General features: G+C 45.2%; 2 protein-coding genes across 2 annotated transcripts; both read left to right on the forward strand.

Moving 5' to 3' along the window:
- Positions 1 to 5042: 5042 nt before the first annotated feature.
- LOC118781698 (ubiquitin-associated protein 1-like) lies at positions 5043 to 13236 on the forward strand. Its single transcript, XM_036534696.1, has 5 exons — positions 5043 to 5174; positions 9680 to 10225; positions 11301 to 11486; positions 12644 to 12745; positions 13102 to 13236. The coding sequence occupies exons 1-5, from the start codon at positions 5043 to 5045 to the stop codon at positions 13234 to 13236; spliced, it is 1101 nt and encodes a 366-aa protein (XP_036390589.1).
- Positions 13237 to 26460: 13224 nt separating this feature from the next.
- LOC118781904 lies at positions 26461 to 50584 on the forward strand. The gene is made up of 6 exons (XM_036535043.1): positions 26461 to 26501; positions 27149 to 27216; positions 27403 to 27792; positions 28046 to 28180; positions 48986 to 49076; positions 49766 to 50584. The coding sequence occupies exons 1-6, from the start codon at positions 26488 to 26490 to the stop codon at positions 50259 to 50261; spliced, it is 1194 nt and encodes a 397-aa protein (XP_036390936.1). The 5' UTR covers positions 26461 to 26487; the 3' UTR covers positions 50262 to 50584.
- Positions 50585 to 70694: the final 20110 nt, after the last annotated feature.

Genomic DNA, 70694 nt, shown 5'->3' on the forward strand with positions numbered 1-70694 from the left:
TTTAAAAGACTTCAGAACTGACCATCTGTTACAATAGGAGACACTGGGCAGATGAGGACACTGCAGATTTAACCTAATAAATCACAGTCTCCAAGCCACTGGCTGGCAAGGACATGGCACAAGACAGCTCTGCCTTTTTCAGCATTGACAGCCAGTTGAATAACCATTCTGGAGTGTCGGAGAGCTGTACTTGATTAGGAAGGGGATGTAGCAAATCAGATACAAAATATGAGCCAGCTGAGGGGGAAATGGAGGCAATTTCAGACAAGCAGTGAATGAAACTCATAGGGGCTGAAGTTGTGTTTTCAGGTTGTATTCATTGTTCATTAAGAGATTGCATTGTTATAACATCTGTCTATAAAAATGATTTTACGAAGGCAACCATAAAATCAAAAATAATACTCTTCAATGCCTTCAATTTAACAATCCATACTCACAGTGCAGTAATCTGTTCCCTTAATTTATTAGTTTGTACTCTCAATTTAATGCCATAGATCACTCCAACATGGGTTTGTATTGATACAAATAGGGCACAGTTCCGAACTGTGGGTATGGCTTGTATTCATAGGATTTTTGGAGCAAGTGTACACTGTAATGTACAGTGCTGATTCCTTCTACTTATGCCTGGCAGCTGTACTTTTCTCCTTTGAGAATGGGCAATGTTAGAATGTCCTGCATGTCCTGCAAAGAACTCTGGGAGAAGTAGATTAATTTAATTGACACAAGTTTCTTATTTACATGTACATTTGCATTTTGTCACTTAGCAGACGTACAAGATAAGTACCTACATTCATTGCTTCGTATGCATTTTTGATATCAAATCAACACTGCTATCCAGAACAACATACAAGATGCTTACATGTAACAATACATTTACACTGTTGACATCAAGTAGATGCTCTTGTGAAGTATACACAAGCACAAAGGACACATATGCAAGCACACAGGACACCCAGCATGGTTATTACTGTGATCATACTATGTCCTCAAATATATTTACTGAGTAAAAGCATCTCTTACATATACTATGGCACTTTGCAGAATGCTGTATGTTATGTAATGATTCCTACTATCAACACTGCGACACTGATGATTTAGTGTCATCTCTGCTCTCAGCCTAACCTTTTTAGGTTTCTCTGTGCAAGAGCATCTGTGAGATGAAGAAATATATAAATACACATATTCTCATGTGGAAGGGAGTGATGTAAGCCCACATACCAAGAACTTCAAATACATTTCATTCTAAAAACATATCTGTCCTGAAGGAGGAAGATACATCATACAAAATAAAATGTATTTAATAGAGCGAAGATATTCCATTTCACTCACTGTGCTAAGTACTTCTTTCTTTTCTCCTCACATGTCTTCCTAATCTCTTCAATATGTTTTATCACAAAAATGAGGAAGAAATGCGAGGAATCATTCCTACAGTAATGGATTCACCCTCTGCCTTTCCTGTACAGTCAACTGTCAGCTACTCCCATTTCTTTGTTACAAAACATAAATGTGCAGAAATCAACCAAAAAAGTCTGCTTGACCTAGTCATGAAAAGTTGCCAACAGACTGTTGTGGTCAGACTGAATTTCGCCTTTAGCTGTCCTTTCCAGATTTATACTTGTAAACACATGCTTGGATGGAAACTATGTACATACAGGTGCCGTTTACTGCATTCCTGTTTACCATGCATCTCCTGTAACGTTTCCAAATGGTGCTCCCTAGAAACAGGTGGAGTCAGTGAGTTATGTCAGTGAATTAAGGGATCGGGGTCATTAAGAGGTGTGGGTGATGTCAGGCGCCTAATCCCATCTCAACAACAAGCAACATCTCCAGGCCTTATCCAGATATGCACAGATTTACAGGGAGTGACTAACCAGAGGAAAGGCACACATCGTAGAAGCAGGTGAGTTCAATGGAACACAAGTGGTGTTGTGGTAGTGGAGCTCTCAGAGCAGTTAATAAACAAAAGGAATCATAGATTCAGCTACTAGATTTCCTCAGTGTTTCATCCAGAATTGTACTTTTTTGTATTTCAGGACAGTGACGTCTGTTTGTCCTATGTGGCATGTGGAGAGCTTGAGATGTTATGCTTTTGTGGATATTGCTGAGGATGGGCAATATCACTTTTCAGATACTTCATCTGTTTTAATGGTTGTAGTGGGATTGAACTTTCATCATATTTTAGATTTTATATGATATAGATTTTTAGATGCTGCTCTGTTATATAAAACATTAATACCATGATAGACATTAGAGTCTGAGACAGCCCTGAGACAGCACAAAAGCATTTTGTGTTGTTAGTACAGATTTCCTGTGACAAATTTATCAGCTATTTACATTCTTTTCTAATGTTAACTCACAATGCAGATTTGATTCATTCTTCGGAATTCATTTCGTCTTAGGTATTTATTATAGCTTCAGCCCCTCTACATTGATGCCTATTGAAGTAAACCAACATTCACCAATCATTCACTGCCTCTGCAGGGTTTCTGCTCTGTTGATGTTATTTAAATCTGAAATGTGTATTATCAGATAACCTTGGTTAATTAAGTCAACAGAACATTGAAAGCTTTATTTTTTCTTAATTAATGCATTTGCTTTAATACCAGCATATAAAGACTGTATAAGGATAGCCTCTTGACCTTTTAGCTGTTTTGCAGATTTAGTTAGTTTATCGAAGAACGGCTTAAAGCCCTTTTGAAGCATCTGAAAATAACAGCCTGCTCTTAGGGCTAAGTCCTGAACCATCTGCTTGCAGTTTTCTAACTGAGCAGCAGCTAAACCTGCACAGAAGGGGTGCAGGAGTGACACGTGCTGATGGTCAGGGGAGGGTCTGTCATTGCAGGTACTGTGAGGACAGAAGCACTCTGCCCTGACCAATCAGAGGACAGCATCAGGTGTATGGACTGATGTAGGTCCTATAGACATAATCTATTTGCCCTCAAACTATTCCATTATTGTGTAACATGGTAAACAGATATAGCAGGGAAAGGAAGGAAAGTGCAGCTTCTGGGAATCTGGGACAGAATCAGAATAGAATCTTGATCAGATTATTCCAGTAAATCTTTGAGTCTAAAATTTACCATACAATGAATTTCAGCATACCAGGAAAGAAGGGCATTCTGCCTGATGTCTCTGTCTGTCTTATGAGGAATGTGTTGTGTTTTTTGTTTGTGTTTGTGGAGGTGTGTGCGTGTGTGTGTGTGTGTGTGTACGCATGTGGCTGGTGAGCTGGAAACAGGGGAGGCTGAAACATTACCTTTAAATCTATCATTACTTTCAACCTGTTCCCCTTTATCCTCCTTGATTAACAATAAAACAAATAATTCACAGAATAATTGACACCAATGCGTAAATACCACCCATACGCTCTCGCTCTCGCTCCAGATGCTCTCGCTCTCGCTCTAGACGCTCTCGCTCGCTACCTGCTGCTCCTCACCTGTTTCGTGCTCCGCATTTCCTGTTGCTCGTTCCCCGAATGCCAGACGCAAGACACCGATCGGTTAGGACCCAGCCAGGACCCAAACCCGGAGTACTCGCCGATTTCGACACCCTCACAAAAACTACAGACCTATCTTAAGGACCTTCTTCACCCATATCTTCTGCAGAGAGCCCTTCGCTCCCAAAATGCCGGGCTTCTCATCATTCCAAGAGTGGGCAAAACTACTGTAGGCAGTAGAGCCTTTTCCTATCAAGCCCCTCTCCTGTGGAACAGCTTACCCTCCAAGATTCGGGGAACAAACTCTCTCTCCACCTTTAAGCCTAGGCTCAAAACATATCTATATAGTAAATCCTTCAGCTGAGGTACATGGCCTGGTGCTGGCGTGGATCATAGAGTTTCTGGTGGACTAAGTGGTCATTGCTTTCACGGACCCTGTGCCGTGATCTGGTGTTGACTGTCTTAGGGTTGCCCTCATGACTATGCCGGACTCTGCCCCTCCTCTCCTGCCTCTCTGTTCTACATCGCTGCCATTCTTATCATCCACTAACCACTGTTTTCTGTTTGCTTCCTATCCCTGCTCCGGGCTCCTGTCCGGAGCTGTAGCCCAAGCGTCTCATCCCGTTTTCCAGTCCTGCTACCTCGATGCCCTGCCTATCAAAGCCAACTGCGTTCCAAGAACTGGACATCCTAGGAGACATTCTTATAATCACTCTGCTGTTAACTACTATTGTCTGTCAATCGTAAATGTCTTAAAGTACATTGCATAACTTGTCTCTAACTCTATCTGCCCAGTGCCGGCCAGAAGCAGATGGGCCCCCCCTCTGAGCCCGGTTTCTTCCTGATAGGGAGTTTTTCCTTGCCACTGTTGCCTTAGGCTTGCTCTCATTTGTGTTGTAAAAAGCGCTATACAAATAAAAATGAATTGAATTGAATTGAATTGAATTGAAATAGAGTAAATGATTATGCTCGCGAAACAGCGCAGATTGTCTGTAGTTTGTGCGCGAAAGCTACAGCATGAGGTTGTTTAATTAACAAGGATGGCAATTTGAACAATTAAGTGGCAAGTAATCCCAAAGCTTTCTCTTAAATGTTTCACATTATAGCTTTCTTGTGTTACAAAATTTTAATTACAAAACGGAGCTAAATTTAGTTAGATCGATTTAAATTACTGAGAATAAACTTTTAGGTTAGGTTGAGTGCAATGAACAATAACGTTTAGAACACAGACCTCACAAAAGCTGTGATGTGTCATGAGCATTTAATGTAATTTAAATCGATAAATGCCATTCTTGTTAATTACACAATCTCATGTTGTAGCTTTCGCAAGCACACAAACTTCAGACAATCTGCGCTGTTTCGCGAGCATATCATTTACTCCATTTACACGATTGGTGTCAATTATTCTGTGAATTATTTGTTTTTTAATCAAGGAGGATAAAGGGGAACAGGTTGAAAGTAATGATAGATTTAAAGGTGATGTTTCAGCCTCCCCTGTTTCCAGCTCACCAGCCTCCACTGTATGTGTGTGTATGTGTATTTGTACATGCAATTGCGCACTGTTCATTAAAGAGGATGTGGTTTCTATTTCCTGCCAGATAACAGAATGAACAGCCTAGAGGAGCTTCCCTTCAGGATTCCAGTGTGGCAACTTCAAGAGACCATGGAGAGGGTGGAGAAGGTGTCTGCCCCAGAGATCACACTTCCAGACTACCTGCAGATCCTACAGGAGACCGAGGTCAGAACCCTCTCTTTCATAAAGACAGTACTCATCACTTTTCAACAGAACATGACATGGCCTTGGTTAATCGGCAAAACAGACTTTATAATGTTTAAGATCTCACACTATCTTCAAGGGGCTTATATTTTATATTCTATGATTCTTTTAATTGCATGTTGGTATTTCATATTATTAGATCAACTTGCATGTTTTTTACATGAGAGTAATAATTATTGATGGCCCTAATGACGTTTTTACCCCTGATCCCCCACTCAACACCTCAAGCCTGCCGGTTACTCAGGGATTTTAACATCTAGTCCTATCTGCTTGACTGCTCCCCTGGAAGAATCCAGTGATGGCATGGATAGACAGCTGACAGTAGGGAATGGACCCCAATGGAGCTGTCCTGGGCTGGCTACCCATGATAGCAGGCTCCGTCACCTTGACAGGGTAAAGGAGTCACCCCCTCTGGCTACGAAAAGTTCAAAGAGAAGAATATCCCCAGAGTCAGCGAAAGTGGGGACACAAGATGACTCATTGGCTCACATCCCGGTAACTGACCCAAGCATGGATACAGCAACAAATAAGATTGGCATGGCTTCTGAGAATACATCTACTGGATATCAGCTTCAAACATGCAGGTGTGGCTGGTCCAAGATAACATCTGTTCAGGGCCTAAGTATACATCAAGGGCAGAAGAAATGCTTGAAGGAGGGTAGGATGGGGCCTCGCATTGACCACTCTCTTCAGAGTGAAAGGTCAAGTCAGTCAACTGAAGCTCAGTGGCAGGATGAATCCCATGGTCCACAGGGCATCAGTATCTCAGAGACCACCTCAACCATTACATTGGAGAATCCCAAGCCCATTCAGTCACGACCAGCAAAGGAGAAGAAACTCTAAAGATGTAGACCAAATGTGACATGGCTTAAGTCCTGCAGCAAGAACAAGTGGGAATCGGTCAATGCAGACCCAAGCAAGTTACTGGACGGTCTTCAAGGGACAGCTGAGAGCAAATTGGAAAAAATGGGTAATCTATTCTACACCTATGGGGCAGAAAGGTTTGGAACAACAGAACCAAAAAGGAAGAACATAACAACACCCCCAAAGTCCAGATGGCAAAAAGAAATAGAATTCCTTGTCAAAAAAAGATTCCTGAGAAAGCTATGGAGTAGAGCAACATCAGAAGAGAGACAGGGGATCAACATCCTCCAGGAAGACCTAAAAGAATGCCTAGGAAAACTGTGGCAGGCAATCTCAGAAGAAAGTATGGACAAGAACTTCTCTCTACAAGGATCCATTTAGATTTGTGAAGGGACTTTTCACAAAAGAAAAGAATGGATCACAAAAAACATCAAAGCAGGAACTGGAGGAACACCTGAAAAAGACCCACACAGACAATGAAAGGCACGAGGAGCGAGTCTTACCTTCAGACATGCCACCAATGTCTCAACCACACTACCTGTTTGACATCACCCCCCCCCCCCCCCCCCAAACTAAGTGAGCTTGAAAAAGCCATAAGGAAGGCAAGAACATCATCTGCTCTAGGCCCCTATGGTGTGCCATATTGCCTGTACAAAAACATTCCAGACAAGCTAAAGGTCTTGTGGAAACTTATGAAGATCAGTTGGAGGACACAAAACATCCCAAAAGCATGGCGTAGAGCAGGGGGAGCGTTAATTCCTAAAGAAAAGAATGCCATGATCAATTCCAGCGGATCAACTGGCTTAATTTGAAGGCAAACTTTTCTTTAACATTGTTGCACAAAGATCGACAACTTACCTAAAACAAAACAACATGATAGACACATTGGTACAAAAGGCAGGCATACCAGGCTTCTCTGGATGCTTGGAGCATTCCAACAAGATTTGGCATCAAATCCAAGCAGCATAAAGGAGAAGTGGAGATTTATATGTCTTGTTCCTATAGCTAGCCAATGTGTTTGGATCTGTTCCACACTCCCTCCTATGGACAGCCTTTGAGTTCTTCCAACTGTCAATGACCATCATCAACCTGGGCAAGAATTATTTCCAAGACCTACAGTTTTATGTTACAACACCTGAGTTTACAACATCATGGCAAACAGTAGAGATAGGAATAATGGCTGGGTGTACCATCTCCCCACTGGTCTCTACTTTAGCAATGGAACTGATCATCAGAAGGTCCCAATGGGTAGTGGGAGGAGATCTGCTCCATGTCTACCCCCAATCCGTGCTTACATGGATGACATGACTACCCTGACCTCAACTGTTCCTTGCACAAGGTGACTATTGAACAAACTCCACACCAACATCCCGCATGAATATTGAACCCAGCAAATCCAGAAGCATCTCTATTGTCAAAGGAAAGCTCACTGAAATTTCACAGTAAAGGTATACCTATTCCAATGGTGTCAGAGCTTCCCATCAAGAGCCTGGGACGTTGGCACAACAAAAGCCTCAAGGATGCTGAGCCTGCATTGAGGAGACCCCCCTTCCCGGAAAGGTAACACTGTAGTGCCTTCAGTTTGGCTTGCTCCCTTGACTGATGTGGCCTCTGACAGTCTGTGATCTTTCCATCACAAATATAGAAAAACTGGAGAGGACAGTCAGTCGGTATGTGAAGAAATGGCTTGGACTCTCATGCTGCATTAGTAGTATTGGCTTGTACGGGAAGACCACTCTGGCACTGCCCATTTCAAGTCTAGTGGAGGAATTCAAATGTACCAAGACAAGGTTAGTAATGACACTAACCAAATCCACCGATGTAGCATCAAGAGCAGTGGCACCTGGTTTGTCACCAGGAAGAAAGTGGACTCCATCCGAGGCTGTAGAGAGTGCTGTAGAGATCTGCTCTCAGACATAGAGACATCATAGGCCATGTGCAGTATGGAAGAGGTGGCTTTCGACTTGGCACAACAACACCGTCAAGGCATAAAGCAACACCTGAACCAAGAAGAAAGCTGGGGGTGGAAGAAGTGAGACAGCAAGAGGAGGCAGCACACTGTGCAAAGGCAGTGTCACAGGCCAGACAAGGCCAATGGACAAGATGGGAGAGTTTGGAACACCGGAAACTCATGTGGAGGGATATCTGGGAGATGGAAGGGAACAGAGTGAGCTTCATCATTAGAGCCACCTATGATATTCTCCCCACTCCCAAGAATCTCAACCAGGGAATGGGAGAAGATCCATCATGCCCCCTTTGCAAAACACCAGCAACACTTAAGCACATTCTGACTGCATGTCCAACCAGCCTCATGCAAGGGCACTTTTTTGAAGATACAACCAAGTCCTGCAGCAGCTAGCCTCCATTTTGGAAGAAAGGCGGACTACCACCAATGCTTTACCCCCCGTCAGCCATTCCAAATGCACACTGTGGCCTTCATATTAGCTGGGCAATGTACCAATAACCCACCAACAACAAGGGAGTCCGAGACTGGAGTAGCACCTGGCAATGGCTAAAAAGAAAAGACAACATCTGGGCTGCATGCTGACCAACAGCAAAAGGGGTAAAAGCAGAGGGGGGTGACCTGTGGCTGCAAGGTTCACCATTGAGCTCTCTGGAGATGTTGTGGGCCCATCAATGGACCATCATGGAAGTAGGGTGCCCACCTAATGACCCCAATGACATTTTTACCCCCAATCCCCACTCAAGACTTCAAGACTGCTGATCACTCAGATCTTAACATCTAGTCTTATCTGCTTGACTGATGGGATTGGTGATGCTGGCAATGTGCTCTTGGTACATCCTCACTCAGTCCCTACTTATTTTGTGTGCTGTAACAGTCACATGGTCTGTGGTCAGGATGACAGGTTGCATTCAGTGTAAGCAGAGCAGTTCAGGGAGTATTGTCATGATGACGGCAGTAGCTTCCAGATCAGTGGCATTTCTGTGGGAGATGTGTTCAAGTATCTCCCATTCTTGTCTGTATAATGGGGATTATGAAGATTATATCCATGCCAGCAAACTGGCAAAAGTTTCTCCTTGGGAACACTGCCATGTGCTAAACCTCCAATCTGATGTGATATGCAAGGTTATTAAGTCCTATTATTACATCTGCCATAAGGAGCTTTACTCTCTGGCTGGTGAAAATGATTATTAGGTTATATTTTGTCTGTAACAGACTGTAGTACACTGTGGAATGCAATGCAATGCAACATTCCATTTTGATGCCAAGTGAATGCCAAAGCCATTGTATTTCTGTTCTCCCTACTGAGCTGCTATAGAGTCGCTGCCTCATTAATTACACTCATCATTAGCATCACTAGCATGTATTAGCATGTATGAGCTGATAGCATGTATGAGCTGATTAACAGATTGCTGTAAAGGCCTTATTCAGAAACATGATGTTTTGATATTGAAATTCCATATACTCTCAATCTTTCCAATTACAACAAACTTGACAAACATAAACTTTTCTATTGAGAGAGTAGCTCTACATGACCCTGAGTCACACAACCACATCTGCTTTGTGTTCTTGGAATTCAGTCATTCTTGTTCTTTGTGTTTGGCAGCACTGTGACAGGTATCTTCTGTGTGTTTGGCAGTATGAATTCAGCCTGGAGAACTGGGTGTTGACAGGGCTGCAGGGAGGCTACTCCATGGCTCCCTGTGACCCCCACCCCTCCTCTGAGGTGCTGCCCTCCTGCCCACCATACTGGCTGATGTTCAGCAGCCCCCAGGTGAGACGGCTAGGCAGCCGCAGTAGCAGTGACCTCTGGGAGCCCATTCCCCGCCCACGGAGTCACAGCCTCAATGCTGCTGCCCCCCTGCATGACCACACTACATTCCTCATCTCCGACTCCGAAGATGGCCAGGGCTTCTCCCCCAAGGAAGAGTCAGGCCATTTCCTGTCAAACCTCACCCCCCACCGCCCCATCCATTTCAGGAAGACCTCCCCCTTGTGCCTCCAAGAGTACAGGCAATCATCTCTCTCTGCACTGGACCCACCCCGGGGGCATAGCCTACACTGCCAAGGCCAAAGGAATACCAAGAGGAGGCTTCACCCACTGCGCCGTGGCAACCAAAACTACACCCTGTCCTTCACAGCAGGACACACTCCCTCCAACAGAGACCAAAAGAACACCCTGCCGGTATGACTCTAGCTCCTTCCTGAAGCATGCTTAAAAAGCCTGGCTGGTGAACAGACAACTGCTGATTTGATTCTCAGATGAAATATGTCTGTTCATGAGTTTTTTAGACCAAAATATATCACATTAAATATTAAATTGTTTTAAAGAGCTAATATGTAAAATGATGCCATGTTAGCCATCCTGAAGAGTGCTGTCTGCTATGCAAATAACAAATTATATTTGTGTTTCTCCATTTATATTATTTATTTATATTTCTTTTAATATACAATATATGTTTATTTTATAACTTGAAATTATAAAATAACTTGAACTTGAAGTGTGTATTTTATAACTTTGTGTATTTTGTGGAGCCATGAAGGCCTGTTTCACAGTACAGTACATATGCAAGCCCTTCTGTAATGTGGGGAAGGCCCACATTGACATGTCCTTTTCATGTTGAGCTTATGTAGTTGGCAACTAGGCTAAATGTGCAAGCCAGGCAATATTCAAATAATTACAGCCTCAAAAATAGCTGGCTTTGGTGGGCAATGCATGACTTAAATACACATGGGTATGATACAATGAAGAAAAAAGGATCTATTTAATTTCAGAGTAGAAAAAATGAACAGTTAAAATGGCCCACATGGGACTTTCTGAAGTCTTCTGTCATGTTGGAATTTCAACAGTCTGTCTTCCAGAATGCTGAATCACTGAAGAAAGAGGAATGCTGCTCTTTGATAGGAATGTGACAGTTATTTTTTACTCACTGAGGAGTCATGTATGGATTGTTCAAATTATATATCAGTGAGAAAAATAATGTTTCCAAACTATGTCTTGTCAGCATTATTTATGACGTTGGCATTTTCATAATTATGTGAGTCATACACTAGTGCCATTTCTATTGAAACTACAGTGTTGGCTTAAATACAGTGACAGGCTGTAAATGTGCCCTATTTTTAAACTTTGTAAATAGTGCGATATCTGTTTCACTGCAAGGGATTTAAAGGGAGAGAATTATAGAACACTGGCAAATGGATGGAGGGGGGCTGTAGTGCTCTGTTTGGGTTCCTGACCCTGAACTCTATTTACTCTGTAGCTGCTCAGCCCCCCCCACCATTGCAGCCTGGGTTCCTACACCCCCATCCTTGATTCATCAGTGGAGCTGCTGTCAGCACTCAGCCAGGAGGAGCAGGATTTGCTGCAGGCCATCACTGACAGTGGCTACCCTCTGCGCACTGCCATCCTGGCGCTGCAGAGGACCGGTCAGCAGAGCCCCGAGCAGGTCAGTTACTCACAGAATCAAAGCACAGCACCCTGCACCTACAGTCCACTGCTCACAGATCAGCATCTTACCATTTTCAGTTGTGACTGGAGTCACTGACTGTCTGAATCAGAGTTTTTATCCTTCAGTAGCCTCTTCTTACCACTAGAGGTGAGAGGCCAGCAATGAGGTCCCAGCTGTTAAAGGTGGCTGTATAGTGCTTGTATTATGCGCTGTGAAGTCCAGTATCAATGATTCTTCAGATTATAGACAAGATCTGAAGTTTAGGTACATGAGACAAAAAAGGTGTCACCCACTGAAAAGTAATTAATGTACCCAATGTTACTCATGCTAACCTGATGCATGGCTGCATTTTTAACCAATAACTTCTTCTCACAGCATAACTTTTGCTTGTAACATGTGAAAAGCTTGACAAACCTGGCATTAGCTACCTAGGAAACAATGTAATGAACCAGCTTCCCAAAGATTCATTATCCATTATCCTGCTCTCAGTGTCTCATAGCTTCTCCCAGGAGACAGGCTAGGAGGAGAGTGTTTGGCCTTGGAATGAGGAGGAGTTTGGCTGCTGAACCAAATTTTAACAATTACAGATTCAGATAAGGGTGGAGCAGTCACAGCTCATTGGAGACACAAGACAGCTCAACCTCCTGACCTACTCTCACACTGGTCAGAAAGCTGACAAGTTGACCGTATATCGGTCTACTCCATTTACTGTCCACAAATACACAGGAACCTCTTCAAACTAACTAATCAGAACTGGCTTCTGCTTTGTCTTGTCACGCAGTTTTCATTCTTAATGTGTATTATAAATTGATATTGGTGTTATCAGGAACTGGATTCTGGAACAAAAGAGAATCTTCCTTCATTTAGATGATTTAATGATTCCCTAGTCCCTAGCTGACATGTTTTGAGACTGGATATGACAATGGTGTTGTGCATGTTTGGGAGGTGTTCCAGTTATGTTCAGGAAAAGGATGGTATGTTGGGATGTTAGATATGACAGATATGCTCCTCAGCACATGATCAAATGTATTGGGTCCTGACTGACAGATTAAGCAGGGCATAAAGGCAAAGGGTCATTGTGGTGAAAATGTGTTGCTGATGTCATGGAGAGGTTATTGATGTCTCCACCCCTCATGTCCACACATGCTGCATAGATCCTGAGCTACCTGATGGCATGTGACCGGCTGTGTGACTTGGGCTATGAGGAGGCTCAGGTAGAGGAGGCCCTGGAGATGTTCCAGAACTGCGAAACCAAGGTGAGCAGTCACATGACCATGCTGACACAAAGAGGGGTGGGAAGGCTTTCAATAAACTGCCTGTCCTCCTCTACATAATCCTCACCGGTTCCCCTTTTTCTGATGCAGTACTTTTCTTAAGATCATGTCATATGGTACAGAATGCCTGTCTCAGCACAGCATGTCTGTCTTTAAGAGCTTTTCATGGAAAATGCCCCAGTTTGAACACATATGAATCCCATTTTCCAGACTTGCATCAGTAATGTATTATTTATCCCAGTTCAAACACTGTTTCAAAAAAGTGTGAATCATTCCAGTGAATCAGGAGTGAGACAAAGCTCACTACACTGACTGGGCATGTCCCCTGTGGCTCTTAGGCTGCAGAGTTTCTACGTCTCCTCACCCAGTTTAATGAGATGGGCTTCCAGCAGAATGCCATCAAGGAGGTTCTGCTCATCAACGAGAACCACCGTGAACGGGCCTTGGAGGAGCTGATGTTGCATGCAGTGTGACTGGATTGAAACCATCCCACACTCTCATCCTATGGTTCCCTTCTAGTATGGATATCCAGGGAACCAAGGATCATCTCTGAGGCACAGAAGGGTCTGCAGGAGAGTGGGAGACACTGCTTAACAGACAGGAGAGCAGGAATTTTTTTTACCACACATCAATATTATGAATGAATGTCATGCAGAAATATTATTGAACAAAATCATTTTACCTGTAATTGTAGTCATGACATTTAAACCAAATACAAGCAATTTTTAAATATATAAATCAATATTTTCTTATGAAAACACTGAGAACAAAGAAGACAAGTTGAGAATGGTGGACTTGGGGAAAGCTTCAGATTCATCCCTGAGATATAATATTCTCTGAGATTATTACTGTTATTACCATAATCATCATCATCAACAATAAAGAATAAAGATTGCCTTTCTTCCATAAAGGTGCCCATTATTGTAGTAAAAAAAGTCAGTGGGGTATTTACAGCTTTGACTTTGTAAACATTTTATATAACCTTGTTTTTATTTGCACCCACAGGCATTTGTTGTCTGGGTGAATGTAGGAAACACAGTTGAATAAAGTGTTCTCATATGCTTTGAACAGAGGTCGGCGTTCTGTCTTTACATCATATTCTCCTCACCACCACTCATAGTCACACATCCACACACTCTCACGCACACTCACTCACACATCAACACACTCTCACACACACTCACACTTACACACACACATCCACACACTCAAATACACTCACAATCTCACATACTCACACATCCCGCTGAGATGTGATCTCTGATTTGTTGCTGCTTCACTGTCTTACATTGACATGAAATGTAAAGTAATGGAACAATAAAGTGTTGATGAAGAGCAATGCAGAGTTGGTGCTCCTGTTCCTTTGTTGCACAAAGATATGTTGCTTGTTATAGTTTTGCTTGTAGTACCTAAGAAGCTTAATGGGAGTTCCATTAGCTGCATTTAGCTGCAATTATTTACTGCTTAGAGGAAAAGGAGTTTTGATGGCTGCACATTGTATGTGAAAGTTTGGCTGACTCTCACTAGGACATCTGACAAAGGTAAATCACTTCCACACACACCTCCTAAACAACCATACACTGTCCCCATAGTCTCACAAAACAATTCAGGTTTCTGAGAAATTCAAGGTAATGCTCCATAGCATTTCTCAGAATGAAGAATAAAATAATTTCTTTGAAGATGATGGGCAATTTCCCATTCAGCTACTGAATATTACTGCTTCTCTGCTGTTCAGAGTGTATTTTTTTATTTTAGGGAGATTATTTAACAAGACCTATTCCTCCAAGGCTTCAACGCCTTGCTGGTTTAACTGACCTGAACCTCTCCTGGTTTTTTTTTTTGCCTCCTGGGATCTGTGGTTTATAAATGGTTTATTTCCTATCAAAAGAAAAAATGGTGGTGTGGAGGTGTTGTCAGCATTTATAGCAGTTTCCACTCAGAATATACCTTGATACACATGAAATATTGTGAATAACCAAGGAGAAATATGTCATGCACATGGAAACATGGCAGAGCAGGTTTGGTATGTTATATATTATATTAAAAAGATAGGAAGGGTTATTATAAAGATTCCAAAGGGTAAGTGTGAGCAACTGCATAGTAAAATGAGTGGAAACACTGAATTACAACAAATCTGGATTTCTTTAAAACAATTTGGCAACAGTTAAAAAACGTATATGCATTGCACAAGAACAGATTCTCTCTATTCAATAATGCTTATTGATATGCTTCATTAGTTAGCTTTCTTTGGTAGTGGTAATGAAACACATCCTGGACATTTCATGCAAAACGTGGTGAATTTAAGGTGATGCTGTAGATATCAGTCTTCACAGTTTGTAGGGATTATTTACTTTGCATCAATGAATGCATAGTAAAATTTGCATGACAAAATTGCACATTGCACTCTAAGTTATACCTACCCATTGGCTTTTCTATATTGTCTGCAGGCAGAAAACAGCAGTAGTACAACTGTTGTTGTACAATTTCCTTTACATCCTGGTCTATCATATAGTACCACTCTATCATTTGCATTACATGATGTCATTGTCTGTGCGCTCATAGCTCCAGTGCTATGAGTGCATCGATAGATGTTGTGTTGAACACACAGCGGTGTTGCTGGGATCAGGCTAACGCTATGGATTCGTTGTTTCCCAGCTCTAGTTCTGGGGCACACCATAAGTGCTGGTTTTCTTTCCAGCTGAGCTTTTAATCAGATTTGATTAAGCTGTTAAGTGAACACAGATCTGGGTTTGACGTCAGTCAGCAGGTACCAGCTGTTAGTTCTTTGAGAAACACTTAAGTACTATACGTTTCTGAAAGATACAGTAATAATAAAATTGGTTTAAGTTGCACCGACACGCTGTTGTCCTTCTGTACTCATGTCCGCGCGCTGCGTTCTCCTGCGTTCTCCACGAAACTCAGGAGTCACACAATGACCACATAATGTCCTTTTGTATTGTTTAGGACTTGTCTGGGGACTGAAACCCGACTACCTCTGTAGTCTAAGGAGAAATTGTAGAAAACTGAGTACATTGTAGGTGAATGATTATTTGATTTATTAACATTAATTTTCAGTCCTTTCGATGTCTCTCATTATCCGATTAACACCTGCACGATCTTTTCCCACGAGGTGAACATGACTGTCTCAAAGGACTGCACTGTTAATTGAAAGAAAAAACGTGCCGTTTACTTAAAAGGAATTTGGCAGGCAATCAATTATGTAAGCATCGTTCTTTGGCAAATTGATGTTTTTATTCCTCCATTTAGCAGGAGAGGAAACGTATGAAGCACTTTGCCGGATAAGACAAGGATAATGTTGTCAGTCATGTTGTAAAAGAATTAAAAGAGTAATTTTACAGGGATGCCGAGAAGATAGTTTGTATCAGTATCTGAAAGAGTTTAATTAGACGTTTTTCTGTCAAGACAAAACTATAAAACTATTTATTAATGTACTGCCTGAAAACGGTGCTGATTAAATTACAGCGTTTACATGTGCTCACTGCCGGATGTTTGAAGGTTAGAATCTGAGACAATTCATAGAACGCAACAGCAGAATTGGATGATGTTATACAGTAAAGACTTTGACAACTTATTACTACTTTTTCCACCTAAAACGTGCGCAGGTACATAAAACTGTATTCTCAGCGCTGCCTTGTAGGTATTTTTCTTTTATATAATACAAGGATACAATGTGTAATAAAGTATCATTAGCAATTCTGTCCTTTCCGTTTGCGTTCATGTTATTGAGGATGTCCGGGAAAGCCAGGACCAGCAATATTCTTTCCACAAGAGCGGGAACAAGCGATGTGGTTGTACTTGGAACGATGGGCTTTGGAAAATCAGGTAATGTGCCGCTGACATTGTGTCAGAATACTCACATTATACTACTAGCAGTTCTAACAGCAGTTTGAAAGCTTGGTTTATTTATTTCTTCTGTATTGGTTCCATGATGCGTTTTGTGTACAAGTGTTAAATGACATTTTGAAGCTAAGTGCAGAATATTTAGAGTAGTGTTGTTAATCTAATGTCTTTGATCTCCTGAGCACTGGACTGGAATAGAATAGGAAGAATAACATTTTCTGCAGAACGACATAGATCAATGTTTATCTCACAATGCTGTGTATTGGAATATATTTATAAATGTTTGTTATTTTAGAAAGCTGATACTAGCAGGCATCCCAGCTGCTGAGACAATGTTAGGGCGAGGCATTCATTTCTCATGCCCTGTCAGAGACTCTTTTCCAGGGTCCTGTAACAGGAAGTGTCTGTTTTATCATAGGATATGACCCTAACTTTGGTAAGTTCTTTCAACGTGTCAGAATATCTGTGTTTTATACAGATACTCTTTTGCCAGTATTCTCTTAAGTATTTGTTTCCTCTAGTCTATAGTACTGTATGTCTCTAGTCTATAAAGACATACAGTACTATTTCCTCTAGTCTATAGTACTGTATGTCTTTGTGTTTTGCAGTTGCTTGATTTAAATGGGGTGTTTAATTGCCTGGACTTTCATTCTTTCTCTGAATTGACCTGTCTGTTTTATCTGCTGATGATATACCATATCTGACATTACAATAATACCCTGAAGTGACCTTTGTGGAGACGGGGTTAAGCTGTGATGGCCCTTGCATGTCAGGATTACATGCTGTGGTGGAAGCTTGGCCAGCTGGCTGTTTGGAGGTGTGTCAGATTGCACGGTGAGCACAGAAACAAAGAACAGCTGATCTCCCTCAGACACAAGGTGTTCAACCTGAAGATTCCTGCTCTCACCTCACCTTGAACCTGGAATGATTGCATTCATGTGAAAATGAGGACCACCTCACAACAGGAAGCATGTTCCAATTTAGGTCAAAGAAAAAATGTCTAAAAAGGAAAAGAATGAGAGATCTAATCTGGAGGAAATTACAGTTTCCAGCTTTAATGAAGATGTTTCACCAAAACAGGTGTGTCACTGCATTCAAAATCCTAGACCATTATTGTTTTCTGAAATGAGATTCTGAAAATAGAACCATTGATACATTTTATGATCTTGATTTTAAAATGATGTATGGATTTAAGATTTTGGACCAGCTTTGACTGTGTATCAGAGGACACCTACTGTTCAGAAGAGATTGTGGATCAATAGCCTATAAGAAAAAAAGAGGATGAAGAAGAAGAATGCGTGTTGATATGAAAGTCTTTAATTCAGTCAAAACAGTATCGAAGTACGCAAAAAGCACTGACTTCGGGTTCAGCATTGTAGTAGTGAATCCTGATGGTTCAAACTAACACCGAGCGTAACTAATGTTGTTTTTGATGTAAATGAACCAGACCTGTCACTTGTACGACAATGAAATCAGAGTGCCAGTTTGGAGTAAGCCAGGATACCATTGTTTCAGCAAGCTCGGATACCCCTTTGTCTGAGAAGGTTCTTGATTGCCCACCCCAAGTCCCATTCTATAATTGTTTGCCATTTCTCTTGACCCAGTTGTTAAGGTGTCAGCAGAGGTGTGGACCATCCTGTCGGGGTGTCTGTGATCTCAAGCCCTTACAAGCCTGTTCTTTTGAAAATTATTGCCAACCGACTGGACCCCATGTTAGTACTTAATATTTAAGAGTATAGTTTTGTTGGTTAGTACTGATAGATTGGCCCATACTGAAAGACTGATGGAATAAGCTTGTTTTGGTCAGCAGTTGAAGAGCTGTGATTAGTGTAGATAAGCTTTGAGTATCCTACAGTGTTGTGTGCCAGCACCCCTCTGACCCCAGCACAGTATTTTTATGTTACTCTGCAGCTTCCTGTCACTGATGGAAAAGCAAACATTTAAAATTGTGTTTCCACTGTGGAGTCAAATCCTGAAGGACTCGGCAGTGTTTATCTCACTGGCCACTGCCTCTGTTTAGAACCAAGTACTGTGCACTGCTGAATCTGTCAGTTATGTTATGCAGGGCAAAAATACTTGTTAGATACACAGTACACACAACACACAGAATTCAGAGAAAATACACTGCTCTGTTTCCTTCTGATGAATATAGCTATTTGACAAATTAGTAATTGTAGTGAGACACAGAGAGGGCACGCAGAGAGACATGGGTGTGATTTAATAATTCCAGGATGGGTCAGTGAACTGTGAGTGCTGCCTAGCCTGGGTCAGTGCTTATCTAGTAGTATACAGCATTGATGACCAGCAGACCTTTAATGGCTGTCAGCTGTACTTGGACATGATAAATCTGCACATCCGAGGACCTCAGCCAGACATCCCTGCCACCCTGCAGGGAAACAAAGTGGACATGGAGAGGTGCACACACACACACTATCGCACAATACACACAAACATGCACAACACACAAACAGACAACTTATACACACAAACACAAAATACATACAATCATGCACAGCACACATACCCATGCATAATTTATACACACAAACACACATGTACACACAAAAATACACAATACAAGCAATACATTCACACACAAACTCTCTATATATGCGCACAAACACAAAAAATATGTGTACACACAAACACATGATACATACACACAAATACATAATATATGACACACAACCATGCATAACACTCACACTATACATGTAAACAAACAAGCAATTTTTATACACAAACACACACAATACCTACACACCCAAAAACACAAGATATACATACACAAACATACACAGTATATAAACACACACTATACATACAAACACACACACACACACACACACACACATAACATGGCTGCCTGTTCTTTGAGGTGTCAGCCTGCCTGGACTTCCTATCAGTCCAGCATATGTTCCCCACACAGCATTATGTAAGGCATGGCGTGAGGCAGAGTTCGCTCACCCACTCTACATCAATGAGAACAAGGCCTCAGCTCTGCCCCTGCCCACATGCTGCCAGAAGCTGCCATCCCCTGCTACCGCCAGGCTTGTCACTGTAAAGTCATCCCGAGCATAGACCAAGCATCACGCCCCCACCCTCATGATGCTCAAGGTCTTCAGGATCTTCTCACCCACCTCACCCTGCTCTGCCCTTCCCAGCCCCACCCCGCTCTGCCTGCTCTGGGCTGCAGGAGCAGGTAGCAACCCAAGATAGACTGTGATTCTGTAATCTAAGAAAATGAACAGCAACGAAATGGAAAATTCTGCTTTTAAATAGCATTCATATAAGGAAGGCAGTTTGGGTCCCACTCCCTTGGAAACTACCAGAACAGTCTGCATTTCTGGAGCTTCTCTAAGCCACGCACCATAATCCTTGAGGGGTTTAAATATTAAACTCTATCAGAGATTTGTCTCAGTATGCCACTCAGAATGAGGCTTGAGAGTTTTTTCAATAAGCTTGTCAGCTTGCGATGTCTCTGCACGGCTGCAACAATTGCAGCTCAGCCAGGAGAGCCGACCCTTTCCGCCAGCGGCTGCCTACCCACCGGTTCCGTCAGCGCCTCCCAGCCGGGAGCCTCGGCTGCCACCCCCCGAGTCATACGCGGGGGACCCGGGAACCTGCCGCTCGTTTCTCTCACAGTGTTCCCTGATATTCGAGCTGCAACCCTCCACGTTCCCCACAGACCGGGCGAGGATCGCCTACGTCATCACCTTGCTGACAGGCCGCGCGAGGGAGTGGGGTACTGCTGTCTGGGACGCCGGCGCTCCCTTCTGCCACTCATATGCCGAATTCGCCGATGAGATGAGAAGGGTGTTTGACCGTTCCAGGCAGGGCCGCGAGGCAGCGAGAGAGATGCTGCAGATTCGCCAGGGGCGTCGGTCGGTGTCGGATTACGTGATAGACTTCCGCACCCTGGCCGCCACCAGCGGGTGGAACGCGGAGGCCCAATTCGACACCTTCCTCCACGGTCTCGCGGAGCCCATCAAGGACGAGCTGGCCACTCGGGAGCTGCCTGCCAGCTTCGAGGCCTTGGTGGACCTGGCCATCTGCGTGGACCAGCGCCTTTCGCAAAGACGCAGGGAGAGAGCATCCAGCAGCCTGCCCGGCCCTGTCCGTGAGCAACCCCTCCCGATGGCGGCCAGGAGCCCTGCACCACCATCCCCGGGAACCTCCGAGCCGATGCAGGTCGACCGCACCCGCCTGTCTCCCGCGGAACGCCAACGGAGACTCAGCACCCAGTCCTGCCTATACTGCGGGCAGTCTGGCCATTTTGTGGCAAACTGCCCGGCCAAGGGCCAGCGGTCACCCGCAGCGGGGGGATTGCAGGTGAGTGTAACCCCACTGCGTCATTCTCCCCAGACCCGTCCTCTGTTTTCAGTCACCCTGCTCGTCGGAGGTCAGAGCCACGCTGTCTCCGTCCTGATTGACTCCGGGGCAGATGGCAGCTTTATCGACGCCGACCTGGCAGCCCGGCTGCGCCTGCCCCGGGAAGCCCACGCGATCACCGGGGCCCCCCTGGTTCGCGTGACCCACGCCACTCCCCCGGTGAACTTCCTCGTCTCGGGCAACCACCGCGAGGAGATCGTCCTCAACGTCATCCGTTCCCCGCAAGCCGCCGTGGTCTTGGGTCACCCCTGGTTAGCTCGGCACAACCCCCACATCGACTGGGAGGGCAACCGAATCCTGGGCTGGAGCCCCTTTTGCCACTCCCACTGCCTTTGGGATGCCGTTACCCCTGTGTCACCGATCGCTTCTGCTCCCAAGGACTTCCCGGACCTGTCGGCACTGCCGCCCGAATACATGGACCTGAAGCTGGTGTTCAGCAAGTCCCGCGCCACCTCGTTGCCTCCTCACCGCCCGTATGATTGCGCCATCGATCTGCTGCTCGGCTCGTCCCCCCCTCGGGGGCGTCTGTTTTCTTTATCGCCACCGGAGACCGAGGCCATGAATAAATACATCCGGGAGTCTCTCGCGGCCGGGCTCATTCGCCCCTCCTCCTCTCCTGCGGGGGCCGGATTCTTCTTCGTAGGGAAGAAGGACGGCTCCCTCCGTCCCTGCATAGATTACCGGGGCCTCAACGCCATCACCATCAAGAACCGCTACCCCCTGCCTCTTCTGTCGTCCGCCTTCGAGTCGCTACAGGGCGCTACCATCTTCACGAGACTCGATCTCCGTAATGCCTACCACCTGGTCAGGATCCGCGAGGGGGACGAGTGGAAAACGGCGTTCAACACCCCCTCTGGGCATTATGAATATCTGGTCATGCCATTCGGTCTGACGAATTCCTCGGCTGTATTCCAGTCCCTGGTGAACGACGTCCTCCGAGACATGCTCAACCAGTTCGTATTCGTTTACCTCGATGACATCCTGATCTTCTCTCGCTCCCTGCCTGAGCATGTACAGCATGTCCGCTGCGTCCTGCAGCGTCTGCTCGAGAACCACCTGTACGTGAAAGCGGAGAAGTGTGCCTTCCATCAGCGCACTACTTCCTTCCTGGGCTTTGTGATCACGGCAGGTAGTATCCGTATGGACCGGCAGAAGGTCCACGCAGTCGAGGAGTGGCCTCGCCCCACCTCCCGCAGGGAACTGCAGCGATTCCTAGGTTTCGCGAATTTCTACCGTCGCTTCATTCGCAACTACGGCACGGTAGCGGCTCCCCTCACCGCCCTGACATCGGTCAACAGAGCGTTCACCTGGGCCTCGGCTGCCGAGGAGGCGTTCCGCAACCTGAAGGCTCGGTTCACCTCGGCGCCTGTCCTTACCCAGCCCGATCCCGCTCGTCAGTACGTGGTGGAGGTGGATGCTTCGGACGTGGGAGTGGGGGCGGTCCTATCTCAGCGCTTGTCCGCCGACAACAAGCTCCACCCCTGCGCCTACTTCTCTCACCGCCTTACGCCCACCGAGCGTAACTACGACATCGGCGACCGGGAACTACTGGCCATCAAGCTGGCGCTCGAGGAGTGGAGGCACTGGCTGGAGGGGGCGAGTGCTCCGTTCTTGGTGTGGACTGATCACAAGAATCTCGAGTACGTCCGATCAGCTAAACGCCTCAATCCCCGACAAGCCCGCTGGTCTCTTTTTTTCTCCCGCTTTGACTTCACCCTGTCATACCGACCAGGCTCTAAGAACGGTAAACCCGACGCCCTCTCACGCCAGCATGCCCCGGCCGAGGACTCCCAGGAACCCAGCACAGTCCTGCCAGCCCGATGCGTTGTCGCAGCGGCGCTGTGGGACGTCGAGACCGCCGTCCGCACCGCCCTCCAGAATGAACCGGGTCCCAGCTCTTGTCCCCCTAACCGCCTCTTTGTTCCCCAGTCTGTCCGTTCTCAGGTCCTGCAGTGGGGGCATTCATCCAGGCTCGCTGGCCACCCTGGAGCCCGGCGCACAGCGGCGTTCATTGGCCAGCGGTTTTGGTGGCCCACTATGACGGAGGATATCCGGAACTTCACCGCCGCCTGCTCGGTCTGCGCCCAGAGCAAGACCTCCACCCGACCCCCCGCCGGTCTGCTGCAACCCCTGCCTGTTCCCAGACGGCCCTGGTCCCACATCGCCCTGGACTTCGTTACTGGTCTGCCACCATCTGACGGTAACACCGCCATCCTCACCATCGTGGACCGGTTTTCCAAAGCTGTGCACTTCATCCCCTTACCCAAACTGCCCTCCGCCAGGGAGACCGCTCAGCTACTCATTAGGCAGGTATTCCGGCTGCACGGTCTACCCTCCGATGTGGTGTCCGACCGGGGGCCCCAATTCACATCTAACTTTTGGAGGGCGTTTTGCAGGTTACTGGGGGCCACCGTCAGTCTGTCCTCTGGTTTTCACCCCCAGTCCAACGGCCAGACCGAGCGGGCCAACCAGCAGCTGGAGACGGTGCTACGGTGCCTGACATCTCGGGAGCCGTCGGCGTGGAGCCAGCACCTCCCCTGGGTCGAATACGCCGTCAACTCCCTTCCCTCTGCTTCCACGGGGCTGTCGCCCTTCCAGTGCTGTGTGGGCTATCAACCTCCCCTATTCCCGGCCCAGGAGGAGGAGGTGGGGGTCCCCTTGGCAACAGCGTTTTTGCAGCGCTGCCGTCGCACCTGGAGACGCGCGCGCACCGCACTGCTCCGCTCCTCGGCTCGGGCTAAGCGGTTTGCTGACCGCCACCGCTCCAAGGCACCCCGCTATCGCCAGGGTCAGCGAGTGTGGCTCTCCACCCGGGACCTTCCCCTCAAGGTGGACTCCCGCAAGCTGGCTCCCCGCTTCATCGGCCCTTTTCCCATCGCCAAAGTGATCAGCCCCACGGCGGTCCGGCTGAAACTCCCGCTCTCTCTTCGCCGTGTCCACCCCACCTTCCACGTCTCCAAGATTAAGCCCGTCGTCCGCAGTCCTCTCTGCCCTGCTCCCCAGGCTCCTCCGCCGCCCCGCCTGATCGACGGAGCGGTGGCTCACACCGTGCGCCGCCTGCTTAGGGTTCGGCGTCGGGGGCGCGGTCTGCAATATCTGGTGGACTGGGAGGGTTACGGTCCCGAGGAGAGGAGCTGGGTTCCCGCAAGGGACATCCTGGACCCGGCCCTGATCCGGGACTTCCACCGCCGACACCCTGGCGAACCCGCTGTGACGCCTGGTGGCGTCCGTGGGGGGGGGGGGGGGGTACTGTCAGGGCTCCGCCCCCTTAGTCGCGGTGTTTTCGTTTTTTTTTCCCCTTACCTATGTTTCCCCTGTGTTTCAGCCCCCCCCCCCGCTGCCTGTCTGCTCACCTGCATCCCATCGCCTCGTTACCTCTGCCCTATATCTCCCCTGCGTGTCCCTGTCTGATTGCTAGTTCGTTTCAGTGAGTTTCTTCCTGTCTCGTCCCCGCTTTAGTTTCCCTGAGTTCTGATTGCTGTTTGCCGAATCCTGCCTGTCTCCCGACTTCGTCCTTCGCCTGCCGACTTGAACCCGTCTGACACTTCGCCCGCCTGGTTACCGACTCTGCCCGCCCCGACTTCCGATCCTGGATCTGCCCCCGGACTGCTTCCCCGTGTTTTTGAACCCTGCCTGTCCCTGTACGACGAACTGCCCGCTGATTATTATTAAACGCTTGGTTCCGTTTACCCGGTGGTCCGCGTTTGTGTCCCGATCCCCGTTCCTGACACATACATCTTAATCATTCTATATATCATTATATATCTTGCGTTTCACGCCTCTTATTTCCTTATTGTGACATAACAAGTCTGAATGTAGCCAGAAAGAAATTTCTATTTAACTATTTTTCTTTCTGGCTACATTCAGACTTGTTATGTCACAATAAGGAAATAAGAGGCGTGAAACGCAAGATATATAATGATATATAGAATGATTAAGATGTATGCTTACAACAGAGATGTAATAGAATATGTATTTATTTGTCAAACTGAAAAGGTTTTAAAATGCATGATACATGTTCTTGCGGTGTGGATATTCAGATAAGGTAAGGCGCTATTATCAATGTTCCAGCCATATAACAGACAGCCCACTGATCAAAGCCACTTGGACTTTGCTATTGTAGGTGACATATATGTCATTCCCCTTTCCCACTCTATACTTATTAATCTGTTTTTGTGTGAACAAATATTTCAGCAGATTGTAACATCAGAGGTGTTTGACCGCAGAGCCACAGGTCATTTCTGTAGTTTTCGAGTTCTTTGGCTTGTGAATGACCAAATCGTTACAAACTTAACAGTAAGCAAGCAACCTGGGTCAAAGCCCCAGAGAGATCAAAAACCGACTTCAAAAAGCTGCTTGCACAATTCAAAGTCCTTCAAAGCAGGAGCTTGGGGTCTTTTGGGAAGTAAATGATTGATGCATCTGCAGCATACAAGGTTTTTGCCAGTTTATTCATACAGCAATAATTAACTTGTAATTGCCATGATTTGAATTGACCCTCACTGCACTGCCCATATGGACCTTAAATGGTTTAACTTATCACACCAGTGCAGTGACAAGATGTATGTCTTGCAGTTATCAAGTCATCAATATTCCACCATGCTGTCAGTTTAATTTAAGCAATTTTTTTTTCTGTGAATGCTTATTACTAAGTAATATTGTCCATTGTACCATTCCCATGGCCTTTATATCAGTTTATTTTTTATTTGTTACTATTTTGCTATGTTTAAAATGTATGGTTTAAAATATTAAATATTTATATTATTATATATAATTATATATTTGCAATTATTCATCATTCTGTTGCCATGAAAAAGGACATCTGCTGGAGTATCATTGTTAAGGACATTAGCTTATAAAATTGACTAAACACCCTATCTTGTAAACAGATATGGTTTAAATAATGAATTTGAATGAATGAAAATTTCCTTAACACATTGTAATGTATTAATTATTGATTCATAGAATGGATCAAGACAATAGAATTAAGATGTATGCTTACGACATGCTCACAAAAGATATTATTACTGAAACTATAGAGAACCTCCAAGCCTTTATTAACATACTTTGGAGAACTCATTCCTGTAGGAACTGAAAAGGAGCAGGTACAAATTCCAGCATGTTTCTCATTAGAAAATTCCTCAATTGAGTGAGGAATTAGGAATGGCACTGATCTGTTGTTCTCTGCTGGTTTGCTCCATATCTGGTTGGCTCCATATTTGATTCCTGTCAAGATCATTGTGAATAGAACTGAATGAAAAACTTTGTATTTTTGCAGAGTACGTGACACACTGTGGAAAAGTAGAAACAAACGTGTGTTATGTTACAGCCTAAACAGGGCGGTCCAGGAATAAGATGGTAAGGCTCCTCCCACATGACCTTTGGACTGCCTCTGTCTGATCTACGAGTAAAGGCCTGTCACATCTGCCGCTGCACATTTAGATAAACTGACACCCTAAAGAACAAACAGGATGCCTTCGGCAAGGTAAGAGGGCTTCCATGTGCTTTATCTTCCTGTTTCCAATTAGAAGACCCTTACATGTGCTTCACACATCAGTTGTTCAGTTCTTCCTCAGGTACAGCAGCAGATCTGAAAGACTTATTCCATTCTCATTCCTAGTAATTTTAAAGGATGATGTAGAGGGAAAATATGTGCTAGAATGAATGACATTATTCTTGTTGGTACAGAAACAGGGAGAACAATGTTGATGACCTAATCAGAAGCAGTTCTTCCAGTTCCTATATAGTTTAGTGGTTTTGTGGTCTTAACACATGAATGAAACCACTGTAAACTTGGTGTTGGTCCTTGATGTTCATAAGTAATAATGATTATTTATGATTATTATCATGCTTATGATTTCTGTCTGTTGTTCCAACAATTATTTGATTATGAGTATTAACAATACTATCTCTATTACCACTACTACTGCTAGTACCACCACTGCCACTACTAATAGTGCTTATTATTATTTAAACAATTTATTCAATAGATTCCCACCTCTAGGAGTACTTAAAGTGCGCATTAATGACAAGCAGTAATAAATGTATATCTAATCATCAACTGAACAATCACTCATTGAAAAACAGCTTATCAATGAATAATAACACATTTTTCCTGGTTTATTCCCACAGATTTTGGGATTCCAATGAACTTTGGACAATGCTATATGTGTGGACTGCATTAAATTTATTGTTACAAGGTAGAGTGCTTAATATGACATTATGACTATTAAAATCACATATGTTAGACTTACTGCCTGTACTTGGTTGTGTTTAAGTTCTCAGCACCTCAGCAACAAAAATTTAAAAGATTTGTCTCAAAACCTGGCTGAAGCAGAATGCAGGTGTGCAGTATTTAATGCCATGTGACATGTCTGCGCTTGCAGGTGCATGCAGTTTTGTGATCCACAATCACAATCACAGCTGGTGTTTGCGGGACTCCCTGGAGAATGGGAGCCTGCAGCTCGAGCCCTGCAACCTGACATCTGACCTCCAGCGTTGGCTCTGGGAGGATGGCCATGTCTTAGTCAATGTTGGCACGGGGAGGTGCCTGTCTGGTTGGAGGGTCAAGGCCATCCTCACCACCCCCTGCATGGTAACAGTAGGCAAACATGATGGTGTTTTCCTTCGCTGGCGTTGTCACGGTAGCAGACTGACTAGCCATGTTGGTCCCCTGGACATGACCAGCAATGGGAAGGTGGTGACCTGGGTCTCAAGAAAAGTGGTGAATGCACCGGGACTCCTCGGTGAGGGAGATGTCTGCAGTCCAAAGACAAGTAAGTGCTGGAGACATGTAAAGGCAAGGAGGGTCTGCAGTCAGATGGGCAGTACCTCTGTTTGTCTCAGCTATAATCACTGGTCTGTAGATTTCAAGGCCCCTCAGTAAAGGGCCAGGGAATCCTGATACCGCCAACATCACAGGTCACCAGGCTACGGGTTCACATGGTCATATGATCACAGGGCCACATGGCCACATAGCACACTAATTAGGTTGGAGACACATGCTCTCTGTCTGTGCTCTCCTGACAGGGTTCAACCGGGCATCCGGTGACCCAGATGACGTGCAGGCTGAAGACTCTGGGGATGATCAGCGAGGTGCTTCAAAGGGGGCCATGACTGAGAAACAGAGGGCATTCCTCCAGTGGTACTACCGTACCGAAGACCGTGAGTAACCACACTGCTGGTGTCTCACCAAATTCACTCAGCCTCAGTGATGGCACATAATCATTGTAAGTCATTGTTTAAATGCACAGGAAGAGGACATGTTACTCCTCTGATGTGCTGTAAAGCTCAGTCACTGAGGAGAAATGCTCTTGAGTGTTTTGGTGATTGGCTGTAGTCTTGCTTGTTCACTGACAGAGCTGTGTCCTCATGCTGGAAAACATTCCACAGTGTTGTCCCCAAACCCATGTGCATGGTTATACCACAGGCTGCTGTGACGTTGTGATGTTCTGGAAAATCGTGGTGCATAATAATGGGAAAGGACTAGATAATTAGTGTGGTTGCCTGAAGGGCAAGCACAATACTGTTCTTGTGTGGCTTATTATTGGGGGCCAAGCAGCGAAGCTGCGTTGGCACCCAGTGTGTTTCTATGTTTTCTTATTATTAGGGGCTAAGCACCGAAGGTGCAAGGCACCTATTGTAATTGTTAAAATTTGTCACCATTTAGTGGCCAAGCACTGAAAGTGCTAGGAACATATTGTAAATGTGAGAATTCTTCACTATTATTTATACTTTCTCCCTTGAGAATCAATTGCAGTATTGAACGCTTTTTATGAATTGGATTTTTATGAAATTTGGCACACTCATAGAGGACAGTCCCAGCTGTCCACTCACCAGTCTTGGTGTCAGCAAATCAAGCCCTTCAGCTTCACAGGTCAAAGTTCACTTAACATTTTTGGCTATAACTCCTAACCCTGTTGGAATTCTTTCAAAATTCTTTTTTCAGAATTTTCCACCATTTTGAATTTTTATGAAAACAGTTTTTTTGCTACTCCTCCTACAATTTCTGTCCAATCTTTACCAAATTTGGTACATATCATTTTGATACTATGCCTCACAAATGTTATCCAAATATTTTAGATATTCCAAAGATTTTGCCCGTAACATGCAAATGAGTTCAAGAGTGAAGACACCAAACAGGAAGTGAGGTCATATCTTGGCAATGCTTTGTGTCTTCACACCAAACTTGGTATATGGACTTCCTACACAGTCCTGAGAGTGTCCAAGAAGTTTTGTGTCATTTCACCCATAGGTGGCGCTATAACTAAAACAACTGAATTTTTGCACATGACTTTTGATGTCTTTAGCTTAGAGTTATGATTCTTTTTTCTTTTGATTCCTTGGCTCATGTAAAGTTGAACAGATGTAAAATTTTCATTTCCACCATATTTGGTTGTCCGCCATTTTGAAATTTAATGAAAAATCGCTACTCCTTGCTGCTTATATTTTAACACATCTTTCATATTGGTCCTCTTGGACCAAAATGATGCGCCAAATTGGATTTCCGCCAAAAATTACCCCGATTAGCCAGATGGTGGTGCTATAGGAAGCCACAACTCGTTTTGGGCTATAACTCTTGAACTGTTTGGGGTAGAATCAAAATTCTTTTTTCCCCTGATTCCAACTGGCTCCAGTTGAACAAAAAGGTGTCTGGACCAACATTAAGCACCATATTGGATTTCCAATATTTTGATGTATTTGTAAAACCTTTAATTTCTATCTCCTCCTAGATAGTGCCACCGATTTGCACAAAATTTGGAACACAGCATCTTCAGACCAAGATCTTTAAATATTATATAAAGAAAGTTGCTACGTTAAAAAAACATGGCCACAGTAAACCAATGAATCTTACAGGTATGGCCTCAATTGATATAATGAGGTGTAACTCCTGAATGCAATGTCCAATCCTCACCAAGCTTGAGATCCTTCATCGACAGCCCATTAGACTCAAGTCTACCAAATTTGTGGCGCTATAGCAAACAAATGGTCATAACTCCATTAAAACCAATAGTCTGACAAACTTGAAATTGTGCATGCTTTCTCTTGGTCAAAGGTCCTAATGAAGTCTAAAAGGACAAGTTGATAACGCAAACAAGATGGCCACCATCAGCCAATCAAATTTCAGCAGCCCTTATACTGACTTAACTATGACCTATCATCATGAAACTTGGCAGGTACATTCCTAAAAACATTTAAATCCCCATTACTCTGGCACAAAAGTAGATATTTCAACTAAATTTCTTATGCTTCATCAAAGTTAAGGACCCTAACTGGGAACTTATGAAACCTCTGCGTCTGCCATTTTGTGTTTCATCCATCTTTGATTTTGTCAAAAACACATTTAACCATCTCTTCCTAGAGCTTGGCACAATACAATTGTGTATTATGTCTTTGGACCATTGTCTTTGAGTGTTGTTAAAGGATAGTTGCCAGGTTGAACAATATGGCCGCAGTGTACCCACACATTCGCCCGTGAAGGAGCCATGAAGGAAGAGTCGCTATATCTCTGCAATGATTTTCTACATTGGCATAAAACTCATTTAGACATGCTTACCATGAGGCCTGGGTGGAACACACCAAGTTTAGTGAAATTTGGCCACTTTGGGGTGCTATACTGAAAAACAGCTTTAAACAGGCATGTTTCTGTGTACCTACATGTTAATGACATTTTGTTCCAATGGACATCACAGGGCACAGACCGCACAAAGAAAAGCAGACATCGCAACCAATTTCTTGTAGATCACTACATCATTACATGTCACGCAAACAAGATGGCCACCAATCAGTTTGTAGCACTTAAAATAGGCTCATCTCCTGCACCTTTTGACCTACTGCCACAACTAATACACTAAACAGTGTTGACGAAACACTTGGACTTTCCACATTGGCCTGAATGAAAGACAGGGTTTTTTAAATTCTACTTCAAAGACTGAAAAGTGGTGTTGTCTTGTATGGGATGACTAGACTTTTTAATGTCATTGTACATTAAGAACAGCAGATGGCGCCATTTATCTGAGATTGTTCAGTGGTATTAGAAATCCCAGTAGACCAGTTTATTTTTATTTTTATTTAAATAACTTATTCATTTGAATAAGTTCATTCATTTGAATGCGTTTTATTAAATTCATGTCAAATGAAATTATTTCCTTTAAAAATTAAGATTTGATCTTCAAAAAGTCTTTTACCAAACAAAGGTGTTGAAAAATGAGGGGTCCTTTTCTAATCAGGGGCATGGTATTGTATTCAGCTAATATGGAATGTTCTCTGTCATTTTTCCCATGATTTTGGATTTTTTCATATACCCAACCATGGCAGTCCTCCAACAGCATTGACACTTCATATTGCAATGTCTAAGGAAGGCACACTGCATTTTATGGCACTGCTTATGTTTAAGCTTGACATATATGTAGTGGGGGGCAGCACAGTGGTGCAAATGGGTAGCACTACTGCCTAACAATATGGAGGTTTCAAGTTCAGGGTGCATCTGTGCTCAGTTTGTACCTTGTACCTCTGTTCATGTGGGTTTCCTCTGGGTATTCTGGTTCTCTACAACAGTCCAAACACATTCAGGTAATGCCAATTGGACATGCTATAAAGCCAATAGGTGTGAGTATAAGAGTGGGTGACAATGTCAAATGTCAAATCAAATTTCATGAGGCCTTAAACTGACCGCCATCAGCCAATCAAATTTCAGCAGCATTTAAACTGACTTAATTATGACCTAAAAATCATGAAACTTTGCAGGATTGTTTTGGACAGGCTTGGGGAGTAACGGAATACATGTAACGGCCTTACATAATAAGGATACAAAAAAGGTAACTGTATTCAGTTACAGTTACAGAAAAAAGACGTAATCAGATTACCGATACCTTTAGTAGAAATGGGATTATTAGCAGGATTACAATTTCAAAATACATTTTAAAATAAAGAACGATACACTACCATGCACATGCGCACACATTACAACACTTAACACACTTAAGTCTCACAACACCACTCTGGTCTCCAGTGAAACCATAGGCACTCTTACAGTTGCCAATTCATTATCATGGCCTCTAGTGAAAAAATGCTCTCACTGGGTGGAAATTTCACCATTAGTTTGTCTTTAAAGCAGAAAAGGGGAACAACATCACAGTACAGTGCAAGTTATGATTTACAGCTGTGAAAATGCTGTCATCATCCAAGGACTTATAGGTAAGACCAACCGCTAATGTTAACTACACATAAATCCAGTCAGCTAAGTTAACGTTCACATTTGATAGTTAGTAAAGTGCTTGAAAGCTAAATTACCTACCTAGCTACTTGCACATTCAACTGAAAAGTACAAATACCACTTTACAAAGACAAATCTAGCTAGCTAGCTACAATACAACAAAACAATAAATGTAACTAGCTAGCTACTGTCACATTCCGCTGACAAATACAAATATCACCTTACAAACAAACACATAGCTAGTTTAGCTAGCTACAATAAAAAAAAAGACGTAGAAAGCTATATAGCTTGGTAGCTAATTTGGCTTTCACGCACTTTCCTGAACTGTCATATTACTAATAGGTATCTGGCTAGCTATCAAACTAATGCAGCCTCATCACGTTTCTTCTGACCAAATAGTTAATTTTACCAGAGACACTGCAAGCAACCTGTTCTTAGTACTTTAGTACTGTTAGCTAGCTAGCTAGCTATCAAATTAACATTATAGTTAGTAAATTCACATAATTACCGCCAGTGTGTGAAATACCCGGTGGCAATCGGGAGGTCCCGTAGCCATACCTGGCAGCACTTAGGTTTCAAAATACGGGAGGTTTTTTCGGCGGGGGGCGTTGGATAATAAATAATTGTATGTAGTGTGTAGATTGTGTTTCATAGACGATCTGGCAACTTGGATAACGTCAGACAAACATGCAAAACTTATGGATCCGTGTATGACGATTAATCATAATAAAGTTTGCCATGGAAATTACGGGAGTTTCCCGGGAGAAACAACAAAACGGGAGGGCGCTGGAAGATGGCTTTTGAGTCATTGTAATGAAAAGCAAATATATTATTTTGTGTTTACATCCCACTTTAATAAACCTAACTAAGAACATAAAACATTATATTAGGCTAAACAATTTCACTAGCACATCCAATCCAATTCAAAAGTAACTGAAAGTAATCAAGTTACGTTACTTTAATATTGTGATACTTGGATTAGGTTAATGATTACATTTTTTAACAGGTAATTAGTAATTGTATTGGAATACAATACTCCCAACCCTGGTTTTGGATGTGTCAGATAGCAATCTGTATGAAAATGTCAGTGCTCCGCCTCCCTAGCTGTCGTGCTTTTGTTTTCCTTGTGTTTTTCCTGCCCCGCTCCCCGCCCGGTCTCCGCCCGCCTGATTGCCTGCACACCTGCTTTCCATCCCCTCGTCAGCCTTGCCCTATATGTTCCCTGCTTTTCCCTGTCCGGTTGCTAGTTCGTCACAGTGTTTTTCGCCTGTTTCGTCCCCGCGTTTGCTTTATGCTTCTGTCTGCCTGTTTCCCGTTTTTCGACCCTGCTTGTACCCTGACCTCGTTTTTGCCTGCCTCCTTGCCTCGTTCGCTTGATTGCCTGCCTGTCCGGTTCCCCGACCTTGCCTGCTCCGATTTCCCGCTCCTCGCTCTGTCCACGGACTGTCTCCCGGTTTTCGACCCTGCTTGTTTTCGGATTAGCGATCTGCCTGACGATTCCGTTAAAGACGCTCTGAACCCGACGCTCCCGTGGTCCGCGCCTGAGTCCCTGCCTGAGCCGCGACAGTACGAACTAGCCACCATGGACTCAGCGGACCTACCCCAGCTGCGGGCTGCACTGGAGCTGCAGGGCGCGTTGTTGGGGGGGCACCAATCCCAGCTGGGAACCATCGGCCGGTCCCTGGAGGGCCTCGCTGCCAGCCTCGCCAGCGTCACGTCCCAGCTGCAACAGTTGCAGCTGAGCCAGGGTAATCGCCTCTCGCCGCCTGCGGCAGCTCCCCCTCCAGCTTCTCCAGTACCCCCGAGCCGGGAGCCCCGTCTGCCTCCTCCCGAGTCATACGCGGGGGATCCAGGAACCTGTCGGTCGTTCCTCTCCCAGTGCTCCCTGGTTTTCGAACTGCAGCCCTCCACGTTTCCCACGGACCGGGCGAAGATCGCTTACGTCATTACCCTGCTGACGGGACGTGCCAGGGAGTGGGGCACTGCGGTCTGGGACGCCGGCGTTTCTTTCTGCCATTCCTTCACGGTCTTTGCTGAGGAGATGAAGAAGGTCTTCGACCGATCCAGACACGGTCGCGAGGCTGCAAGGGAGATGCTCAGGATTCGCCAGGGGCGCCAGTCAGTGTCGGATTTTGCGATCGAGTGCCGCACTCTCGCTGCCACTAGTGGCTGGAATACTGCGGCGCAATACGACGCCTTTCTCCACAGCCTTTCGGAGTCCATCAAGGACGAGCTGGCCACTCGGGAACTGCCGGCCAGCTTTGACGCCCTGGTGGATCTGGCCATCCGTGTCGACCAGCGCCTGTCGCAGCGGTGCCGGGAGAGAGGAGCCAGTGGACTGCTGAGCCCCTTCCAAGAACTGCCCGCACCGGTTGCGCGTAGCCCCACCATTCTGCCGCCTACTTCCCCGGAGCCGATGCAAGCAGACCGCACTCGCATGACTCGCCTGTCCCCTGCCGATTGACAGAGGAGGATCAGCGCCGGAGCCTGCCTGTACTGCGGTCAGCCAGGGCATTTCGTGGCGACCTGCCCCGTTAAAAGCCAGCGCTCACCCGTAGCAAGGGGAGTACAGGTGAGCGTGACCCCTTTAAACCAGTCTCCTGAGATCCGCCCTCTTTTTTCGGCCACTCTGCTCATCAGGGGTCGATCCCACGCTGTCTCTGTTTTAATCGATTCGGGGGCCGACGGGAGTTTCATTGATGCCGGCTTGGCGGCCCGATTGCAGCTGCCCCCTTTTCCGCTGCACTCGCCGCTAGAAGCCCACGCCATCACCGGGGCTCCTCTGGTCCGCATCACCCACGCTACCCCCCCTGTGAGCTTCCTCATCTCCGGCAACCATCGCAAAGAGATCGTGTTGCACGTGCTAGACACCCCACAAGCTTCCGTGGTCCTGGGCCATCCCTGGCTAGCTCAGCACAACCCCACGTTGACTGGCAGGGCAACAAGATTCTGGGTTGGAGCCCGTTCTGCCATTCCCACTGTCTTCGCGATGCTCTGACTCCGGTGTCACCTGACGCCGCCGCACCCGAGGAATTCCCGGACCTGTCAGCAGTGCCGCCGGAGTACCTGGACTTGAAGCCAGTCTTCAGTAAGTCCCGCGCCACCTCGCTTCCTCCGCATCGCCCCTACGACTGTGCGATTGATCTCCTGCCCAGCTCCTCACCCCCGAGGGGGCGCCTGTACTCCCTGTCTCCGCCGGAGAGGAAGGCCATGGATCGCTACATCCGGGAGTCCCTAGCCGCCGGGATCATCCGCCTGTCCTCCTCGCCTGCCGGGGCCGGGTTTTTCTTCGTCGGTAAGAAGGACGGCTCTCTCCGTCCCTGCATTGATTACCGGGGTCTCAATGCCATTACCGTTAAGAATCGTTACCCCCTACCGCTCCTGTCCGCTGCTTTTGAGTCGTTGCAAGGGGCCACCGTCTTCACCAAACTCGACCTCCGCAACGCTTACCACCTGGTCCGTATCCGTGAGGGAGACGAGTGGAAGACTGCCTTCAACACTCCATCCGGGCACTATGAATATTTGGTCATGCCGTTCGGGTTAATGAATTCCCCAGCTGTGTTTCAGTCTCTGGTAAACGATGTGCTCCGGGACATGCTGAACCGGTTTGTCTTCGTTTACCTGGACGACATACTCATCTTCTCCCGCTCCCTGTCCAAACACGTTCAGCATGTCCGTCGGGTTCTCCAGCGCCTGCTGGAGAATCACCTGTATGTCAAAGCGGAGAAATGCGAATTCCATCGGAAGACCGTCTCTTTCCTGGGTTCCGTGATCACAGCGGGAGAGATCCAAATGGACCGGCAGAAAGTGCGAGCAGTAGAGGAGTGGCCTCGCCCCACTTCCCGTCGAGAGCTGCAGCGCTTCCTCGGCTTTGCAAATTTTTACCGCCGCTTCGTTCGGAATTACAGCACGGTAGCGGCTCCCCTCACTGCTTTGACATCTGTCAATAGGGCTTTTACCTGGTCCCCGGGAGCCGAGGAGGCATTCCGCAACCTGAAGGGCCGCTTCACCTCAGCGCCCATTCTAACCCAGCCCGATCCTGCCCGACAGTTCGTCGTGGAGGTGGACGCCTCGGACGTGGGAGTGGGGGCCGTCCTTTCACAACGCTCTGCTTCCGACAACAAGCTCCGCCCATGTGCTTACTACTCCCACCGTCTTTCACCCTCTGAGCGTAATTACGACATCGGTGACCGGGAGCTACTCGCTGTTAAACTGGCGCTGGAGGAGTGGAGGCATTGGCTGGAGGGGGCGAAGACGCCGTTCCTGGTGTGGACCGATCATAAGAACCTGGAATACATCAGGTCGGCTAAGCGTCTGAACCCCCAACAGGCCCGCTGGTCCCTGCTGTTTTCCCGGTTCGACTTCACTCTGTCCTACCGACCGGGAGCCAAGAATGGGAAACCCGATGCTCTGTCTCGCCAGTTCGCGCCAGCAGACGAGATCCAGGAACCCAGCACCATTTTGCCTGCCCGATGTGTGGTCGCAGCGGCGCAATGGGACATCGAGACCATCGTCCACGCCGCTCTCCGGACCGAACCGGGTCCTAGCTCCTGTCCCCCTAATCGCCTCTTCGTTCCTTGTTCTGTCCGATCCCAGGTCCTGCAATGGGGACACTCGTCCAGACTCGCCTGCCATCCCGGCGCCCGACGTACGGCGGTGTTCATCAGTCGGCGGTTCTGGTGGCCCACCATTAAAGAGGACGTCCGCAGCTTTGTTTCTGCCTGCTCGGTCTGCGCCCGAAACAAGACGTCTAACCAGCCGCCTGCTGGTCTGCTGCAACCCCTGCCGGTTCCCCGACGACCCTGGTCCCACATTGCGCTGGATTTCGTCACCGGTCTGCCCCCATCTAATGGTAACACCACCATCCTCACCATCGTTGATCGGTTTTCCAAGTCCGTCCACTTCGTTCCACTCCCCAAACTCCCCTCTGCCAGAGAAACCGCCCAACTGCTTGTACACCACGTGTTCAGGCTGCACGGGCTGCCCATTGACGTGGTGTCTGATCGGGGTCCCCAGTTAACCTCTCACTTCTGGAGGGCTTTTTGCAGGCTGCTGGGCGCCACGGTCAGTTTGTCGTCCGGGTTCCACCCCCAGTCCAACGGCCAAGCCGAGCGGGCGAACCAGCAACTGGAGACTGTGCTGCGGTGTCTCACCTCCCAAGAGCCGTCAGCATGGAGCCAGCAACTGCCATGGGTAGAATACGCCATCAACTCCCTGCCCTCGTCGTCGTCGGGACTGTCTCCCTTTCAGTGCTGTCTAGGTTACCAGCCCCCCCTGTTCCCAGCCCAGGAGGAAGAGGTCGGCGTCCCTTCAGCGGCTGCGTTCATCCGGCGATGTCACCGCACCTGGAGACGTGCGCGGCTCGCCCTGCTGCGAGCCTCAGCCCAGACTAAGCGCTTCGCCGACCGCCGCCGCTCCAAAACCCCCCGCTATCGCCTGGGTCAGCGGGTGTGGCTCTCCACTAGGGATCTTCCCCTCAGGACAGACTCCCGCAAGCTCACTCCTCGCTTCATCGGGCCGTTCCCTATTGCCAAAGTGATCGGTCCCGCGGCGGTCCACCTTAAGCTACCGCTCTCTCTCCGCCGCATACATCCCACCTTCCACGTCTCCAGGATCAAGCCCGTCGTCCGTAGCCCCCTCTGCCCGGCTCCGCGGGCTCCTCCACCTCCTCGCCTGATCGACGGGACAAAGGCATACACTGTGCGCCGCCTGCTTAAGGTTAGGCGAGGGGGGCGCGGACTCCAGTACCTGGTTGACTGGGAGGGCTACGGCCCCGAGGAGAGGTGTTGGGTCCCTGCCAGGGACATCCTGGATCCTGCCCTCATCAGGGACTTCCACCACCGGCATCCTGGCGCACCCGCTAGGACGCCTGGGGGCGTCCGTAGAGGGGGGGGGGGTACTGTCAGTGCTCCGCCTCCCTAGCTGTCGTGCTTTTGTTTTCCTTGTGTTTTTCCTGCCCCGCTCCCCGCCCGGTCTCTGCCCGCCTGATTGCCTGCACACCTGCTTTCCATCCCCTCGTCAGCCTTGCCCTATATGTTCCCTGCTTTTCCCTGTCCGGTTGCTAGTTCGTCACAGTGTTTTTCGCCTGTTTCGTCCCCGCGTTTGCTTTATGCTTCTGTCTGCCTGTTTCCCGTTTTTCGACCCTGCTTGTACCCTGACCTCGTTTTTGCCTGCCTCCTTGCCTCGTTCGCTTGATTGCCTGCCTGTCCGGTTCCCCGACCTTGCCTGCTCCGATTTCCCGCTCCTCGCTCTGTCCACGGACTGTCTCCCGGTTTTCGACCCTGCTTGTTTTCGGATTAGCGATCTGCCTGACGATTCCGTTAAAGACGCTCTGAACCCGACGCTCCCGTGGTCCGCGCCTGAGTCCCTGCCTGAGCCGCGACAGAAAATTACATGGCAAACTCTCTTTCCACCACTCCCCCAGTCAAAAACTACACTTTGCTATATTCCAGAAGGCTACACCCAGATCAACATTCATTGACCCTGACACGTAGACTCAGGTCAACTTTCACTGACCTGAGATGGCAGTAATCATTTAGGTTCTTCTAATGGCAAACATACTAGCATATAATACATGTATTTCAGAATGGCAAAATATTGGCCTATTTAACATTTACATTACATGTCAGATTTACATGAGAACTGTTATAGGTAGTTATAGGACAATAGGCTTAAGGTGATCAAGTTTGGTGTAAATCCATGAATGGGTGGCACTATAGCAAAGAAATGGCCATATCTCCTAAACCAATTCCCTAATAAAGTTAGAATTTGGTATACTGCATCTTGGTCAAAGGTCCTGATAAAGTTTTCAAGGACAAATTGATGACTCAGAAACAATGGCAGCCATCACCCATTCAATGTTCCGCTAATGTGCTTGGACCCCATAATCTCCGCTTGCGGCTATATTCTTGTTGTTATTCTTCTTCTTGCTAGGGTGTCTATGGCAGCCTCTAGTACCGTTTGGTAAAAAGTTTTGTAATTTGGCACACTGATTGGGGACAGTCCCATGATTCTTTTCACCAAGTTTAATGTCAGCGCCTCATATGCTCTAGCGCCACCAACAGGTTAAATTTGGAAGAACGTCTATGCACATTACTTTTGAACCGTGTGCCCGATTTTCAAAAATGTACCGTTGGTACTGTTGGATTCCTTGGATCAAGCCGAATTCAACACACCCCATGACGTCAATTTCCACCATATTGGATTTTATGAAAAAGTTTAAAAATTTTTCACAGGCCACAAACTTTGTCCAATTTTCACCAAATTTGCTACAGGTGATCTTCTGACCAAGCCTCAAAAAAGTTATGATATGGATTTTTGATTTTCGAAACCGTTTGTCCATTGCAGCCAATCGAAATCGGCAGTGAATCTGCCAAACAGAAGTGAGATCATATCTCAGCAATTGTCTGATGTGTTGACACCAAACTTGGTAGATGGACTTGGGATGCCTTCCTGAGGTTGTGCTTTTGTCATTTGACCACTGGGGGGCACTGCAATAAGCAAAAACATCTGTTTGCGTTCTAAGTGTCAATGTTTTTCCCTTGACAAAAGTGACTCTTGTGTCAGGTGATACTTTGGGAGATCCCAAAGATGAGACATAACAAATTGTTGTCAACTTAATTGACACGGCCACCATTTTTTTTTCTAAACAATGTTTATTGATTTTTCTTCTTTAACAAGACATAAGCAGAAATATGTATAAGTATAAGCAGAAATATTACATGTAAGACATGAAACAACAGCAACAGAGCAAACATAAGTCAAAAAAGCAACAATAACCACATCAAAAGTAAAAAAAAAATTAAGAAACATCTAAGACAAAACAGGGGTATTACAAAAGCGTAGAACAGACAAAATTACTGAATTGTTCACAAGGTGTAGAATACTACCCCGAGTTCTCTTCATTAGTCAATATTTCACCCACATCACTCTGCTCAACAAAATCCAAAAATTGACCCCAATCCTTTTCAAAATTGTCTTGTTTACCCATAACCATTTATGTTATTTTTTCCATTGTTAGATATGATGACATTTCCCTTCCATTGGCCAATTGGGCAATATTAGGTCTGCTCACACTTTTTTTTTTTTAAATAGACCCCCTCCCCCACCCTCTAGCCACCCCCCAGGCTTCCTCCCTCCTCTAGCCCCCCCAGCCCTTCCTCCCCCCTTACCCTCCCCGTAGACAGGGTGGAAAGAACAGTACCATTTCTAATTTTCCTTTTCCACGTTTGTGGTAAAGATCTGATAAGGTGATTGTATTGCTGTAGTGTGCAAACAGTTCCATAAATATGATTTAGTTGTGTATATGACTTGAGTTTACCTTCTTCATCAACTTATCCTTTATAAAAATTATGCCTTTGTCAAACATTTGTTTCCAAAAAAAATCATTGTTCTATCTTTGTAGAGCTTCTTTCAAAAAAGTGGAGACATTAAAGAATATGTAATTAATTACTGAATAATGCATAGGCTTGACTTGTAGGAATGGAAAAAGGCCTTTTTTTAAACGTGGTGTGAACACTGTTAAGTAATCTACTGGAAAACCATTGTGAGTTGAAATAGAATTTAGGAATAAGGGAAGCTTTAAGTGAGAGATTCAATGCTTTTAAATGTAGTAATTTTAAACCACCAGATAGGTAATCATTATAGAGATATGTCCGCTTAATTTTATCTTGTTTGTCGCTCCATATAAATTGGAACACCTTCTGTTCATATGTTTTGAAAAATGATTCTTCAGGAGTTGGTAATGCCATGAATAAATAGGTAAACTGGGATACAATTAATGAATTAATTAAAGTTATTTTGCCATAAATGGTCGAATGTTTTCCTTTCCAGGGCTGCAAGATCTTTGTGATTTTACTGAGTTTATTATTAAAATTAAGAGTTTATATTTCATTCATGTTCTCTGGGATGTGAATACCAAGTACATTAACCGATCCATCTGTCCATTTGATTGGTAAATCACATGGTAGGGAGAAATCTGTATTTTTCAGTGGTCCAAGCCTCAATATGTGACACTTATCATAGTTTGGCTTTAGTCCAGATAGGTTTGTGAGGTCGTCTAGGTCTTTTATGAGGTTTTGCAGGCATTTATTGTCAGGGCTTAGCAAGAAACTTGAGTCATCAGCATACACTGAAATTTTTGTATTTAGCCCTTGCAATTCCAAACCTTTGATGTTATTATTTGATCTTATTTTAACAGCAAGAATTTCAATTGCTATGATGAATAAATATGGGGATAAAGGGCAACCTTGTTTTACCCCCCGTGAGAGTGTGATAGGTTTTGATAGATATCCATTATTTATAACTTTGCTAGTAGAGTCATTATATAGAACTTTAACCCATTTTATTAAAGAATCTCCGAAATTAAAGAATTCCAAATGTTTATATATAAAATCCCATCCTATTTTATCAAAAGCTTTCTCAAAATCTGCTATAAAAATTAATCCTGGTTTCTTTGTTCTATCATAGTGTTCTATAATTTCAAGTAACTGTCTTATGTTATTTGCAATATTTCGTCCTTGCATAAAACCAGACTGGTCGTGGTGTATGATATCAGGTAAGACATGTTTAATACGAAAAGCTATGCATTTGGCTAATATTTTGGCATCATAGCACTGAAGTGTAAGGGATCTCCAGTTTTTCAGGTAGACTGGATCTTTATATTGGCCACGAGGCTCTTGCTTTAACAACAGAGAGATTACACTTTCCTACTGAGTATCTGTGAGCATACCTTTTCCATACAAAAAATTAAAACATGTAAGGAGGGTTTTTGTTCATAAAATGTTTGGTACACTTCAATTGGAATACCGTCAAGGCCAGGTGTTTTTCCCTGCTGAAAGGACATAATAGATTAGTAAAGCTCATTTTCTGTAATTAGGCCTTCACATGATTCTTTCTGTTCGTCAAATATTTTTTGCACTTGTCTTCAATTAATTGTATGGGTGAGGTCTTAAATGAAAATATCTCTAAAATATTTCTCTACTTCATTCAAAATATCAACTGGTGTAGTGAGAATTTTTGAATCATTCCTATTTAATTTTAGTATATTTTTCTTTGCATTATTTCTCTGTTGAAGGTTTAAATAGAATTTATTGCATTTTTTCCCCCTTCTCCATCCATTTTGCTTTATTTTTGTAATATATAATACTTGACCTGTCATATATTAGTTGTTCAAATTCTCTTTGTTTCTGGTCCAATTTGTCAAACACCTCCTGAGTTGCTTTTTGAGCTGTCCACAAGTGATGTAAGCATTTCAATCTGTTTTTAAATTTCTAGTTCGTTTAATCCAGTGTTTCTCAAATTTTTTCTGCCATTCCCCACTTTGGAGGTGGGGAAGGGTTCCAAGCCCCACCTGTCCCCAATCGACTCAACAAAATGGCAATAAACTAGGCTTTACGTTTAAACTGATCAAATTTATTGAAATAACATCACGTTTTAAAACAATAACATCAAATAACACCATAAAAAGTTCAAAATACAGAAAATAAAAGTTGAATTGTGTTATCACTTTGCATCAAATAACACTAAGTTCAAAAGTAAAGAAAATAATAATGCAATTGTGTTTGCACTTTGTCTCTAATAACATCAAGTTCAGAAATGGAGAAAATAAAAGTGTAGGCTACTTGTGTTTTTGCTTTGCTTCACTTTTCCACATTGAAAACTGTGCAAAAAGAGTGAATATATTTGACAAAAAAGCTATAACAATATAGGAATCTTATCACTACTTTAGTGGCTGCAATGAGCCTGTTTTGCAGTGCACATCTTTTCAAAATGGGGTTGTAGGCTTGATACTGCCTCTCTCAAGTCATGCTTAATGTTAAGATGAGATCTGTGCTTTGTTTTCAGTGAAGCAACAGCTGAAAATCCCATCTCACAGAGATAGGATGTAGCGAAGGGAAGAAGAATGGTCAGAGCCCTCTGCCCAATGAGTGGATGCTCCTTCTCCACTCCAAGTCAGAATTCACTCAGTGTCTGAACTGGAAACCTCAGCCTAAGAGTGGAGTCACTGGTCATCACTGGCCACGAATTTTGTGATGCCATGAATTTGACCTTAGGCTACACCACATACTTGAAAGGAGAACCATTCAGAAATAATATTCCAGGTTAATTTCTTGCTAACTAGTGTTGTACATCAGCAGCAGCCTATTTGACTGTGTTGCTAACCGACCAACAAATTTGGTTTACTTCTAGCCCATCTCCTTTGCAAGCAACATTAAGCATCACAATCAAAATACAGGTTAAATAAACTAGTGCACTTAATCTTCTCAATGACTGACCTGGACAGACTCTCTGGTAGCCTGACACAATGTCCTGACCTCCTTTTCAGCTGCAGTGTTCTCGACCACCTTTAACATCTTGAGCTAGCCATGAGCTCACCTTCTCTCACACAACCACAAACTAAGTAAACAAAATACTACCCAGTTCAGATCAACCAATTCAGACCAATTCAGAGCTCACTCACACAGACTGCAAGCAACGAAGCCACAGTGGGCATTCCAGACTGACAAAGGAAACCCTATTGTCCTACGTTAAAACTTCTTTGTGGCCACAGCAAATCTTGCTATGATAGCCATATGATCCACTTGTCTTGCCATGCGGTTCTCGATAGACAAGCCAATGCTAGTCTTTCCTGGGACACTGTGGATGTGTTAAGCAATTTCAATTTGCGGAAAGAGCGATTGTAACTGTAAATGTAATGGTAAGTTCTTTTATTTTCTGCCAAAATTGTTCTTTAGACAGCAAAGCAAGGAACGATAAGCTAATAGTAAACACTAACACCACGTTCTGCATCAAGACTGACAGCCTGTATGTGCTGCGTTCCAAAGGAGGGGGGGGGGGGTTTGATACATTTTGAAAATAATTCGCAATCAACCAATTGTGAAACTGGAATAGAAGCTCTCTTTATTCATTTTATGCTAGTTGTCACGCATGCATAGGACTACTGACTGTTGCTGAATACGGTGTTGGAAGATTGTATAAAGAAGAGACAGATGATAGATAGATAAATCAGAATTAAACACTGATGGCAAGTGATTGGTATATTCAAATTCACTTCGCCCGTGAGTCCTCGCCCATATCAGAGACCCCACCTTGGCGCAAGAATCTGCCAGGAATACTGTCCTCAAACTTGGGCCAAAAATTTCCTCCTGTTCGTCGCACCCCACTTGTCATGTCTCTATTCCCCACTAGTGGGGCGCGCCCCACACTTTGAGAAACGTGGGTTTAACCTAAACTGTTTCTGTCTTTGTGAGGCAAATTGAATTGAGTGTCCTCTAAAAGCGCATTTAAATGTGTCCCAAACAGTAAGAGGGTCTGTTGATCCTATGTTATGTGAGAAAAACTCTGTGATGAATTCCTTTGTTCTTTCTAAAAATGTCCGGCCCTCTAGTAATTTTTGATTGAATTTCCAATAGCCACGACCACGGGGATATTCAGTCATTTCTACATGGAGTGATACAAGTTGATGATCAGATCTTATTTGTCTTCAGTTAAAACCTTTTTTACTCTGGATATCAAGGAGAATGAAATAATGAAATAATCTATATGACTTGCCTGGTTTTGTCTTCTCCATGTATACCTATGTTATCTTGGGTTTTTAATCTCCAAATGTCTATCAGGTCCATTGTGTCCATTAGAGATGTAATTTTTGTAGACACATGCAGGTGGTAATTGATTGAGTTACTACGTTTACGATCCATAAGAGTATTTTGAACTATGTTATAATGTCCAACCATTATATAATAATCATTTGTAAATTTTGCAGCCCTTATGTTATTATAAATTAACTCAGTGGCAGCTGGTGGTTGTAAAAGTAGGGGAGGAAGGAAGGTGCACTTGGTGAAGTTTGGTGGTAGTGGTGGTGGTGGTGTTGGTGGTGGGGTTGGTGAGGGCATATGCAGGCATGTAAAACCCAGACACATTTAAAGCAGCAGTAAGGAGCTTTGGTCTACAACTGGTGAGCTAACTACCTAAAAGACACAAAATACAACAACAGCACTGTAAGCACTTGACAAAAGCTTGCTAGCATTCTGATTGGTGTCTTTTTGGGACATGTTGGCAATGTTGTGCTGTGAAAGCAGTTCTTACATTTTCAAGGGTGGTCGACCACAGAACTACATAGTGCATAGCCTGGGAGGCTAGTGGGAATGACAATTGTGTTCTGTCCTTCACATAACCATATATAATAAAAATGAATTTGAAGATGACACCAAAACCAGTTGCCAATAAAAATATACCTAAAAAGTGGTAAATTGCTGCGTTCTGTTGTTTTAAATCCAAATTGCTAGAATTTAAAAACAGATTGTTATACTGATTGAAACTGATAAATTGTAGTCTTAGAGTGAACGGGACGTGCCAGGTTTAAGCTAATTACTGAGGGTACACAGGCATTCATTTGAAAAAGAAGTCAACAACCTTGAACAACGACTGCGCATCCCGCCCCCTCGGAACATCGAAAAAACCCAGAAAACGTTCCTGAATAGTTCCCTGATGGTTTACATATCTGACGATGACTGTGAGCTGTGAATGACAGCTTATGTCTGCGGTTTCATCAATCTGCCAAGAGAAGAATGGAGCTGCGTCTAATTCCTGCTTGATTTCGCCTTCAATTGAGGTGGCTATTGCTGAAATTAAATCATTTGGATGGTTTTAGACATGCCGGTAAACACCGATGAAGACTACAAATGCTCTGCAAGTAAATCGTCATATCGTGCAGTCACCTCTGTTAGCTCTCTATAGTTTCCCTTGTCTGAACTGGCCCCTTCGATATGCCCCCTTAATGCTAATTCTTGCATGCCCATATAAGCAGTGGCATCAACCAGGCGCTTCACAGTATCTCTATTACGATGCACATTTGCATTGTGCTGCGCCGTTTGCAACTGTACACTCTCATCCACAACTTGACTGATTGGCATCCTGCCCAGCAATTTCAATCTAACTGCAGCACCAACATGGTCTTTACATCTATCGTGGCGTTTTGTTGTCCTATCCAAATTCTTTCTATCACTAAATCCCTGAATAGACCATGTTTCCCCATTAGCAGGCAAGGCCTGCAATACAGACGGTTGTTCGTTAGGCTGCCAGTGAGCCATCTGTATTTCTCATACCATGTGGTGCTGAACAAACTGACCTTACCATTTGGTTTGGTAATCTCCATTTTTGGAACTGTTCTCACTGTAGTCCAACGAGTGAAATGGTGTATTTAATAAAACATGGACAACGTCCGCTGTTTCCGTTGGGGCTTTATTAGCAATCAACAAAGCTAGCTTCCAACAGAAAAAAACTTCTCGACTAAACATGACAATTGTTATGCTTGCTGTATGGCTAATGACACAAGACAAGATTCTTGCATGATATCATCAATAACGCCCTCCCTCAAAACTCTGAATAGGTATTCATCAGTGCAGTCAGGTTCACTGATTGGTTTACTGATATTAGGCGCTAAATCCAGAGCTTCTGGCTAGACCCGCCCAAAGGGAGGTTCGTCCTCCCTTACTGCCATTCACCCTCATGTTAAAAGCCAGGACTCACGAGCCGCTGGGGTAACAACTGTTTATAATGGACATCAATGAGAGGCTTGGGGAGGTCGGACCTCCATACAGTAATTTTCAATTGCGGTATGGGGTGCTGTCGGTATTTTGACACAGGGAGACGATTTTTGTGGCTTTGAAGTGTTAAAATAGTAATATTATCAGTACTTTAACAGATTAATCTGTTAAATTTACATGTATTTATTTTTCATTTGGAAGTTTATTTTTCCCTGAAATTTTAGGGAGGATGGTCCTCCCTTTCCTCAATGGATGAGCCTCCTCTGAATTAACTTAAAGAAGTTTGGATCATCGTTATTTGGGCCAATAAGTTAATCAAAAAGACTTGCTTGTCTTCAATAGTTATGTTTAAAATGAGCCATCTTCCTTGAGAATCTATTTCTGAAGCTTGAGAAGTTATTTTTAAATAAGATCATGACTCCCCTTGAGTTTTTTAAACCATGGGAAAACAATATTGGACCACCCCATTCCTCCTTCCAAACAGTTTCATCTGAAGGTACTGAGTGTGTTTCTTGCAAACAGACAAATGGGTATTCTTTATGTTTTAACCAGGTAAATAGTTGTTGTCTTTTTTTTATCTGCTAGGCCATTACAATTATAGCTTGCAATAATAACTTCTTCACTTCCCATTATTTAAAGGCTTAAGTTTAGAACTTATAATGTTTTTATATCATGATCAAATCTTGGAATGTATACATTGTGAAGAAGATGGAAGATGTAAAATGCTACCTTAAGATGCAAGAAGTTGTCCCTCCACTGCCCTCCCGTATCAGATAGAAATATGCATTCCTCCTCAATCCACACCACCCTCCCTTCCCACAACACTGGCCCCCAAACCCAACCCCTCTTTGAGGAGAGATGAACAGAAAAATAAAACAAGAAACAAAACAACAAAAACATAACAAGGCAAAAACAGCAACAACCGAAGAACAGCAACAGTCTCTCAACACTACCTTTTCTTCCAACTGGATTAATAAACTATACCCAAAAGTGATGGGCTTGTCTGAAGACTATGTTGTAGATTCACATCTCATCAAAATTGAAAGAAAAAAAGTCTTCTACTCACAACCATGGTGTAACTTTTGAGTCCCTGTATAGCTGATTATTGATGTATAATTTGTCCACAGTCAAACACACTTTGTTGTTTTGCACCCTGTTGCTCTTCATTATTGGGTAGAGGAGTCTTCTTTCCATAATTTCACGAGGGAATTGCTCATACATCGGGAATTGTGTACCTTTTAATTCTCTTCTGTGTTCCAATACGTCCATCTTTATTTTGAAGTTGAGGAATCTCGCCACAACAGGTCTGGGTTATTTTGGATCATTTCTGCAGCCGAGCCTGTGAGCTCTTTCAATTATGGCTTCAGTCGCTAGCTCCTTGGACATTTTAAGCTCATTTTTCATGAATTGTTTCACCAGATTTTCCATCTCGGGTCACAGCCGCCATTTAACCGTTTTTAATTAAAAAAATAAGAAAATTTTCACAGGCCACAAATTTTGTCCAATCTTCACCAAACTTGGCACAGATCATCTTCAGACCCAGCCTCAAACAGGTTCTATGATGCAGTTTTGATTCATCCATTACAGCCAAATCAAAGGCAAATGACCCAAACAGGACATGACCGCATATCTCAGTTACACCCAGTCTTTGGTCAATTGACATAAAACTTGCTATCAGTGCTTACAGCCATGCTTTTAACATGGTAACTCCAACGGTAACTCCAACGCACACAAATTTGTGTGTACAGTCAATAATGAATACAGGCAATCACACAGCATTTTATTCAGGAAATGCATACAAATCTAGTTATTATCAGTGTGGTTGCCCAGAGGTTTGACCACACTACTGATCTTGTGTCCCTTATGACCCAAAGTGCTCATCATTGAGCGTTTGATTTTCTACAGTGTCTGTTAGATTAGTAAGCATACTGAGAAGTTCTTATAAGAGCCTGCCATCTTCAGTTTATTCAAAAGTGACAAAAATATTTCAATTAGCCGAACTATCAAATCATTGTGAAACCTTTTCCAGATTCACACGTGTAAACCTGAATTTCTAAAACCTAAGAGTTGTCCATAGCACACTGAAATTAAATAGCGATTTGTGAGTGGCATCACTGTACTGACTGTACAGAGAGAACACAGGTGAACAGGTGTTCTAAAATTACTAAAGGTGTCATCTAGTTTTCACTCTAGCTCTGTGTTCTGCAGAATCATCCTGGAAGTATGCCATGTTGGCCATATCCTTTGGAGCTCTGCTACTGGGAAGTATACTGTTGGTCATGGGTCTGATGGCAAACAGGTGAGCATATGTACATAGTTTATAATAACACATCTAAAGACATCTTTAAAAACAAACTAAATATTCTTTCAGCTAGATCAGACAGATCTAAAATGATGGTGCTGTGTAAGATTAATGCAAGTTAACAAAGAACTGTGTGAGATTAATGCAAACTAAATCAGACAGTGAGCACTGTATTATATTACAGAATCTCTCTATTATTTGGAACATTTAAGAAACTCAGTGCTCTCAAAACAGTTAACACAGCTGTCTAAACTCTTTGCAAAAATAATAGTAAATTTTCATTGCTTTAACACAAATTACAGAATTAAATGCAATTTAATACAAAATTTGTGATCAGATGAGATGTTTTACATAAAGAAAAAAAATCACAACAAAAACACACACACACACACAGTTCAGCGAAAGGGACTGCTGAACATTTTCACAAACAAGATTTTCCCCTAGTATTCCTCTGTGGATATAGGTCAATAAATGATCTCCTCAATAGGTTACGTATTCTATAGCTTTGATGCAGATATTTGATTTACATAATGTAAACAGTACTTCATTATGCAGAAAATATGTAATTCATTAAGTCAGACAGGCAGACAATCAGTCAGAGGGTGCTATGATAGATCAATTCACATGGTGCCTGACATAGTGACAGTACTTTATTTATCATCCTATCATGGCTATTTCCTCACCAGGAACAGGAAGAAGATTGCCAGATACAAGGCAGCAGCCCTGGCTGTGAGAATGGAAGAGCTACAGCGTCTAGCCAGGGCGGAACAGGCCAACAGTATTCTGTTCCACACTGACAGCCCTAAAGAGATCCAGACTCCCATGGAAATTCCCCAGGACAACCAGTTAAATGGAAAGGCCCATAAAGACATTCAAACCTTCAAGGATGCTGCAACGGAAAGACCGTGGCTTGATGACAAGGCCCCCCAGGATATCACAATCCCCCAGGAGATCCAAACACCTCAGGACAATGAAATCCCCCTGGAGATCCAAACACCTCAGGAAATCAAAATCCCCCAGGAGGTCCAAATACCTCAGGACACTGCAATCCCCCAGGAGATCCAAACACCTCAGGGCATCAAAATCCCCCAGGAGATCCAAACACCTCAGGACAGTGGCCAAACAGAAGTCCTCAGACCTGCAGACACTGTTACCAAAGACACAGATGGGAACATGTTTTAATGAAACTTAATTTACAAGGATGACCTTTGACCTGAATGGTGGCTGTGAACTAGACACATATGAACAATAACTGGAAGGCTTTTTCATTCTCGTGACAATTTTAAATGGAGTGGAAAAAAAGAGGTAATTTTAAAAGGTCACACTTTCCTTGGCATTGTGTGATTCTTCATTCTTCAAGGCAGTCATGTACTGATGTGACAAAATCAGCTGCTGTAATAAAAGATACTGCAAAAGGGGTCTGTATGTACCTGTGAACATAATTATTCTGAATCCAAATTGTGCATGCTTTTCTTTACATGAAATAAATTGCAACATGCAAAATTTGCTTTTTGTTTATACTGGCATTTTTGGCAATGTAACATCAAATAAAGCAACATTTCTGGCTGAATTATTCTTTGCATAGCTACTGGGCTTTCATCCCCATGATGGAGACCTCCATACTGTGAAATATCTATCACTCACAATCTGGTATACTGGGATATATAGTAAGAGTAAAAATTACAAAGCAAAGTTAAATTAATATGAAACTATGTCTTTTAGGTCATATTTAGATTATTGTGTCTAGTATATAAAGAACATAGAAGCGCTTGAAAAAGTACAGAGAAGGGCAACAAGACTGGTTCCAGTTATCAAACATTGACATTAGGTGTACACAGAGACTCAAGACACTTGATCTCATTCACACTAAAATAAGACTCAGGGGGATTTTAATAAGTTTTTATTTGAAATTAAAAATGATAAACTCCACCATTATATTAGGAAGCATTTTACTCTCACAGTTACAAAAATAATGCATGGAATTTCTTACTGAGATTTGGAAGTACAGACTTGCACATCAGTCTTGATGCAGTCATAGATACACTTTATGGGAAAAATGATGAACCTGTTTGGGCTGAACTACCTGTCTTATCATTAAATATGATCCAATTTTATAAAATTCCCCTTAAAATGAAATATCATAAAATTAGTTTCTGTAGCACTGTAGATTTTTTAAATATCAATATGCCAAATGCCCAACTAGACAAGAGGACTGAGAATGGCAGAAGACCAGTCTGTTTTTCTGTCAGGGCCGGGGATCGGGACACAAACGCGGACCACCGGGTAAACGGAACCAAGCGTTTAATAATAATCAGCGGGCAGTTCGTCGTACAGGGACAGGCAGGGTTCAAAAACACGGGGAAGCAGTCCGGGGGCAGATCCAGGATCGGAAGTCGGGGCGGGCAGAGTCGGTAACCAGGCGGGCGAAGTGTCGGACGGGTTCAAGTCGGCAGGCGAAGGACGAAGTCGGGAGACAGGCAGGATTCGGCAAACAGCAATCAGAACTCAGGGAAACTAAAGCGGGGACGAGACAGGAAGAAACTCACTGAAACGAACTAGCAATCAGACAGGGACACGCAGGGGAGATATAGGGCAGAGGTAACGAGGCGATGGGATGCAGGTGAGCAGACAGGCAGCGGGGGGGGGCTGAAACACAGGGGAAACATAGGTAAGGGGAAAAAAAAACGAAAACACCGCGACTAAGGGGGCGGAGCCCTGACAGTACCCCCCCCCCCCCTACGGACGCCACCAGGCGTCACAGCGGGTTCGCCAGGGTGTCGGCGGTGGAAGTCCCGGATCAGGGCCGGGTCCAGGATGTCCCTTGCGGGAACCCAGCTCCTCTCCTCGGGACCGTAACCCTCCCAGTCCACCAGATATTGCAGACCGCGCCCCCGACGCCGAACCCTAAGCAGGCGGCGCACGGTGTGAGCCACCGCTCCGTCGATCAGGCGGGGCGGCGGAGGAGCCTGGGGAGCAGGGCAGAGAGGACTGCGGACGACGGGCTTAATCTTGGAGACGTGGAAGGTGGGGTGGACACGGCGAAGAGAGAGCGGGAGTTTCAGCCGGACCGCCGTGGGGCTGATCACTTTGGCGATGGGAAAAGGGCCGATGAAGCGGGGAGCCAGCTTGCGGGAGTCCACCTTGAGGGGAAGGTCCCGGGTGGAGAGCCACACTCGCTGACCCTGGCGATAGCGGGGTGCCTTGGAGCGGTGGCGGTCAGCAAACCGCTTAGCCCGAGCCGAGGAGCGGAGCAGTGCGGTGCGCGCGCGTCTCCAGGTGCGACGGCAGCGCTGCACAAACGCTGTTGCCAAGGGGACCCCCACCTCCTCCTCCTGGGCCGGGAATAGGGGAGGTTGATAGCCCACACAGCACTGGAAGGGCGACAGCCCCGTGGAAGCAGAGGGAAGGGAGTTGATGGCGTATTCGACCCAGGGGAGGTGCTGGCTCCACGCCGACGGCTCCCGAGATGTCAGGCACCGTAGCACCGTCTCCAGCTGCTGGTTGGCCCGCTCGGTCTGGCCGTTGGACTGGGGGTGAAAACCAGAGGACAGACTGACGGTGGCCCCCAGTAACCTGCAAAACGCCCTCCAAAAGTTAGATGTGAATTGGGGCCCCCGGTCGGACACCACATCGGAGGGTAGACCGTGCAGCCGGAATACCTGCCTAATGAGTAGCTGAGCGGTCTCCCTGGCGGAGGGCAGTTTGGGTAAGGGGATGAAGTGCACGGCTTTGGAAAACCAGTCCACGATGAAGAGGATGGCGGTGTTACCGTCAGATGGTGGCAGACCAGTAACGAAGTCCAGGGCGATGTGGGACCAGGGCCGTCTGGGAACAGGCAGGGGTTGCAGCAGACCGGCGGGGGGTCGGGTGGAGGTCTTGCTCTGGGCGCAGACCGAGCAGGCGGCGGTGAAGTTCCGGATATCCTCCGTCATAGTGGGCCACCAAAACCGCTGGCCAATGAACGCCGCTGTGCGCCGGGCTCCAGGGTGGCCAGCGAGCCTGGATGAATGCCCCCACTGCAGGACCTGAGAACGGACAGACTGGGGAACAAAGAGGCGGTTAGGGGGACAAGAGCTGGGACCCGGTTCGTTCTGGAGGGCGGTGCGGACGGCGGTCTCGACGTCCCACAGCGCCGCTGCGACAACGCATCGGGCTGGCAGGACTGTGCTGGGTTCCTGGGAGTCCTCGGCCGGGGCATGCTGGCGTGAGAGGGCGTCGGGTTTACCGTTCTTAGAGCCTGGTCGGTATGACAGGGTGAAGTCAAAGCGGGAGAAAAAAAGAGACCAGCAGGCTTGTCGGGGATTGAGGCGTTTAGCTGATCGGACGTACTCGAGATTCTTGTGATCAGTCCACACCAAGAACGGAGCACTCGCCCCCTCCAGCCAGTGCCTCCACTCCTCGAGCGCCAGCTTGATGGCCAGTAGTTCCCGGTCGCCGATGTCGTAGTTACGCTCGGTGGGCGTAAGGCGGTGAGAGAAGTAGGCGCAGGGGTGGAGCTTGTTGTCGGCGGACAAGCGCTGAGATAGGACCGCCCCCACTCCCACGTCCGAAGCATCCACCTCCACCACGTACTGACGAGCGGGATCGGGCTGGGTAAGGACAGGCGCCGAGGTGAACCGAGCCTTCAGGTTGCGGAACGCCTCCTCGGCAGCCGGGGCCCAGGTGAACGCTCTGTTGACCGATGTCAGGGCGGTGAGGGGAGCCCCTACCGTGCCGTAGTTGCGAATGAAGCGACGGTAGAAATTCGCGAAACCTAGGAATCGCTGCAGTTCCCTGCGGGAGGTGGGGCGAGGCCACTCCTCGACTGCGTGGACCTTCTGCCGGTCCATACGGATACTACCTGCCGTGATCACAAAGCCCAGGAAGGAAGTAGTGCGCTGATGGAAGGCACACTTCTCCGCTTTCACGTACAGGTGGTTCTCGAGCAGACGCTGCAGGACGCGGCGGACATGCTGTACATGCTCAGGCAGGGAGCGAGAGAAGATCAGGATGTCATCGAGGTAAACGAATACGAACTGGTTGAGCATGTCTCGGAGGACGTCGTTCACCAGGGACTGGAATACAGCCGAGGAATTCGTCAGACCGAATGGCATGACCAGATATTCATAATGCCCAGAGGGGGTGTTGAACGCCGTTTTCCACTCGTCCCCCTCGCGGATCCTGACCAGGTGGTAGGCATTACGGAGATCGAGTCTCGTGAAGATGGTAGCGCCCTGTAGCGACTCGAAGGCGGACGACAGAAGAGGCAGGGGGTAGCGGTTCTTGATGGTGATGGCGTTGAGGCCCCGGTAATCTATGCAGGGACGGAGGGAGCCGTCCTTCTTCCCTACGAAGAAGAATCCGGCCCCCGCAGGAGAGGAGGAGGGGCGAATGAGACCGGCCGCGAGAGACTCCCGGATGTATTTATTCATGGCCTCGGTCTCCGGTGGCGATAAAGAAAACAGACGCCCCCGAGGGGGGGACGAGCCGAGCAGCAGATCGATGGCGCAATCATACGGGCGGTGAGGAGGCAACGAGGTGGCGCGGGACTTGCTGAACACCAGCTTCAGGTCCATGTATTCGGGCGGCAGTGCCGACAGGTCCGGGAAGTCCTCGGGAGCAGAAGCGATCGGTGACACAGGGGTAACGGCATCCCGAAGGCAGTGGGAGTGGCAAAAGGGGCTCCAGCCCAGGATTTGGTTGCCCTCCCAGTCGATGTGGGGGTTGTGCCGAGCTAACCAGGGGTGACCCAAGACCACGGCGGCTTGCGGGGAACGGATGACGTTGAGGACGATCTCCTCGCGGTGGTTGCCCGAGACGAGGAAGTTCACCGGGGGAGTGGCGTGGGTCACGCGAACCAGGGGGGCCCCGGTGATCGCGTGGGCTTCCCGGGGCAGGCGCAGCCGGGCTGCCAGGTCGGCGTCGATAAAGCTGCCATCTGCCCCGGAGTCAATCAGGACGGAGACAGCGTGGCTCTGACCTCCGACGAGCAGGGTGGCTGAAAACAGAGGACGGGTCTGGGGAGAATGACGCAGTGGGGTTACACTCACCTGCAATCCCCCTGCTGCGGGTGACCGCTGGCCCTTGGCCGGGCAGTTTGCCACAAAATGGCCAGACTGCCCGCAGTATAGGCAGGACTGGGTGCTGAGTCTCCGTTGGCGTTCCGCGGGAGACAGGCGGGTGCGGTCGACCTGCATCGGCTCGGAGGTTCCCGGGGATGGTGGTGCAGGGCTCCTGGCCGCCATCGGGAGGGGTTGCTCACGGACAGGGCCGGGCAGGCTGCTGGATGCTCTCTCCCTGCGTCTTTGCGAAAAGCGCTGGTCCACGCAGATGGCCAGGTCCACCAAGGCCTCGAAGCTGGCAGGCAGCTCCCGAGTGGCCAGCTCGTCCTTGATGGGCTCTGCGAGACCGTGGAGGAAGGTGTCGAATTGGGCCTCCGCGTTCCACCCGCTGGTGGCGGCCAGGGTGCGGAAGTCTATCACGTAATCCGACACCGACCGACGCCCCTGGCGAATCTGCAGCATCTCTCTCGCTGCCTCGCGGCCCTGCCTGGAACGGTCAAACACCCTTCTCATCTCATCGGCGAATTCGGCATATGAGTGGCAGAAGGGAGCGCCGGCGTCCCAGACAGCAGTACCCCACTCCCTCGCGCAGCTTGTCAGCAAGGTGATGACGTAGGCGATCCTCGCCCGGTCTGTGGGGAACGTGGAGGGTTGCAGCTCGAATATCAGGGAACACTGTGAGAGAAACGAGCGGCAGGTTCCCGGGTCCCCCGCGTATGACTCGGGGGGTGGCAGCCGAGGCTCCCGGCTGGGAGGCGCTGGCGGAACCGGTGGGTAGGCAGCCGCTGGCGGAAAGGGTCGGCTCTCCTGGCTGAGCTGCAATTGTTGCAGCCGTGCAGAGACATCGGCGAGGCTGGTGGCGAAACCCTCCAGGGACCGGCCGATGGAATCCAGCTGGTTCTGGTGTCCCCCCAGCAGAGCACCCTGGAGCTCCAGGGCCGTCCTCAGCTGTGGTAGGTCCGTTGGGTCCATGATGGCTAGTTCGTTCTGTCAGGGCCGGGGATCGGGACACAAACGCGGACCACCGGGTAAACGGAACCGAGTGTTTAATAATAATCAGCGGGCAGTTCGTCGTACAGGGACAGGCAGGGTTCAAAAACACGAGGAAGCAGTCCGGGGGCAGATCCAGGATCGGAAGTCGGGGCGGGCAGAGTCGGTAACCAGGCGGGCGAAAAGTGTCGGACGGGTTCAAGTCGGCAGGCGAAGGACGAAGTCGGGAGACAGGCAGGATTCGGCAAACAGCAATCAGAACTCAGGGAAACTAAAGCGGGGACGAGACAGGAAGAAACTCACTGAAACGAACTAGCAATCAGACAGGGACACGCAGGGGAGATATAGGGCAGAGGTAACGAGGCGATGGGATGCAGGTGAGCAGACAGGCAGCGGGGGGGGGGCTGAAACACAGGGGAAACATAGGTAAGGGGAAAAAAAAAACGAAAACACCGCGACTAAGGGGGCGGAGCCCTGACAGCATGCTTACAACATGCTCACAAAAGATATTTTTGATTACCGAAACTGTAGAGAAACTCCAAAGTTTTTATAAACATACTTCGGACTGGAGAACTCATTGCTGTAGGAACTGAAAAGGAGCAGGCACAAATTCCAGCATGTTTCTCATTAGAAAATTCCTCCATTGAGTGAGGAATTAGGAATGGCACTGATCTGTTGTTCTCTGCTGGTTTGCTCCATATCTGGTTGGCTCCATATTTGATTCCTGTCAAGATCATTGTGAAAAGAAGCCAGTGTATACTACAAATCAGATATGCTTTCAAAAAATGTATGACATCAAAAAACATTGTGCTACAGCAAAGCATACAAATAAATCACAGAAATCACAGTCTACATTACCACAGTTGGTTAAGAAAGTGGATAGCTTCAAAAGCGCAGAAGCTACTATGGCAATGACCATTGTGGAGCATTGTTCGATGGTAGCATGCGACCATTAAGGTATGGCTTGCAAAGCTGCCTTTTCAGATTCTGTGGCAGCAACAAACTTCCAAATGCACTGCACCAAGTGCACAGAAATGATTAGGGGAGTTCTGGCTCCTTATTTTCTCAAAAGGGTAACATCAGATGTGGGGGATGAGAAGTTCAGTCTCCTTTTGGATGAGTCCACTGATGTCAGTGTCTCAAAATACCTGGGTGTGTTGATTTGGTATTTCAGTGCTAAAAAAAAGAACAGTTGTGTCCACATTTCTCAGGCTGGTTGAATAGAAGGGGGGCGATTCCAGATCAATAGCAAAGGCGGTAGTTGAGTTTCTTGAGAAGTGTAACCTTAAAAAAGAGAATCTTCAGGGTATTGGCACTGATAATGCATCCATGATGACTGGGGTGTGCAAGATTTTATAGGAAGAATGTGCATTGCCCAATTTGTTACTCATCTGCTGTGTGTGCCATTCTTTACAACTGGCTGTCAGTGCAGCATCCAAAGAAACCATCCTTAGGAGTATTGAGTACTTAATCAGGAAAACCTACTGGTTTTCGATTTCCCCAAAATGGCGGGAGGCGTACAAAGCAGTGTATTAATTGTGGCCAGAACCCCTGCAGATCACCAAAGTGTGCCACACGTTGGCTATCAATTGAGCCTGTGGTCACTCAGAATCAGAATCAGAATCAGAGTAGACTTTATTGTCATTGCACGGTGGGGGTACAACGGAATTGTGGGTGGTCTGCAACAACAGCGCACTGAGGAACATTTATATAAACACAACACAAATAAGGCACACGACATTACGTATAAGATACAATAAATAAAATAAAATACAAACTTAAAAAGAAGACACACATTTAAAATATAAAGAAAAACTTGTGCAATAAATATGGCCTTTTAAAAACTACTTAAAGTGCACAGTGGAATTGCACAGTTGTATTGAGGTAGAGGGTGGGGGGCGGGGGGATGTCAGTGTTTGTTAGCAGTCCGTATAGCCCAGGGGAAGAAGCTGTTGGTTAGTCTGGTGGTGTGAGACTTGATTGACCTGAAGCGCCGTCCAGAGGGCAACAGGTCAAACAGGTGATAGGCGGGATGTGAGGGGTCTCCTGTGATGGCCTTAATTTTACTGAGGCAACAGGATCTGGATATGTCGTCCAGGGAGGGCAGAGGGCAGCTGATAATTTTTTGGGCGGTGTTAATAACCCTCTGCACAGTCTTCCTGTCCTCAGCTGTCGAGCCTGCATACCACACCCCCAGAGAGTATGTTAATATGCTCTCCACAGAGGAGTGACCAGCAGCAGCTTCTTGTCCAGGTTGTTCTTCCTGAGGACATGCAGGAAGTGCAGCCGTTGCTGAGCCTTCTTCACTAGGGCCTTGGTGTTGGATGTCCAGGAGAGATCTGCAGAGATGTGGGTGCCCAGAAACCTGAAAGTGGTGACAGTTTCCACATGTTCTCCATTGATGAGGAGAGGGGCGTGGTCTTGTCTGTGTTTCCTGAAGTCCATGATAAGTTCCTTTGTTTTAAGGACATTCAGTGACAGGTTATTTTTTGAGCACCACACAGACAATTTCCCTATCTCAGCCCTGTATGCCGTCTCATCCCCATCGGAGATGAGCCCAACCACGGTGGTGACGTCCGCGAATTTGATGATGGCGTTGGTTGGGTGGGACGGAGTGCAGTCATAAGTGTACAGGGCGTACAGTAGGGGGCTCAGCACACAGCCCTGAGGAAAACCAGTGCTGAGTGTGAGCGTGGAGGAGAGGTGGGGGCCAGGTCTGACAGATTGTGGGCAGTTTTTGAGAAAATGTTTAATCCAGGTGCAGGTGGGGAGGGGAATCTGTAGTTTGAACAGTTTGGTAACTAATATGTCCGGGATGATTGTGTTAAATGCTGAGCTGTAATCCACGAAGAGCAACCTCACATAGCTCTTCCAGTTCTCCAGATAATAAGCGAACTGGTGGGGGTCGAAGGAGGGAGGGAGGCAGTCTCTGATGTGCTGAGAGACTAGCCGTTCAAAACACTTCATGACTACAGACGTGAGGGCTATGGGTCTGTAGTCACTGAGGCTGTCTATGGCAGGTTTTTTGGGAATGGGGATGATGGTGGCAGCCTTCAGACATGAAGGGACGGTGGCATGTGTCAGGGAGAGATTGAACAGTTTGGTGAGGATCCCTGCCAGCTGGTCTGTGCATGCCTTGACCACAGCCCCTGGGATGCCGTCAGGTCCAGCAGCTTTCCTGGGGTTCACTGCTCTCAGTGTCCTCCTCACCTCATGCTCCTGGAGAGAGAGTGGGGGGGTGCTGGAGTTGTGGGGAGCCAGTGTGTGCAGGTGTGTGGTGGTCTCAAAGCGGGCAAAGAAGCTGTTCAGCTCCTCTGCCAGCGTGCTGCTGCAGTGGTCATTGGGCTCTGGCCTTTTTTAGTTGGTTATAGCCTGGATGCCCCTCCACATCTGCCGAGGGTTGTTGTCGGTGAGGTAGCCCTCCATCTTCCTCCTGTAGACCTCCTTAGCATGTTGGATGCCTCTCCTCAGGTTGGCTCTGGCAATGCTGTACAGTCAGCTGTCTCCCGTCCTGAAGGCAGAGTTACGAGCTCTGATCAGAGCCTGGACTTCACTCGTCATCCAGGGTTTCCTGTTTGGAAAAACCCGGATGTGTTTGTCCACTATGACATTTTCTACACAGCTCTTCTACACAGCTACAAAGTACAGTCTCTGTGTATGTCTCCAGATCCTGCTGTTCAAAGATGCTCCATTCTGTACAAGCAAAACAGTCCTGTAGCTGAGGGAGAGCATTTTCAGGCCAGGTTCTGAAGGTTTGTGTGCTTGGTTTTGTTTGCTTTCTGAGGGGGGTGTAGGCCGGGATGAGGAGCAGAGAGAGATTGTCCTAGGTGGGGGAGGGGTGTCGCTCTGTAAGCATGCTTAATGTTGGTATAGACACGATCAAGTGTATTTTCCCCTATTTAGTAGGACACATGACATGCTGGTGGAGTTTGGGGAGCACAGTCAGGTAAACATAGAGTCCTCCCCCCCTTTGCTCTTACCGGAGGCTTTGTTCGGGTCATGGCGATGGATGGTCCGTCCTGCTAGCTCCACCGTAGCGTCGGGGATTTGCGGGTGTAGCCAGGATTCCGTCACAATCAACAGACAACACTAACGGATGAGGCAGTTGTAGGCAATCTGTGACTGTAACTCATCCATTTTGTTTGCAAGGGATCTGGCGTTTGTGAGGAAGATAGATGGTAGCGGAGGTTTGTGCGGTTGCTTCCTTAGTTGAGCCAGCAGTTCGGCTCTGCATCCCCGCTTTTGCTTCCTCTCTCTGCGCCGCCTCCGTCACCTGCTGGGCCCGACAACGATCCACGGAGCTCCCGGCAGTCTCACTATCTCCAGTGGGGTGTTATGAATCCGTGTGAAGGCACTTGTGACTTCAGTGTTAAGCTGAAGTCCAATGCCTATCAATTCCTGACGACTGTATGTTATGTTTCCATGATAAAACAAGACAAGCAACGAGTAAAAACACAAAAGAGTGCACTTTAGTAGAGAGCCTTGAGCCGTTGCGTCCGTACACGCCGCCATTTTAATGATATTCTGTATTGATACTCATATTTTGAGCGAGTGGGAAGAACTGAAGTCCACCTTGAGTTGACCAAGGCCAGTGAGCATTGCTACATGGTGGGTGTGCTCCACACCATGTACATGGACAAGACCAACTATGTCTACCTGACATTCTTGAAATCAATCCTGTCCAATGTACAAGTTGCAGTGAAGTCATTTGAGGGAGAGCAAACAGATCCTGTCAAGCTTTTGGACAATCTGGTACACCTCTTAACATCAATTTGCAGCAAAGTAGTCAACCCTATGGCAAAAATTGATGTCCTGAAGGATGCCATTGATGGACATCTCAGTCCATCACCATATCTCAGGTACTTTTTCGAGAGCATGGTGTCCTAACTCAGTCTTGCGCCAGAGGACGAAAAGGTCATTTGGAGACGGTGCATCAACTACATTGTTGCTTTAAGCAAGGAGCTGCAAGCAAGGCTCCCAGACAACCTAGAAGCCTTGCGAAACATGGCCTTGTTCAGTGTAAAGGAAATGCTAAAGCACAATAAAGGCACCACTGAAATTATTAAAGTAGCTGAGCTACTGGGGTACCAGCCCCAAACAATTGACAAAATTGTTTCCCAATGGAGAAACATCCATCTGTTTAGGTGGGACTCAAGTGAAAATACACTCTCAACTCCATACTCCTGGTGCAGTATGGACTGAAGCTGGCTAGTGATACCTATTACCAGCATAAACTACCAAGTGAAGTTCTGCAGCAGTTTTGCAACACAGCAGCATACAGCTTTAAGGCCACTCCATCCTCTTCTGCTGGTTCCAGCTCAGTGACAGTGCAGTTGGACAGTGAAGATGAAGATGATTTTCTTGCCCATCTATGATTCATCATATTTACGTACGCAAGGAGTGGACTTTCTGGAACTGGCAGAGACACACAGCTGATGGTGGCAGTGTGCACTGCAGTGTGAGCAAGAACAGTGCCAATATCTGGAGGAAACCATTGAGCAGCTACTCTGCCAAGCAGCACAACAGCCTGGAGAGGTGCCTAGAGCACACATCATATTTAAGTTAAGTTGCTGTCTGCAATTGTTCAATAAGATAGCATATATGATATACCTTGTTATTAGCTTGTACCTATAATTGTTGATCAGCTAGGTACCATGTTAACTAACTACCAATACACTGCTTAAAACTATAATTTTTCAGAATGTGTACCCTGGTGAAAAATAAATATATTAAATATGTTGAATCTTGGCATACTTCAGTATACTTGCAGCTCCACTAATGGTCAGTATACTTCAAGTGTGTTATTTTCACTATACTTAAATTGTACTAAGTCCACTTAAATTAAACTTTTAAATTAAAGTTGTAATACGGCACAATTTTAGGTAAATTTGATGCTAAAAATGTGTTAAAGTGGAACAACTTGAAGTATATTTTCAACACACACAAGTATATTTGATTTCATGGTATTGCATCCATGCTTGATGTGACATTACAGTACACTTTAAATATGTTTCCAGTAGATGTAAAATGTATTATCAGTGCCACACAAATATACAAGAAATATACCAAAGTTATATTCCAGTACTATTATATGCTAATTTATACAGTATACTATATATATACTTCACATTACTTATTTCATAACATTCACACAGTGTAATACTGCAAATATGTTACAAGTATGCTGAAGGTTGAAGGTCTACTTCAATTCTTCCCAATTTTGTGTGCACTTTAAAAAGCCACAATGTAACTTCAATTTACTTTTGACATTCTGTCATACTCTTGATGCACTACATTAAATGATAATACCACAACTAAGGCATTCAAACCAAGTGTTATTTTATTTCAACAAAATGCCATTGAACAATATACTGTCTCTGTCTGCATAAACCCATGAAGTTTTCTATGTTAACATTACACTTCAGTACACAACACTTCAGTACACAACATTACACTGCTGCTGCAACATTCCCCCTCCAACAAAATGGTCAAACCACCATAAGCAAGTTCAAGTGCTAAAGACACACATTAAACGGTCGTTTTTTTCTTGTTGAATTGTTCGTTATTGCATTTTCTTCTTATTGCAGCACGCACATCTGATACACTGGAATTGGGAAATTCCTGGAGGACTGTATCTGTCAACAGATTAGACAAAGGATAAGTTTATTTGCAGATTTACAGCACACAGTTCCAGTAAATATCTAACATGCATTATAATACAATAGCAATTACTGGTGGTTTGTTTCTCATCCTATGGCCATACAGTCACCAGCCACTTGACTAGGGACACTTGTTTGACTGAATGGTAACACAAATATCTAGTCAGGCATGACAGCAGCTAAATGCATTTAGGTATGTGGACACAGTCAAGACGATCTGTTGGAGCAGAATCAAACTGATTCAGAGTGGGCAGAAAGGTGACTTAAGCCACTTTGAAAACGTTATGGTTGTTGGTGCCAGGCGGGCTCGTCTGATTATTTCCAGAACCTGCTGATTTACTGGGGTTTTCACACACAACCACCTCTAGGATCTACAGAAAATGGCCCGAAAAAGAAAAATATATCCAGTGGGGTGAAAATGCATTGTTGATGCCAGAGGTCAGAGAACGGCCTGACTGGTTCAGGAACGCAGACAGAGAAAAGTAACTGACATAACCAATCCTTAAAACTGAGGTATGCACAAGGGCATCTCTGAATGCACCACTCATCAAACCTTCAGGCAAATGGGCTACAGCGCAGAAGACACCACTGGGTGCCACTTCAGTCAGCTAAGAACAGGAGACTGAGGCTACAATTCCATGGGCTCACCAAAACGAACAATTGCAAAAGTGTTGCCAGGTCTGTCAATTTCTGCTGTGACATTCTTATGATGATGGAGTCAGAATCATAAAACTGATTTCTTGAAAATGACAAGTTCACTCTACTCAAATGACCTCCACAGTGACCAGATCTCAACACAATATTAGAGCACCTTTAAGATGTGATGGAATGAGAGATTTGCATTATCGATGCGCAGGCAACAAAAATGCAGCAACTGGGTGGTACTATCAAGTCAGTATGCACCAAAATGCTTACAGTCCCCAATCTATTCTATGAAGATTTAAAGCAGTTCTGATGGCCAAAGGATGACTCAGTACTAGCAAGGTATTCCTAAGAAAGTGCCCAGTGAGTGCAAGTCTCACCAAAGCTTTGTAGAGAAATATAACTCAGCACAATTGCTTACCAATTATGGCCTGCACCTTCGACTCGTCCAGCTGGCTTTTGGAGGGCCCTCTTTTTCCAGACTTGCCAGTCAGGGTTGACGTTGCTAGAACCTCCTTGCTAAGGTAATGCCCTAAATGCCTTAAATGCCCTCTTGGGTACGGTGGCTGAACTGCCAGCCAAGGCATGCTGCAAATATGCAAAGACAAGGCAAACAGAGAGAATCAGCACTCTTTAAAACATCATATTAACTAAATTCATACATTTAAGTATTAAATAAAGTCCATTCATGCATGGATTGTAACATACCATTTCAATTTATGAGTCCCCGGAAAAAGAAGAGGAGGGGGTTGCAGATGGGTTCCCCCCCATAGGGGGCAACAGAGTCTCTATTGTCTCCACACATTTATTTACTGAATCTATCCGTTCCGGGAGGTCTGAGTAAATGCAAAAAAAATGAGAAAAACAAAGTTGTGTTTGTTTGGTTAGCCTGGCCTACACAACAGTGGAAAAGAACAAATAGATGTGCTTGTGGTAATTGTGATTAAAATATGAACATTAAATGTGACAGCTTTAATATTACAGCAATATTAAAAATGTGAAAGCATTCTTCTAGTGGAGGGATAATGGTAATTATATGTGGTAGTGATAGTGCCTGATGTGGAAACACTCCAAATGAGAGTTTATGAAATCTATTGTGTTCTGAAATATCAAACCCTCGAATGGGAATACTTACAACGAAGAGAATTCAAAATATCTGCCATTGAAGGTGCCATACATTCAGCATTGCTGGCCATCAGCTGCTAAAACAAACAACAGAAAAATCACATTAAACATCAATTAGTTGTCTGTTTTTACCGGACACTGACAATAACATCTGTCCACCAGCCAAATATAGGTACTGAATGACTAGTGACTTGGAACCATGAATACATGAACACAGACCTCACTCATCCTGTTTTTTTTTTTTTAAAGGAAATTTTAATATTTTGCTTTTATTTATTTTACTTTTTAAAAAAAATATTTAGACTTAGTGCATATTTATGGTTCTTACTATAACTTGTCCCTCTTATTGTCCCTTACCCTTCTATTTCCTTTGACTAATTATTTATTGGCTGTCTGCTGTACATATGTATGTGTGGACCAGGAGGCATAAATTAATTGACCCCAGGGGAAAAAATAAATCTGTCTCAATCTAGTCCAAATGAATGGGTTTCCAACAGTCATGAAGGAGCTGCTGTTACATCAACATGCAACATGTAATAAGGTTTTCCACAAAGTTGGGTGTATTATGGAACCAGAGCAAAGCTCTGTTAGAAGTGAACTTACCATTGGCTGGCTAGGGGCATCTTCATGCCTGTCAGTATCCTGATTTAAAAAAAAATAGAAAAAAGAGAACAAAGCCATGTAAAGCAATAAATCAAGAAAAACATCTGTTAGGGAAGAATGGGTAAAAAAGGGAAACTTACGCTTTCAGAAGGACGTGGACTCCCTATGTTGTTCTCATCTGAGGACTCAGCAGCTTGCTCTGGTGTGGATGTGAGAGGGAACACGACTTGGTTGGCTCTCTTCTTACAAGGGAGGGAATCCTCATCAGAGCTGTCCTGTGCTGGCCCCGTCTTTTGTGAAAGGAGGATTGTCTTCAAATTGGTCAAAACTTCCTTAGCAGCTGATGTTGCTTTGTGCTTTACCTATAAATGTGTGTAAAGTCAAAAACATAATAGATTTAATTAAAAATGTTAAAACTTACCCAGGCAAACTTTATTTTAACAAATGTTCAAAGTCCTTTGTCAAAGTCCCGCCTTCCTGTGTTACTGTTGCTGGGTGAGACAAGCAATCGCTGCTGCGGATCCATTCTCATAGAAAAGCATTGGAAACCTGTAAACTTTGTGTTCGAAATCCCAGTCATTTACCCTCTGCAACACAGCAAGACACGCCACTACTACTTCACCTGCAGTCAATTAGTCAATCAATGAGTCTCTAGTCTTAGTAGCACTCAGTTTGTGGTGGATGGTTGCCTCTTTGTCCAACAGAGTGGAATTGTTGTGTTTGTGACCTTTGTAAGTTTATTTATGCTTATTTATTTGATGTTAAAGTGTATTTCTTCAATATTAGAGCAACTTTGTGGATGTTGCTTATGGTACAAGCTCAATGTTCAATTTGTAGCCTAACATTAAAATGATTGCAGTGTCTACTGTTTGATACTCACATACTTCTCTTGTAGTTTTACTGCTCACATCTATACTCACAGGAGCTTTATCTCTGTATTTAATTTTGTCTTGATGTAATTGAGGGATGGTTTATGTGCCTGCTTTCATTCGTATTCGTTCAAGAATTTGTATTGTGAATCTTGAACATAAATGTGTTTCTCATGTATTGATCACTAAAACTGGTTTATTCATTATTGTTTGTAGATACCAACAATTACACTAATGTCAGGCAATAAAAAAGCTTAACTGGGAAACTGGAATCAAGTGTTTTAATGGACACAGGTGTATGTGGGGTAGCCTACATGTAACAGTGATTCACGAGATTCACAATGCAATCCTGGAATAGCCTAGATTTTATTCCTTTCCCCAAACCTAAAATAAACTTGGTGACTTGGTGTGCAAATATCAAAACTTACCACCTTTTTCTTAGACTCAGTTGCTGTCAAGTTTTCGCTTCACCATCGCTGCCCTGCTCTCCTCCTCCACCCAGATATCCTTGCCCAGAAGGAACATGTTTTTTTGTAACAAGTTCCTTAAAAGAATCTGACATAACAAGGATAGTAAAAAATATTGCACATAGCTGAATATAAAACAACAGAATGAAACGACAGTTTCAAATATGGACACTATTAACATTTGAGCTAATCTCCGAAAAGCAAGACTTTCGCTGCGACGGTCTTATCTTTTTCTTTGAAAAGGGGCGTGTTATTTATATCCAGCTTTCCTCATCATCTAAATCCGGTGGAGATGTTATTTGGCACATTTCTAGGCTAGGGACGACAATCAGTGACATGCTGTCGACTCTCACACGTTTATCAGGAAAATAATAAATAGCGAACAAAAACCTGGACATGGTCGTTATAGCAGGAACACGAAATTAAAGTAAGTTTCAAGATATGCTAACGGACAATCTATAGCAGCTCTGATTGGTTTGAAGGAAACAATTCTGCTACACATGATTGGTCAGAGATTTGGGCGCCGAGCCATTCAAATTTAAAGATCACAATAAAAGTAGCCACTAAGCCCAGCAATGTAAAGAATCTTCTCATCATGGACACATCAAAGCGTAAATTAAAACGACATTTACAATGCAATGAAACGTTTATATGAGGAAATACTGAACATGCAGAATTAACTTTTTTACATGCCTGATTCTATAGGCTACAAATCACGCCCTATAGCAACTATTATCGTTATCATTTTAAGACATAATTTAACCTTAATTATGGTTGCAACATGATTTATTTCTGTTGTAAAATTAAACAGATTTTCGATCATAATAGTTTGCCCAGCATATTTAAGATGCTGGCTTTACATTGAACATATGCGCCGCGCTTGCTGGTGGGTCCAGGGCAAAATAGTAGGTCTATGCCACCGTTAACCGAAGTCAAAGTTCAACAATGTTTAGCACCAAAGGTCAACATATTGTGCAAGGACTCACTGAGAGTGCACTGCTACTTGTATTATGCTTTGCACAGGGTGCCAGGGGGCGACTAGGCCTGTTGTTTTTTCACTGAATCAAGGGGCCAGAGTAGCTCGTACAAGACAGTCTGTAATTAATCACACACTATTACTAGTATTACATAATGAGTAAAGCTTTGGCTGTTCCTTTTTCATCTACTTCTATATATTTATTTTACCTTACATTTTTATTTTGTTTTCATGTATAAAATCTATATTTAAAGTCTACTCATTTTAGTATGTGCTGTATCCACAGAAACAGAGAGTGTGCTACAAATGATTTCTGTACGCATCTCCGGTTCGTAGAATTTACAGAAGAATCGTCTCTAAAAAGGTATGTACACAGAGTGATATGTGACAGTTTCTATCACTGCATAGTGTTTACTTAGAATTAGAAATGGCTATTTCAAAGACTCATACCATAGGCATATTACTTGTCTGTAGCTGTGTAACTGTGCAGGACTTGTATGGGTTAAAGCCCTGCATGCAGTTGTACAGTAGCCTTAATTAGGCGTATATGTTCACACAGCTCTGCACTCCTGTTTGGGTTTGTAGCCTGCCCTGCCAATGATTTTATTCTTATTTTCTAATGATTTTTATTTTTTGAAGTGCTTTTATATTATACTACATTTTGCCTGCATCCCCTGCTGCTTTCTATTGTATTTGTTTTTAAGACTGAATCTGTAATTGCTGTTTATATCTTAGATAATTGTGGCATGTCATAAAACAGATATTTGCCAAGAAGATGGGCATGGATTACAGGACAAAGAGGAAGATGACGGAAGGACAGGGAGGAAGAAGATGGAGAGGAAGATGATGGAGAGAACAGGGAGGAAGATGACACACAGGTTAGGGAGGAAGATGATGGAGAGCACAGGGAGGAAGATGATGGAGAGGACAGGGAGGAAGATGATGGAGAGGACAGGGAGGAAGACGATGGAGTGGACAGGGAGAAAGAAGATGGAGAGGAAGATGATGGAGAGAACAGGGAGGAAGATGGTGGAGAGGACAAGGAGGAAAATTGTGGACATGGACCAGAGGAGAGACAACAAAGAGAGGAAGAGAGGAGCCAAGATGGAAATCAGCATTCAAACCTAGTAAAGGTAGAATATTGTAATACATTACTTGTGCAAACTGTTTATTGTAAGCCTTGTTTTTTTAGATCGACATCATTGATGTTAAGTATGGTTGTTTCATAATGTTGCAGGTGTAAATCTAAATCTTAATTTTGTCTTTTGTTATAGAAACAACCTGATCATGATCCTTTATACCCTGGTGCTCCACTCACAAAAGGACAAAGTCTTCTTCTATTTATGTCATATGTGCTGAGACATAATTTGACAGGAGTAGCCCTGCAGGACCTTCTTACCTTGTTCAATGAACATTTCCCTGGTCTGGTCCCAGCAACCTCTTATCTTTTTCACAAAGCTTATGGACAGTTTGGCGAATATGTGCCCCATTTCTACTGTACTGAATGTGAAAGCTACATGGGACCCAGTGAGACAGCACCCAAAAGTTGTTCTTTTTGCCATGCTGAATTCAATGTTGAGAGTAGCCTGAGGGTTGGATCTTACTTCCTTGTACTTAGTCTGTCCAATCAATTAGTGGACATATTGGAAAAAACAGAGATACATTTCAAGAAGAGTGTTCCAGGCATTGTTTCAGACATACAGTGTGGGGCTGAATATCAGAAACACAAGCAGAGTGGACAATTAGGGGATGATGACCTCTCACGTATATGGAATTGTGATGGGATTCCAGTTTTCAAGAGCAATAACTTTCAGATATGGCCAATTCAGTGTCAAATCATAGAGCTGCCACCAAAAGACCGTCACCAAAACATATGCATACCATGCTTATGATTTGGTAACAGCAAGCCAAATATGACTACTTTTTAACCTACCTTTGTGGCACAGCTCAAAGAACTGGAACAGGTTGGAATTAAATGGACGGACTCTGAAAATATAGAGCACACAAGCAAAATTCATTTACTTCTTTGCTCAGCAGATTTAGTCACCCGCCCTCTACTGAGGAATACAAAACAGTTCAATGGCAAATACGAATGTGACTTCTGCCTCCCCTCTGGTGGTGGTCCATATGCCTGGAAAGCACCAGAACCACCTTTAAGGACAGAGATGGACCACTTTTGTCATGCTATGATGGCAACACCAGATGAACCTGTAATGGGCGTGAAACGCCCATCCCCTTTGATGGAACTTAAAAGCTTTAAAATGATAACTGGATTTGTTCCTGAGTATCAGCATAGTGTCTGTCTAGGTGTGACAATACAGATTACATCCCTGTGGCTAGACAGCAAGCACCATAATGAAGATTGGTAGCTGGGCTCTAAGGTCAGTGACATTGATCAGGAATTGTTGGCCATCAACCCACCTGTGGAGGTAACAAGGGTACCAAGATCACTGAAGGACAGAAAATTCTGGAAAGCATCTGAATGGTGATCATTTGTGTTGTTTTATGCATTACCAGTTTTGAGTGGTGTTTTGAAAAAGAAGTACTGGAATCATCTTTTTCTATTAGTTTTTGCAATGCATACTCTTCTCCAGGATGCCATCAAAGTGAGCCATGTGCACATGGCAGAAAAAGCACTTCGGAAGTTTGTGCTCCACTTCGAGAAACTATGGTGCTCCTAATATTTCTTTCAATGTACATTTGTTAATGCACTTGGCAGCAAGTGTCTGCAGTTGGGGACCATTCCCATTTGAATCATTCAATGGGGCCTTGCTGAAGTTTTTCAATGGATCAACACATGTGCCAACTCAAATACTGAAAAAATTCCTCAGGTGGAGAGGTCTCACTACAAAAGCAGAGACTACAATGACAAATGCTAATGAAAACATAAGAAATTTATTTGACAAACTCCAAAGTAACTCACAATTAACAAAAAAGGCAAAGGAGTTTCAAAATAATGTCAGAGCTTTTGGCTGCCCAAAGAAAAGTAGAACATCTGTATTGCAGAGGTTGGCTATTGAACAATTCATAGGTGTTTCAGTTCAGGTTAATTTTATGACTGTTTCATTTCTAGCAATGTAGTTTATCATTCATATAAAGCTCAACTCTTAAGAAGAGAAATAATTCAGTTGCACTGTTGAGTGATGGAACAATCTGTGAGATTATGTCCCTGGTGGCCTTTACATCTGAGGATGGGGCCTCCTCTGCTTCCACAACAAAGAGCCTTTGTGTTTTAGTAAAAGA

Source organism: Megalops cyprinoides, chromosome 8 (genome assembly GCF_013368585.1).
Source record: "Megalops cyprinoides isolate fMegCyp1 chromosome 8, fMegCyp1.pri, whole genome shotgun sequence".
In the NCBI taxonomy this organism is placed as follows: domain Eukaryota; kingdom Metazoa; phylum Chordata; class Actinopteri; order Elopiformes; family Megalopidae; genus Megalops; species Megalops cyprinoides.

Bases quoted from the DNA above. Each gene is read 5' to 3' on its own strand.
- LOC118781698 (XM_036534696.1), top strand. From the start codon at position 5,043: ATGAACAGCCTAGAGGAGCTTCCCTTCAGGATTCCAGTGTGGCAACTT. The intron at 5,175-9,679 runs GTCAGAACCCTC...TGTGTTTGGCAG, and splicing joins AGATCCTACAGGAGACCGAG to TATGAATTCAGCCTGGAGAA. The intron at 10,226-11,300 runs GTATGACTCTAG...TTTACTCTGTAG, and splicing joins ACCAAAAGAACACCCTGCCG to CTGCTCAGCCCCCCCCACCA.
- LOC118781904 (XM_036535043.1), top strand. The intron at 27,793-28,045 runs GTAAGTGCTGGA...CTCTCCTGACAG, and splicing joins TGTCTGCAGTCCAAAGACAA to GGTTCAACCGGGCATCCGGT. The intron at 28,181-48,985 runs GTGAGTAACCAC...TGTGTTCTGCAG, and splicing joins GTACTACCGTACCGAAGACC to AATCATCCTGGAAGTATGCC.